General features: G+C 42.5%; 1 protein-coding gene, 1 long non-coding RNA gene and 2 other non-coding genes across 5 annotated transcripts; all 4 read left to right on the top strand.

Annotated features, from left to right (window-relative positions):
* The first annotated feature begins 27,066 nt into the window (after positions 1 to 27,066).
* TRNAE-CUC lies at positions 27,067 to 27,139 on the top strand. Its single transcript has one exon. It is a non-coding gene; the product is annotated as a tRNA-Glu (tRNA).
* A 100-nt stretch (positions 27,140 to 27,239) lies between these two features.
* On the top strand, positions 27,240 to 29,288 carry LOC122725148 (60S ribosomal protein L11-like). Of its 2 annotated transcripts, XM_043962030.1 has the most exons (5): positions 27,240 to 27,321; positions 27,424 to 27,531; positions 27,649 to 27,691; positions 27,789 to 27,984; positions 29,258 to 29,288. In XM_043962030.1, exons 1-5 carry the CDS (start codon positions 27,319 to 27,321, stop codon positions 29,271 to 29,273), a joined length of 366 nt encoding a protein of 121 aa, XP_043817965.1. In that variant the 5' UTR covers positions 27,240 to 27,318; the 3' UTR covers positions 29,274 to 29,288. The 2 variants fall into 2 exon arrangements, with proteins under 2 accessions (XP_043817965.1, XP_043817966.1); XM_043962031.1 differs by lacking the exon at positions 29,258 to 29,288 and having other exon boundaries at positions 27,789 to 27,988.
* Positions 29,289 to 29,430: 142 nt separating this feature from the next.
* LOC122725147 lies at positions 29,431 to 30,313 on the top strand. The gene is made up of 2 exons (XR_006352608.1): positions 29,431 to 29,707; positions 30,080 to 30,313. It is a non-coding gene; the product is annotated as an uncharacterized LOC122725147 (long non-coding RNA).
* Positions 30,314 to 57,606: 27,293 nt separating this feature from the next.
* Positions 57,607 to 57,714, top strand: LOC122725223. Its single transcript, XR_006352693.1, has one exon. It is a non-coding gene; the product is annotated as a small nucleolar RNA R71 (small nucleolar RNA).
* Positions 57,715 to 72,089: the final 14,375 nt, after the last annotated feature.

The raw sequence follows: 72,089 nt of genomic DNA, 5'->3' as shown, positions 1-72,089 counted from the left end.
GTACCTCACCTTGGGGTGCACCAGTTTTGTTTGTGAAAAAGCAGGATGGATCCCTTAGACTTTGTATCGACTACAGGCAGTTGAACAAAGTCACTACCAAGAACAAGTATCCGTTGCCTAGGATCGACGATCTTTTCGACCAGCTAGCAGGAGCAGGTTGTTTCTCCAAAATAGATTTGAGATCCGGGTACCATCAGCTGAGAATAAGAGAAGAAGATGTGCCGAAGACGACATTCAGGACCAGATATGGGCACTATGAGTTCCTTGTGATGCCGTTCGGGTTAACCAATGCCCCTGCAGCATTCATGGATCTCATGAACAAAGTTTACAGTCAGTATCTGGATCACTTTGTTATTGTCTTCATTGATGATATCTTAGTGTATTCCAGGAATGCAGAGGAGCATGTCCATCATCTGAGGATAGTTCTGCAGACCTTGAGGGAACATGGCTTGTATGCCAAATTCTCCAAGTGTGAGTTCTGGCTGAGGAGCATTTCATTCTTGGGGCATGTTGTGTCAGAAAATGGAATCGAAGTAGACCCCAAGAAGGTAGAAGTTGTAGCTAACTGGCCTAGACCCACTACAATGACAGAGATCAAGAGCTTCTTAGGTTTGGCAAGTTACTACAGGAGGTTCGTTCAGGACTTCTCTAAGATTGCAGCTCCTGTGACCAGATTGACTAAGAAGAATCAGAGGTTTGTCTGGACTGACCAGTGTGAAGAGAGCTTTGAAGAGCTAAAGAGGAGGTTGACTTCAGCACCGGTGTTAGCTCTGCCAGCTAGTAATGAAGACTTCACAGTGTTATGTGATGCGTCCCGTATGGGACTGGGTTGTGTGTTGATGCAGAATGAAAGGGTGATTGCTTATGCTTCTAGGCAGTTGAAGAAGCACGAGTTGAATTACCCTACACATGACCTAGAGATGGCAGCTGTAATCTTTGCACTCAAGATGTGGAGGCTTTACCTTTATAGGGTTAAATGTGAGATCTTTACAGATCATAAGAGCCTGCAGTACATCCTGAGTCAGAGAGAGCTGAATTTGAGGCAGAAAAGATGGGTAGAGTTGCTTAGTGACTATGATTGCAAGATTCAGTACCATCCGGGTAAGGCGAATGTTGTGGCAGACGCCTTAAGCCGGAAATCACTTGGCAGTCTATCCCATATCACAGCAAAGAAAAGGCCAATGGTAAGGGAGTTTCACAAGCTCATTAATGAAGGTCTACAGTTAGGGTTGTCTGGTACGGGTGCTTTGATAGCCCAGATGAGAGTGACACCTGTGTTTCTGGAGCATGTGGCTCAGAAACAGCACGAGGACCCAAAGTTAGTAAAGATTGCCAGGACTATTCAGTCAGGCAAGAACGAAGAGTACAGATTTGACAGCAAGGGGATCCTCCGCTATGGGAATAGATTGTGTGTACCAAATGACGTGTGTCTGAAGGGAGACATTATGAGGGAAGCTCATAATGCCAGATACAGTGTTCACCCTGGAGCCACCAAAATGTATCAAGATCTGAAGAGAGTTTATTGGTGGCCAGCCATGAAAAGAGAAGTGGCACAGTTCGTGTCAGCCTGCAAGGTATGTCAGAGGGTGAAGCTGGAACATCAGAAGCCGGCTGGGATGCTTAACCCACTACCGATTCCAGAGTGGAAATGGGAGAATATAGCTATGGACTTCATTCCTATTTCAATAGTGTCTGATAGAGGACCCCAGTTCTCCTCCAGGTTTTGGCAGAGTCTGCAGAACGCTATGGGTACCAGGTTGGACTTTAGCACTGCTTTCCATCCACAGACTGACGAACAGTCAGAGAGGACTATCCAGACAATAGAGGATATGCTCAGAATGTGTGTGCTAGATTTTGGCGGTTCTTGGAGGCAGCATCTACCTTTGGTGGAGTTTGCCTACAATAACAGCCATCATGCTAGCATAGGGATGGCTCCATATGAAGCTTTGTATGGAAGGAAGTGCAGGTCGCCTGTCTGTTGAGAAGAAGTTGGAGAAAGGGCCTTGGCAGGGCCTGAGTTAGTAGAGATCACCAGCAGAGTGGTGCCCATAATCAAAGAAAGGATCAAGACTGTTGTGAGCAGGCAAAAGAGTTATGCAGATATCTGCAGAAGGCAAGTAGAGTTTCAGGAGGGGGATTTAGTATTGCTCAAAGTGTCTCCTATGAAAGGGGTGATTCGGTTTGGGAAGAAAGGTAAGCTAGCTCCACGGTACATCGGACCCTTTGAGATCTTGCAAAAGATTGGGAATGTATCGTACAAGTTGGACTTACCTGCTTCAATGGAGAGAATCCATCCAGTTTTTCATGTTTCCATGTTGAGGAAGTTTGTGTCAGATCCGGGCAAGGTTCTTAGTGAGCCTGATGTGGAGATCCTAGAAGATCTCACCTATGTTGAGCAGCCAATACGGATCCTAGACACCCAGATTAGAAAGTTGAGAAACAAGGAAATCCCGATGGTGAAAGTCCTTTGGAATCACCATAACATCGAGGAGTGTACCTGGGAGACACGGGAGTCCTTGCTCCAGCAGTATCCTCATCTCTTCTAAGGTTAGTGTTATGTGATTTGTATGTATGTTCATGTTTTATGCTACGCATGCTTGTTTGGTGAACATTCGGGGACGAATGTTCTTAAGAGGGGAGATTGTAATATCCGGCTAGACTCTGGTATCGGAATTCCTACCGTCCAGTGGAATCTCAGATGTCGGAGACCTCTAGAAGGGTAAAATCATATTTTTATAAAATGTCTTCATGTATTATATGATTTTAAGTAAGAAAGAAACTGAGTTTTGAATGAAAAAGACCATGGAGGCATTTTCAGGTTCGGCCGCCGAACCTCAAGTTCGGCCACTGAATATGGGATAGTTTAGGGGGGCAAGTTAGGCTTCCGAAAGTGGCCCAGGTTCGGCCGTCGAATCTCATGTTCGGCCGCCGAACTTGCATGAGTTTTGGAGGCACTTTAGGCTTCCGAAGGTGGTCTAGCTAGCCCCTATAAAAGGCCCCATGGCCAAAAACGGGCGAGCTTTCTCCCCTATTTTTGGCCAACGGTGAGTCCATGCTCTCCCATGGTTGGTTTTGGTGATTTCCCTCAAATCTTTCAAGTTTTAATGAGTTCTAACTTGGTTTTGAAGAGTTTTGGAGCTAAGATCAAGTTTTGGAGCTTGGAGACCCAAGAAGCTAGATTTCTCCCACCTCCAAGTTTAGATCGCCTCCCCTCTCGATTTTCAAGAGGTAAGAGTAGATCCTTAGCTCATTTCATGTTTTAAATGAGTTTTATGAAAGTTTATGGGGTAGAAATGCATGTGTAAGTTAGTTGTTTGTTGTTAGTGTAAATGTTGAATTTTTGGGTAATGTATGTCGTTTGAGTTGCTTTATGTCTTTGTGTTGGGGTTTAGGATAGTTTGAGACCCCTAAATGCTTCCTTGCTTGGGTATGCATGTTGTAGAATAGCTAAATGCATGTTTGAATGGTTTGGGAGGCAAAAATGTGCATGATGAGGCTGAGTTCTGCCATTTGGAAGAACTCAGGTTCGGCAGCCGAAGGACTTTCGGCCACCGAACCTGCCAATGGAGGCAAGCTTTCAGCTGCTGAACCCTGCCCCCGAAAGTTGAACTTTCGACTCTGGAAGGGAGTTTCGGCCGCCGAAGGTGCCGCCAAACATGCATGAGTTTCGGATCTGGAAGGAACCTTCGGCCGCCGAAAGTGCTGCCGAAGGTGCATGACTTTCGGCTCTGGAGGGACTTTCGGCCGCCGAAAGTGCCCTGTTCAGCCTTTCTTTGCATGATTTTCTATGCATGTTTGTGATGTTTTAAGGGGTTTTTGGGGAGTAGTTTAGAGTCATGTTAGTATATGTTTGGTCCCTCATTTGCGTCCACCTGTGTAGGTTCAAACCCAAGGAACCGAGGCAGCAGTGAGATAGCTGCTTCAGTGTCTTGTCAGAGCTAGCCTGAGGTGAGTAGAACTAAACTAATTTATTATTTTAAAGTAACTAAACTCTTAAGCATGTCCATGCATCATGATTGCCATGTTTATAGGTTGTTGCATTAGAATTCACAAATATGATGCATTGCATAATTTGCTGTTGGTGTGGATGGATATTGGATGACCCACTAGCCCTCGATATGATATGCTATGTTATGATGTGGAAGTCCAGGTGTGGCCTGCACTACGCCCCTGGCAATATGTAAGAGAAAGACCGGGTGTGGCATGCACTACGCCCCCGGCACGAATGGAGATGTTATGATATGTATATGTAAGAGAAAGACCAGGTGTGGCCTGCACTACGCTCCTAGCACAATTGGATTATGGAGAGGGTTATTGGTGGCAAGTCCATCCGTGATATGAATTGTTTGTGTTGTGATGCATTTCATAAAAGCATGAATGTTAAATTTAATGTTTTACTATTCTGCTCACTAGGCTCTAGTAGCTCACCCCATTCCCTTAATCCCCCAGGTTTGCAGGTACGAGGCAGTCCGGGAAGTCAGCTGGAGTAGGAAGTTTTATGTATGTAATAGCTAGTAAGTGGACATGAGAAAGAATATGATGTAATGAATAGTATTGAACCGTCATGTAATGTAATGATGTTTATTGAAGTTTAGAGTTGTGCTTGACCCTAGCATGTATGGTTAATCCCTTTGCATATACATGATCTATGTAATGTGTTAATGATGTTTATGTATACCAAGCTTAATGTGTAATACCCGGCTAGACTCCGGTATCGGAATTTCTACCGTCCGATGGAATCTCGGGTGTCGGAGACCTCTAGAAGGGTAAAACCATGTTTTTATAAAATGTTTTAATGTGTTTCATGATTTTAAGTAAAAAGGAAAATGAGTTTTTGCATGAAAATAGTCTTGGAGGAAGACCCAGGTTCGGCCGCCGAACCTCAAGTTCGGCCGCCGAACATGCATGCGCTTCGGGAGTGCTTTAGGCCCCCGAAGGCATAAGTGAGGGAAGTCCAGGTTCGGCCGCCGAACATGGCATGCATGCGGAGGCACGTTCGGCTCCCGAATGTGACCTGGCCAGCCACCTATAAAGGGGTCCCTTAGCCGAAATGGGCGAGCTTTTCTCCCCATTGTCGGCCAAGGTGAGCTCTCCGCCGTCCCTCACCGATCTTGAGTTTCTTCCTTCAAATCTTTCACGATTTTCACAAGTTTTCACTTTGTTTTGAAGATTTTCAAGTATAAAGCAAGTTTTGGAGCTTTGAGGTTCAAAAAACCCAATCTCTCCCATCTCCGAGCTAGGGTCATTTTCCTCTCGATCTACAAGAGGTGAGGGCCGATCTTGAGCTCTCTATATGTTTTAAACAAGTTTTATACAAGAGTATGGAGTAGAAATGCATGCTTAGGTTGTTTTGAGTTATGGGTTTAATATGTGTTTTTGAGCAATGTGGATATGTTTGATGTGTTGTAGTTGGGGTTTAGGCTAGTTGAGACCCCTATGAACTTGTATGCTTGGTTGTGTATGATTGGGATTGTTGTAGAATAGGTTTTTGCATGTTTGAAGGGTTTGGGAGGCGTTTGTGCATGTTGGAGCTGAGTTTCTGCCATTTTGGAGAAACTCAGGTTCGGCCGCCGAAGGAACTTTCGGCCGCCGAACCCTCTTGTGGAAGCAGCCTTCGGCTGCCGAAGCCTGCCCCCGAAAGAGGACTTTCGTCTCTGGAGGGCAGTTTCGGCCGCCGAAAGTGCCGCCGAACATGCATGAGTTTTGTCTCTGTCTGGGAGTTTCAGCCGCCGAAGGTGCCGCCGAACCTGCCTGACTTTCGGCTCTGGAGGGACTTTCGGCCGCCGAACCTGCCGCCGAAAGTGCCCTGTTCAGCCTTCCTTTGTATGCTTTTCATGGATGTTTTGTGGTGTTTTAAGGGGGTTTTTGGGGGATGTTTTAGAGTCATGTTCTAGTATGTTTGGTCCCTCACTTGAGTCCACCTGTGTAGGTTCGGACCCGAGGAACCGAGGACCCCAGCAGTGAGTCAGCTGCTTCAGTCTTTGTCAGAGCTAGCTGAGGTGAGTAGAATAAACTTTTATGTTTTAAATAAATGAAAATCTTAGCATGAATCATGCATCACGGATGCCATGTGATATTTTAGGTTGTTTGCATTAGAAATCACGAATATGTTGCATTGCATAATATGTTGTTGATGTGGATGAATGTTGAATGATCCTCTAGCCGTACTACGTTATGATATGATGTGGAAAGACCAGATGTGGCCTGCACTACGCCCCTGGCACTATGTAAGAGAAAAACCGGAAGTGGCCTGCACTACGCCCCCGGCACTATTGGATATGTTATGTTATGTTATGTATAAGAGAAAGACCAGATGTGGCCTGCACTACGCCCCTGGCACTATTGGATTCAGTAGTGGGCTATTGGTGACAAGTTCATCCTTGACGTGAACTGATTGTGATATGTTGCATTTCATGAAAGCATGAAAAATAAATTGAATGTTATATTATTCTGCTCACTGGGCTCTTGTAGCTCACTCCTTTCCCCTTATCCCCCAGGTTTGCAGGTACAGGGTAGACCAGGAGATCGGCAGGAGTAAAGTCTGTTTTCATGTTATAGTTAGAAGTTGTGGACATGATAAAATTGTAATGTAATGTCTTATGTAGTCATGATATGTAATAATGATATTGAGGATTAGAGGTTGTGCTTGACCCTATGTGTATAGTATCCCTTTTAATGCATGATCACTATTATTATTGATGAGATGAGTAATCAAGCTTAATGTATCTTATTGATACCCCATTGGAGCATGTGATGAGGGCTCCAGTGTGAGGTTTATGATTATGTTAGTGTGCATGCACAGGTTAAGCTTGATTTATGAAAGAAAAAGTTTACATGTTTATGTATTTGTATGATCATGTATGGGATTACACAGGTTTACAGGTTGTATGTCAGGCTTGCTACGGGTCCCGGCGGCCTTAAGCCGATCTGGATCCTAGCGCCGGTAGCGGTCCGATTTTCGAGTCGTTACATAATGTATGATATGTTAACCCATTGGAGCATTTGATGAGGGCTCCAGTGTGGGGTTTAATGTTTATGATTATGAGTTGTGCATGCACAGGTTAAGCTTGGTGAATGAAAGAAAGAAAGTTTAAAGTTTTTATGCAAATGCTGATCATGTATGGAATTAAACAGGTATACAGGATGTATGTTAGGGTTGCTACGGGTCCCGGCGGCCTTAAGCCGATCTGGATCCTAGCGCCGGTAGCGGTCCGATTTTTGGGTCGTTACAACAGGCAGTTGAACAAAGTCACTACCAAGAATAAGTACCCGTTACCCAAGATCGACGATCTATTCGACCAGCTAGCAGGAGCAGATTGTTTCTCCAAGATAGATCTGAGATCCGGGTACCATCAGCTAAGAATAAGAGAAGAGGATGTGCCGAAGACGGCGTTCAGAACCAGATATGGGCACTATGAGTTCCTTGTGATGCCGTTCGGGTTAACTAATGCCCCTGCAGCATTCATGGACCTCATGAACAGAGTTTTCAGTCAGTATCTGGATCACTTTGTTATTATCTTCATAGATGATATCTTAGTGTATTCCAGGAATGCAGAGGAGCATGCCCATCATCTGAGGTTAATCTTGCAGACCTTGAGGGAACACGGCTTGTATGCCAAGTTCTCCACGTTTGAGTTCTGGTTGAGGAGCATTTCATTCTTGGGGCATGTTGTGTTAGAAAATGGAATTGAAGTGGACCCCAAGAAGGTAGAAGCTGTAGCTAACTGACCTAGACCCACTACAGTGACAGAGATCAAGAGTTTTTTGGGTTTGGCAGGTTACTATAGAAGGTTCGTTAAGGACTTCTCTAAGATTGCAGCTCCTATGACCAGACTGACTAAGAAGAATAAGAGGTTTGTGTGGACTGATCAGTGTGAAGAGAGTTTCGAAGAGCTGAAGGAAAGGTTGACGTCGGCACCGGTGTTAGCTCTGCCTACCAGTAATGAAGACTTCACAGTGTTTTGTGATGCGTCCCGTGTCGGACTAGGTTGTGTGTTGATGCAAAATGAAAGGGTAATTGCTTATGCTTCTAGACAGCTGAAGAAGCATGAGTTGAATTATCCTACACATGACCTAGAGATGGCAGCTGTGATCTTTGCACTCAAGATGTGGAGGCATTACCTTTATGGGGTTAAATGTGAGATCTTCACAGATCATAAAAGCCTGCAGTACATCCTGAGTCAGAGAGAGTTGAACTTGAGACAAAGAAGATGGGTAGAACTGCTTAGTGACTATGATTGCAAGATTCAGTACCATCCGGGTAAGGCGAATATTGTGGCAGACGCCTTAAGCCGGAAATCACTTGGCAGTCTATCCCATATCACAGCAGAGAGGAGACCGGTGGTGAAAGAGTTTCATAAGCTCATTAATGAAGGTTTGCAGTTGGAGTTGTCTGGTACAGGTGCTTTGATAGCCCAGATGAGAGTTACACCCGTGTTGCTAGAGTAGGTGGCTCAGAAACAGCACGAGGACCCAAAGTTAGTGAAGATTGCCAGGACTGTTCAGTCAGGCAAGAATGATGAGTTCAGATTTGACAGCAAGGGGATCCTCCGCTATGGGAACAGATTATGCGTACCAAATGACGTGGGTCTGAAAGGTGACATTATAAGGGAAGCTCATAATGTTAGATACAGTATTCACCCTGGAGCCACCAAAATGTACCAGGATCTGAAAAGAGTTTATTGGTGGCCAGCTATGAAGAGAGAAGTCGCACAGTTCGTGTCCGCCTGCGAAGTATGTCAGAGGGTGAAGCTGGAACATCAGAAGCCGGCTGGAATGCTTAACCCACTGCCGATTCCAGAGTGGAAATGGGAGAATATCGCTATGGACTTCGTGGTGGGGTTACCGGCGACGTCCAACAGATTGGACTTCATATGGGTGATTGTGGACAGACTGACCAAATCTGCTCACTTCATCCCTGTCAGGAGTAGCTATTCTGTGGACAAATTGGCGCAGGTGTTTGTTGATGAAGTGGTCAGGCTGCATGGGGCTCCTGTTTCAATAGTGTCTGATAAAGGACCCCAGTTCACCTCCAGGTTTTGGCGGAGTTTGCAGAATGCTAATGGCACCAGGTTAGATTTCAGCACTGCTTTCCATCCTCAGACGGACGGACAATCAGAGAGGACCATCCAGACGATAGAAGATATGCTCAGAATGTGTGTGCTAGATTTTGGCAGTTCTTGGAGGTAGCATCTACCTTTGGTGGAGTTTTCCTACAATAACAGCTATCATGCTAGCATAGGGATGGCTCCATATGAAGCTTTGTATGGAAGAAAGTGCAGGTCACCTGTCTGTTGGGAGGAAGTTGGAGAAAGGGCCTTAGCAGGGCCTGAGCTAGTGGAGATCACTAGCAGAGTAGTGCCCATAATCAGAGAAAGGATCAAAACTGCTGTGAGCATGCAAAAGAGCTATGCAGATGTCCGCAGGAAGCATGTGGAGTTTCAGGGGGTGATTCGGTTTGGGAAGAAGGGTAAGTTAGCTCCACGGTACATCGAACCCTTTGAAATCTTGCAAAAGGTTGGGAATGTATCGTACAAGTTGGACTTACCTGCTTCAATGGAGAGAATCCATCCGGTTTTCCATGTTTCCATGTTACGAAAGTTCGTGTTGGATCCGGGCAAAGTTCTTAGTGAGCCTGATGTGGAGATCCTTGGAGATTTCACCTATGTTGAGCAGCCAGTACGGATCCTAAACACCCAGATCAGAAAGCTAAGGAACAAGGAAATCCCGATGGTGAAAGTCCTTTGGAATCACCACAACATCGAAGAGTGTACCTGGGAGACACGGTAGTCTATGCTCCAGCAATATCCTTATCTCTTCTAAGGTGAGTGTTATGTGTTTTGTATGTATGTTTATGTTTTATGCTATGTATATTTGTTTAATGAACATTCGGGGACGAATGTTCTTAAGGGGGGGAGAATGTAATACCCAGCTAGACTCCGATATCGGAATTCTTACCGTCCGGTGGAATCTCGGATGTCGAAAACCTCTAGAAGGGTAAAAACATGTTTTTATAAAATATTTTCATGTATTTTATGGTTTTAAGTAAGAAAGAAATTGAGTTTTGAATGAAAAAGACCATAGAGGGAAATCCAGGTTCGGCCGCCGAACCTCATGTTCGGCCGCCGAACCTCATGTTCGGCCGCCGAACATGTATGAGTTTTGGAGTCACCTTCGGCTTCCGAAGGTGGCCTGGCCAGCCACCTATAAAAGGCCCCATGGCCGAAAATGGGCGAGCTTTCTCCCCTATTTTCGGTCAACGATGAGTCCATGCCCTCCCATGGTTAGTTTCAATGATTTCCTTTAAATCTTTCAAGTTTTGACAAGCTTTCATCTTGTTTTGAAGATTTTTGAGTTAAAAACGGAGTTTTGGAACTTGGAGATCCAAGGAGCTTGATTTCTCTCATCTCCAAGTTAGGGATCGCCTCCCCTCTCGGTCTTCAAGAGGTAAGCTCGGATCCTACCTTTCTTGTATATTTTGTAAAAGTTTTGAGGGGTTTTAAGAGGGTTGATGCATGTTTTAGAGTAAATGCTTAATGTTAGGGTTAATGTTGAGTTATGGGTAATGAATGTGGTATGAGTTGCTTTGTGTTGTTGTTGGGGTTTAGGATAGTTTGAGACCCCTATATGCTTGTTTGCATGTTGTAGAATAGCTAAATGCATGTTTGAAAGGTTTGGGAGGCAAAATGTGCATGAGGAGGCTGAGTTCTGCCACTTTGGAAGAACTCAGGTTCGGCAGCCGAAGGCACTTTCGGCCGCCGAACCTGCTTGTGGTGGCATGCTTTGGCTGCCGAACCCTGTCCCCAAAAATTGGACTTTCGGCTCTGGATGGGAGTTTCGACCGCCGAACCTGCCGCTGAACATGCATGACTTTTGGATCTGAAGGAGGGTTCGGCCGCCGAAGGTGCCGCCGAAAGTACATGACTTTCGGATCTGGAGGAGGGTTCGGCTGCCGAAGGTGCCCTGTTCAGCCTTCCTTTGCATGTTTTCTATGATTGTTTTAAGGTGTTTTAGGGGGTTTTTGGGGAATAGTTTAGAGTCATGTTCATGTATGTTTGGTCCCTCATTTGAGTCCACCTGTGTAGGTTCGGACCCGAGGAACCGAGGACCCTAGCAGTGAGATAGCTGCTTCAGTGTCTTTTCAGAGCTAGCCTGAGGTGAGTAGAATGGATCTTTACGTTTCAAAGCAAATAAATTTCAAGCATGTTCATGCATCACGAATGCCATGTGATATATTACGTTGTTTGCACTAGAATTCACTAATATGTTGCATTGCATAATATAATGTTGATGTGGATGGGTGTTGAATGATCCATTAGCCCTCGTATGATGACATGATATGATATGATATGGTATGGTATGTAAGACCAGTGAGGCCCATTCTACGCCCCTGGTACTATGTAAGAGAAAGACTAGTGAGGCACATTCTATACCCCTGACACATTGGAATGTTATATTATGTAAGAGAAAGACCAGTGAGGCCCATTCTACGCTCCTAGCACTATTGGAATGTGTAGAGGGCTATTGGTGACAAGTCCATCCTTGATGTGATTTGTTTGTGATGTGATGCATTTCATGAAAGCATGAATTTTAATATAATGTTTTTACTATTCTGCTCACTGGGCTCTAGTAGCTCACCCCATTCCCTTAACCCCCAGGTTTGCAGGTACGGGATAGATCAGGAAGTCAACAAGAGTAAAGGAGTCATGTTTTATGTAATAGTTAGATGTGGACATGTATTGTAAAATGTTATAATGTGATGTAATATAAAGAATTGTATTGAGGATAGAATTGTGCTTGGCCCTAGTGTATGTTAATCCCTTTTTGGTACATGATCTTTTAATGAAATTTTTTATTGATGTTTATGTAAGCCAAGCTTAATGTATGATATGTTGTCCCATTGGAGCATTTGATGAGGGCTCCAGTGTGGGGTTTTATGTTTATGAGTTTGTGCATGCACAGGTTAAGCTTGGTAAATGAAAGAGAAAGTTTAAAGTTTTTATGTATATGTTTGATCATGTATGGGATTTAACAGGTATACAGGATGTATGTTAGGCTTGCTACGGGTCCCGGCGGCATTATGCCGATCTGGATCCTAGCGCCGGTAGCGGTCCGGTTTCTGAGTCGTTGCATATTCAATTTGGGTAATTATAATGTCTTGCTAGAGACCAATTATAATTTATGAAGCTTAAAAATCCATTGCCAACATTGAATAGTCCTACAGGATTGCACACGATAAAATTTGGACAAAGGGTACTTTGGTCTTTTTCTTATCAAGCCATTAATAAGTACTTTATTTAAAACATTATCAATGGGCTCATATGAATTTCAACACACATTTCTAGACTTAATATGGCTTAAGGTCTTATATAATTAGTTAATTAAAAAGTTTAATTAATTAGTTAAAAGAGAGAGAGTGTCCTAATAGGATTATAGCTTATTTTAAGGAAGTTTATTTTAAATTAAATGCCAATATCTAATTGGATTTGAATTCAAATTTAATCAAATTTGCTCTTCGGCTTTTCTACTCATTGAGGCTGAATTTGAGTGACTATAAAGGGAAAATAAAAACCTGATCCGTGGCTCAATAGATACAGCTACATAAGTGAGAAAAAGGAGAGAAAAACTGCAACTTCTTCCACCTCCTCTTTTTGGCCGAATGTAATACCCGGCTAGACTCCGGTATCGGAATTCCTACCGTCCGGTAGAATCTCGGGTGTCGGAGACCTCTAGAAGGGTAAAACTATGTTTTTATAAAATGTTTTAATGTGTTTTATGTTTTTAATCAAGAAAGAAATGAGCTTTTGCATGAAAATAGCCTTGGAGGAAAACTCAGGTTCGGCCGCCGAACATGCATGCCTTCGGGAGCGCTATTAGGCCCCCGAAAGCATAAGTGAGGGAAGTCCAGGTTCGGCCGCCGAACCTTATGTTCGGCCGCCGAACATGGCATGCATGCGGAGGCACGTTCGGCTCCCGAATGTGGCCTGGCCAGCCACCTATAAAGGGGTCCCTTAGCCGAAAACGGGCGAGCTTTTCCCCCATTTTCGGCCAAGGTGAGCTCTCTGCCGCCCCTCACCGATCTTGAGTTTCTTTCTTCAAATCTTTTACGATTTTCACTAGTTTTCACTTTGTTTTGAAGATTTTTGAGCAAAAGAACAAGTTTTTGAGCTTGGAGACCCAAGGAGCTAAATCTCTCCCAACTCCAAGTTAGATCGCCTCTACTTTCGATCTTCAAGAGGTAAGAGTCGATCTCTAGCTTTTGATGTGTTTTAAACAAGTTTTATACAAGTTTATGGAGTAGAAATGCATGTTTAGGTTGATTTGAGTTTATGGGTTTAATGTGTGTTCATGAGCTATGTGGGTATGTTTGATGTGTTGAAGTTGGGATTTAGGCTAGTTTGAGACCCCTATGAACTTGTATGCTTCATTGTATATGATTGGGAGTGTTGTAGAATAGGTTTATGCATGTTTGAAAGGTTTGGGAGGCGTTTGTGCATGTTGGAGCTGAGTTTCTGCCACTTTGGAGAAACTCAGGTTCGGCCGCCGAAGGAACTTTCGGCCGCCGAACCCGCTTGTGGAGGCAGCCTTCGGCTGCTGAAGCCTGCCCCCGAAAGAGGACTTTCATCTCTGGGGGACAGTTTCAGCCTCCGAAAGTACCGCCGAACATGCATGAGTTTCTTCTCTGTCTGGGAGTTTCGGCCGCCGAAGGTGCCGCCGAACCTGCTTGACTTTCAGCTCTGGAGGGACTTTCGGCCGCCGAACCTGCCGCCGAAAGTGCCCTGTCCAGCCTTCCTTTGCATGTTTTTCTATGATTGTTTCATGATGTTCTAGGGGGTTTTTGGGGAGTAGTTTAGAGTTATGTTCATGTATGTTTGGTCCCTCATTTGAGTCCACCTGTGTAGGTTCGGACCCGAGGAACCGAGAACCCCAGCAGTGAGTCGGCTGCTCCAATGTCTGGTCAGAGCTATCCAGAGGTGAGTGGAATAACTCCTTATGTTTTAAAGTAAATAATGTTTTATTATTCTGCTCACTGGGCTCTAGTAGCTCACCCCTCTCCCTAATCCCCCAGGTTTGTAGGTACGTGTAACGACCCCAAAAAGGACCGTCACCGGCGCTAGGATTCAGGTCGGCTTAAGGCCGCCAGAACCCGTAGCAAGCCTGCTATACTCTGTGTACCTGTAAAACTCATACATGATCATACATTTTCTGTGAAAATAAAACTCTTTTCTGAACCAAGGCTTAACCTGTGCATGCACTATCTCTGTACTCTGTACTCATGTACTCTGTACTCTGTATCCCTGACTAGAGCTTGCTCTAGATGGGTTAACTCATACCTGTTAAGCCTGGTTTTCACATACAGGAAAACATATATACATATACAGATCATGTACAAAACATACATCACTAGGTCAAGCAACAACTATTATATCTCTTTAATATTACATGTCCACTCTAAGTTATTACAGATCTCTTTACTTTTCCTGTACTCTGCTGGACTGTCCCTGTACACTGTACACTGAACCTGCAAAACTGGGGTTAAGGGAGTGGGATGAGCTCTATAGCCCAGTGAGTAGAACAGTAAAACATCTCAGTAAAATATGATCTTATGGAATGCACCATATCACAGACAAGCCACATCAAGAGTAAACCTGTCACCACATAGTCCCAGTAACTCTGTGCCAGGGCGTAGAATCGAGCACCTGGTCTTCCTGTCATATATGTATATGTGTATATAACACCTGTGTACTTACCATTGCCAGGGCGTAGTCAAAGGCTCCTGGACTTTGCTATACCTGCCAGGGCGTAGTCAAAGGCTCCTGGACTTCACTATACCTGCCAGGGCGTAGTCAAAGGCTCCTGGACTTCCTGTCTGAGACTATTGGATCATTCAGCATTCACTCACATCACCAAATAACAATGCAATGCAACATATTCGTGAATACTAATGCAATCAACCTATGGCATAAACATGATGCATGAGATATGCTAAAAGCAGTATGTGGTTCAATTAAAAGTCATAATTTTAGTTCCACTCACCTCTGGCTCTGGACTGACTGACTCTGCAGGCTCTGAACCTCTGGAGCAGTACTCACTGCTGCTCTCTCTGGTTCCTCTGGTCTGTACCTATACAGATGGACTTCAATGAGGGACCAAACTAACGTATCAATACCTCTATTAAACTTCCTAAGAATCCCCTTAAACTCACTCAACTATCCATGCAAAGCATGCAAAAGAAAGCTGGACAGGACACTTTCGGCGGCAGGTTCGGCGGCCGAATGTCCTCTCCAGAGACGAAACTCAAGCACCTTCGGCGGCACCTTCGGCAGCCGAATCCCCCAAACAGAGCCGAACATGCAAAACACTCGGGGGCAAGCTGTGGCAGCCTAAGCCACCATGCAAGAGGTTCGGCGGCCGAATGAACCTTCGGCTGCCGAACCTGAGTTCATCCAGAACTCAGCTTCAACGGCAAACCATCTCCTTCTTCCCTTCAATCTCTCCAAACATGCCTACCTCCTCTACTCAACTCACATATACTCAAGTATATGGTCACAGGGGTCCAAAACTATCTAATAACCCCAAACAACAAAACAAACATAACACATAATCATGTATACATGCATAAATCATCAAAACTCCCATTTAAAACCTCAACATGCATCTCTCTCTCCCCAACTCCCATAAAACCTGCAGAAACATATACCATGGTCAAAAGCATCACTTACCTCCTGTAACAAGAAGATGAACACTCTGACCTAAGGAAAACGGATCACCTCTTCTCACACTCTCAAACTCTCTCAAACTCACTTTTTGCTTCAAACCCTTCAAAACGTGGTAAATGAGCAAACTCCTGCATGAGCTGCTCAAAACACTTGCAGATGAGTCATAGAAGACGTGGCTAATTCATGGCAAGAATCTGAGGCCAACATCTGTCAAAAGCCATGACTCAGCTGGCTGGCCAACTCATCGTCGGCTGCCCAATCACATGCAAGACCATGCAACGTTCGGGGACCAAACTTGAAAGCCGAACATGGAGCACTTTCGGCGGCCGAACTTATCTTCGGCGGCCGAACTTGGCTCCTCTGCCTTGGTTCATTTCAACTCAGAACTATAAAACTGTAAACCATAAAACACCTCATAACACTTAGAAAACACAACTCCTACCCTTAGATAGAATCCCAACACCCCGGATTCCATCAGACAACAGGAATTCCGGTGCCGGATTCTAGCCGGGTATTACATTCTCCCCTCCTTAAGAACATTCGTCCTCGGATGTTCCTAAAACACACAACTAACACATGAAACGGAGAAAACTAACCTCAAAACAAATATGGATACTGCTGGAGCATAGACTCCCGCGTCTCCCAGGTGCACTCTTCTAGATTATGGTGGTTCCATAGAACTTTCACCATCGGAATCTCCTTGTTCCTTAGCTGTCTGATCTGCGTGTCCAGAATCCGCACTGGCTGCTCTATATAGGTGAGATCCGTATGAATCTCCACCTCAGGTTCACTCAGAACCTGATTCGGATCTGACACAAACTGTCGTAGCATAGAAACATGAAATACCGGGTGAATCCTCTCCATAGAAGCAGGTAAATCCAGCTTATACGACACATTTTCGATCCTCTGCAACACCTCAAAGGGTCCAATGTACCGTGGAGCTAATTTACCTTTCTTCCCAAAACGAACCACTCCTTTCATTGGAGACACTTTCAGCAATACCCAATTACCCTCTTGAAACTCTAACTGCTTCCTGCGAACGTCTGCATAACTTTTCTGTCTACTCTGAGCTGTTCTGATTCTCTCTCTGATCATGGGCACCATTCTACTGGTAATGTCTACTAACTCTGGCCCTGCAAGAGCCTTCTCTCCTACCTCTTCCCAGCAAACAGGGGATCTGCATTTCCTCCCATACAAAGCTTCATAAGGAGCCATCCCAATGCTAGCATGATGACTGTTATTGTAGGCAAACTCCACCAAAGGTAGATGCTGCCTCCACGAACCGCCAAAGTCTAACACACATAGTCGAAGCATATCCTCTATGGTCTGGATGGTCCTTTCTGACTGTCCATCAGTCTGTGGGTGGAAAGCAGTACTAAAATCCAATCTCGTGCCCATCGCACTCTGCAGACTCCGCCAAAAGCGGGAGGTAAACTGAGGTCCTCTGTCTGAAACTATAGACACTGGAACTCCATGTAATCTCACTATCTCATCCAGATAGACTTGTGCCAACTTATCCACAGAATAGTTACTCCGTACTGGAAGAAAATGAGCAGATTTCGTGAGTCTGTCCACAATCACCCATATCGAGTCTATCCTGTTGGACGCTACTGGTAATCCCACTACAAAATCCATGGCTATGTTCTCCCATTTCCACTCTGGAATCGGTAATGGGTTAAGCATTCCGGCTGGTTTCTGATGCTCTAATTTCACCCTCTGACAAACCTCATAGGCTGTCACAAACTGCGCCACTTCTTTCTTCATGGCTGGCCACCAATAGACCCTTTTCAGATCCTGATACATCTTGGTGGTTCCTGGGTGAACACTATACCTCGCATTATGAGCTTCCCTCATAATGTCTTCCTTCACACTGCCCCTATCTGGTACACAAAGTCGACTCCCATAGCGAAGGATCCCTTTGCTGTCAAATCTGAACTCTCCACTATTGCCTGACTGAACAGTCCTGGCAATTTTCATCAACTCAGGGTCCTCATGCTGTTTCTGAGCTATCTGCTCCAGAAACACAGGTGTCACTCTCATCTGTGCTATCAACGCACCTGTACCAGACAACTCTAGCTGTAATCCCTCGTCAAAGAGCTTATAAAGCTCCATCACAACTGGTCTCCGCTCTGCTGCTATATGGGATAAACTGCCTAGTGACTTCCGGCTTAGGGCGTCTGCGACAACATTCGCCTTACCCGGATGATACTGGATCTTACAATCATAATCACTGAGCAATTCTACCCATCTCCGCTGCCTCAAATTCAGCTCTTTCTGACTTAAGATGTACTGTAAACTCTTGTGATCGGTGAAGATCTCGCATTTAACCCCGTAAAGGTAATGCCGCCACATCTTAAGTGCAAAGATAATTGCTGCCATCTCTAGGTCATGGGTAGGGTAATTCAACTCGTGCTTCTTCAACTGTCTAGAAGCATAAGCTATTACTCTATCACTCTGCATCAATACACAACCCAATCCCACTCGAGATGCATCACAGAACACTGTGAACTCTTCATTACCGACAGGCAGAGCTAACACTGGTGCTGTTGTCAATCTCCTCTTGAGCTCCTCAAAGCTCTCTTCACACTGGTCTGACCAGATAAACTTCTGGTTCTTCTGAGTTAATTTGGTCATAGGAGCTGCTATCTTTGAGAAGTTCTGAACGAACCTCCTGTAGTAACCTGCCAGTCCCAGAAAACTTTTAATCTCAGTCACTGTCGTGGGTCTGGGCCAGTTAGCTACAGCCTCTATCTTCTTGGGGTCTACCTCAATACCCTCTGCTGATACCACATGTCCCAAGAAGGCAATGCTCCGTAACCAAAACTCACACTTCGAGAACTTGGCATATAAACCATGCTCTCTCAGTGTCTGCAAAACGATCCTCAGATGCTGGGCATGCTCCTCTGCATCTCTGGAATACACTAAAATATCATCGATAAACACAATGACAAAGTGATCCAGAAACTCACTAAATACCCTGTTCATGAGATCCATAAATGCTGCAGGGGCGTTAGTCAACCCGAACGGCATCACTAAGAACTCATAATGCCCATATCTGGTCCGGAAAGTTGTCTTAGGCACATCTGCCTCTCTGACTCTCAACTGATGATACCCATATCTCAGATCTATTTTCGAGAAACAACCTGCTCCAGCTAGCTGGTCAAATAGATCGTCAATCCGAGGTAAGGGATACCTATTCTTGATAGTGACCTTGTTCAACTGTCTGTAGTCGATACAAAGTCTGAGGGATCCATCCTTCTTTCTGACAAAGAGCACTGGAGCACCCCAAGGTGAGGTACTAGGGCGGATGAAACCCTTATCTACCAAGTCCTGCAACTGTTCTTTCAACTCTGTTAACTCAGCTGGCGCCATCCTGTAGGGAGGAATAGAGATAGGTCTGGTACCTGGCAGTAATTCAATTTCAAACCCTATCTCCCTATCAGGTGGTAGTCCTGGTAAAATCGTCTGGGAACACATCGAGAAACTCTCGAACTACTGGTACTGTGGCTGGTTCCCTAACCTGACTATCTAGCTCTCTCACATGAGCTAGAAACCCCTGACAACCCCTCCTAAGCAAACGACGAGCCTGAAGGGCTGAAATCATACCTCTGGGTGTACCTCTCCTGTCTCCTCTGAAGACACACTCTGACCCATCCTGGTCTCTGAGACTCACTAGCTTCTCTCGACAGTCCAACGTAGCACTATATGTAGATAACCAATCCATCCCTAGAATGACATCAAAATCCGTCAAATCTAGAACCACAAGGTCAGCTGGAAGGCATCTACCCTCTATGAATACTGGACTGAAACGACAGACTGACACTGCCACTGATGGGTCACATCTAGGTCCACTGACCCAGAGAGGATACTCTAACTCAGAACTGATCAAACCCAATCGCTCTATGGCTCGCGAAGCAATAAAGGAATGAGAAGCACCGGGGTCCATCAAAGCATACACATCGGAACACCCAATGATGAGATTACCTGACACCACTGTGTTCGACGTGTTAGCCTCCTCCTGTGTCACTGTGAAAATCCGTGCTGGGGCTACCGGATTTCCACCTCGGGAACCTGCTGCTGAAGTAGAGGCTACCCCTCGCCCTCTACCTCTGCCACTAGTCTGAGGCATGACTGGAGCTGCTGGCCGTACAACTGGCTGTACCACACTGCCTGAACTCATCTGCTGGGATGGTGCAAAAGTCATCTGCGGACAATCCCGAGCAATATGCCCTTCCTGTCCACATCGAAAACAAGCTGTAGATCCCAACCGACAAACTCCTCCATGTGGTTTTCCGCATCGTCTGCAGACTGAAGCTGTGCCAGAGCTTGAGCCACTACCTATTCCCAGACCTGACTTGACTTTACTCCAGAACTTACTCTTTGTTCCTTTTGTTCTATCCCATCTTTTACTGCTTGGTGTGGGGGCTTTAGAACCCGAAGCCTGTGCCTTTGACTGTTTCTGAATATTGGCACTAGCTTCCATTTTCCTGGCTGCGTCTACTATCGTATGGAAACTCTCCTTTTCTGCTGGAAGAATCAAGGAAGCATACCTGGGATGCAGTCTCATAGTATATCTCCTTGCTTTCTTCTGATCAGTATCATAGGCTTGACCCACGTACTGAAGCAGATCCAGGAACTTATCTGTGAATTCATCAACACTCATCTCATCTGTCTGTCTCAACTGTTCAAATTCAATTACTTTCATCTCCCTCGAACTGTCAGGAAAAGCCCACCCTGCAAACTCATTGGCGAACTCTCCCCATGACATACTGTCCATTCTAGGCTCCACATAATTTTTAAACCATTCTCTGGCTTTCTTGCATTTTATTGTGAAACCTGCCATCTCAATGGCTCTCCTATCATCTGCTCCCAATTCACCAGTTATCATCCTAACTGCTCTGAGGTAATCAAATGGATCATCTCCTGTGTTGTATTTAGGAGCATCCAATTTCAAGTACTCCGTCATTTGGACTTTACCTCCAGATGAGCTAGGTTCATGTCTATCAACAACAGGGGCTACTGGTTCTGGTGGTAGTACTGGTTCATTTGGCTCTAGGTGTGCTGCACTTGGATGGGTAGGGGAAGAGGGATACATAGGATATGGTGGATAGTAAGGATAAGGCATATAAGGCATATAAGGAGGATATGGCACAAAACTCGAGTACTCCGACATACCTCCCATCGGATACTCTGGATAGCCAAAACCTGAGGTCTGAGCACCTCCCTGCGACTCTCCCATACCTTCCTCAAAACTGCCTATACCCATGCTATCATCTCTAGACTGATCAATCTCCATAGCGTCCCTCCTTTCCTCTGATCTTCCTCCCCTAACTGTTCCTCTTCTGCTCTCGTCTACAGACCTTCTAGGGTCTATTGACGTACCTTTCCTGCTAGATCTCTGAGACCTTGCCCTTGGCAATGCAGGAGGACGAGCAGCTGGTCTCTCATTCTCTGGTGGGACTCCAGTCAATCGAGCTGATCGACGAGTTCCTCGCATCTTTCCTCTGGAAACACAACATATAACATAACACTTTAGCACATAAACATCACATATCAAAACACATACAACACTCATGACATATCATAGCAGATAGGACTCAAGACCCTATCCTAGTGGACATGCTTTCCTATTGTGCTTGACCACTTCTAACCTGTCTGAGCCCAACACTGTCTCTATAGGTCCGATCATGTGAACCTAGGGCTCTGATACCAATCTGTAACGACCCCAAAAAGGACCGTCACCGGCGCTAGGATTCAGGTCGGCTTAAGGCCGCCAGAACCCGTAGCAAGCCTGCTATACTCTGTGTACCTGTAAAACTCATACATGATCATACATTTTCTGTGAAAATAAAACTCTTTTCTGAACCAAGGCTTAACCTGTGCATGCACTATCTCTGTACTCTGTACTCATGTACTCTGTACTCTGTATCCCTGACTAGAGCTTGCTCTAGATGGGTTAACTCATACCTGTTAAGCCTGGTTTTCACATACAGGAAAACATATATACATATACAGATCATGTACAAAACATACATCACTAGGTCAAGCAACAACTATTATATCTCTTTAATATTACATGTCCACTCTAAGTTATTACAGATCTCTTTACTTTTCCTGTACTCTGCTGGACTGTCCCTGTACACTGTACACTGAACCTGCAAAACTGGGGTTAAGGGAGTGGGATGAGCTCTATAGCCCAGTGAGTAGAACAGTAAAACATCTCAGTAAAATATGATCTTATGGAATGCACCATATCACAGACAAGCCACATCAAGAGTAAACCTGTCACCACATAGTCCCAGTAACTCTGTGCCAGGGCGTAGAATCGAGCACCTGGTCTTCCTGTCATATATGTATATGTGTATATAACACCTGTGTACTTACCATCGCCAGGGCGTAGTCAAAGGCTCCTGGACTTTGCTATACCTGCCAGGGCGTAGTCAAAGGCTCCTGGACTTCACTATACCTGCCAGGGCGTAGTCAAAGGCTCCTGGACTTCCTGTCTGAGACTATTGGATCATTCAGCATTCACTCACATCACCAAATAACAATGCAATGCAACATATTCGTGAATACTAATGCAATCAACCTATGGCATAAACATGATGCATGAGATATGCTAAAAGCAGTATGTGGTTCAATTAAAAGTCATAATTTTAGTTCCACTCACCTCTGGCTCTGGACTGACTGACTCTGCAGGCTCTGAACCTCTGGAGCAGTACTCACTGCTGCTCTCTCTGGTTCCTCTGGTCTGTACCTATACAGATGGACTTCAATGAGGGACCAAACTAACGTATCAATACCTCTATTAAACTTCCTAAGAATCCCCTTAAACTCACTCAACTATCCATGCAAAGCATGCAAAAGAAAGCTGGACAGGACACTTTCGGCGGCAGGTTCGGCGGCCGAATGTCCTCTCCAGAGACGAAACTCAAGCACCTTCGGCGGCACCTTCGGCGGCCGAATCCCCCAAACAGAGCCGAACATGCAAAACACTCGGGGGCAAGCTGTGGCAGCCTAAGCCACCATGCAAGAGGTTCGGCGGCCGAATGAACCTTCGGCTGCCGAACCTGAGTTCATCCAGAACTCAGCTTCAACGGCAAACCATCTCCTTCTTCCCTTCAATCTCTCCAAACATGCCTACCTCCTCTACTCAACTCACATATACTCAAGTATATGGTCACAGGGGTCCAAAACTATCTAATAACCCCAAACAACAAAACAAACATAACACATAATCATGTATACATGCATAAATCATCAAAACTCCCATTTAAAACCTCAACATGCATCTCTCTCTCCCCAACTCCCATAAAACCTGCAGAAACATATACCATGGTCAAAAGCATCACTTACCTCCTGTAACAAGAAGATGAACACTCTGACCTAAGGAAAACGGATCACCTCTTCTCACACTCTCAAACTCTCTCAAACTCACTTTTTGCTTCAAACCCTTCAAAACGTGGTAAATGAGCAAACTCCTGCATGAGCTGCTCAAAACACTTGCAGATGAGTCATAGAAGACGTGGCTAATTCATGGCAAGAATCTGAGGCCAACATCTGTCAAAAGCCATGACTCAGCTGGCTGGCCAACTCATCGTCGGCTGCCCAATCACATGCAAGACCATGCAACGTTCGGGGACCAAACTTGAAAGCCGAACATGGAGTACTTTCGGCGGCCGAACTTGGCTCCTCTGCCTTGGTTCATTTCAACTCAGAACTATAAAACTGTAAACCATAAAACACCTCATAACACTTAGAAAACACAACTCCTACCCTTAGATAGAATCCCAACACCCCGGATTCCATCAGACAACAGGAATTCCGGTGCCGGATTCTAGCCGGGTATTACAGTACGGGCTAGGCAGAGAAGTCGAGATGAATGAAGTCATGTGTATGTAATAGATAGAATGTGGACATGATAAATTGTAAAATGATATATAGTTATGTCATGTAAATGTTGATTTTGAGATTGAGGCTTAGAAGTTGTGCTTGACTAAGTTTGTATAGAAATCCCCTTTGTAAACATGATCTATGTTTTATGATGTTATGTTCCACCAAGCTTGTGTATGGTGAGATGCCCCATTGGAGCATTTGATGAGAGCTCCAGTGTGGGGTTTATGTTTATGTATATGTTTATGGGCATGCACAGGTTGAGCTTGGTAAAAGAAAAGTTCAAAATTTTATGTATGCTGTTGATCATGTATGGGATTAAACAGGTTTACAGGTGGTATGTCAGGCTTGCTACGGGTCCCGGCGGCCTTAAGCCGACCTGGATCCTTGCGCCGGTAGCGGTCCGATTTTCGGGTCGTTACACCGAACCTCTGAGAGAAAATAAGAGATTTTTCTCCTACTTGCTCTAAAGTTTTTGGTACTATACACATTAAGGATTGATAGAGATCAAATCTCCAATCCTCTACCTAAGTCGAATTTATAAAACCAAAAGGAAGAGATAAACATTCAAGGTGCTAGCACGCTTCCTTTGGCCGAGAATTTCAGTGTGTGAAGTTGTAAAGGGGAGCCGTTATTGGGAAGTCCCTTAGTCATGTTTTGCAGCTAGAGAGGAGATAAAAAAGGTGATTTTAATTCATTTTGTTTGGTCTAGTCTTGCAAACAATTTAGCAAAGGTAACTCCTGCAACTTTAATGCCATTGTTGCATGCATTGACTCTTGTTTGTTCTTATGGCTTAAAATTGTTTTGTTTTCCACTGTGCCAATATGATATTAAGCTCATAAGATTCCTAACAACTGTGGCATGAAAGAAGAAGGTGTTTCTATCTCCATGTTGAAGCCATTTGACTCTAGCCTTTTGTTCCCAAAATCGTTCTTTCCTTTCCAAATCTTGTTTCGTATTTTTTCTATGCCTCTGATTGTGGAGTTATTGTAACGACCCGGAAATTGGACCGCTACCGGCGCTAGGATCCGGATCGACTTAAGGCCGCCGGGACCCGTAGCAAGCCTGACATATAACCTGTAAACCTGTATAATCCCATACATGATCAACAACATACATAAAAATTAAAACTTTTCTTTCCATATACATCAACCAAACTCAACCTGTGCATAAACATAAACATAACTTTGATCCCTCTGTGGGATCTCATCTGTGCCCTCAATGGGTGACATACATCTGTTGAGTTGGTTTACATAAACATCATCAAAATCTCTAAGATCATGTATTAAAGGGATAGCACAATCTATCGTCAAGCACACACTAACATCCATAAACCTCATTACATAACTATACTGTACTTTCACATTACAATTTGATCATGTCCATTGCTAGCTATTACATAAGCATGACTTCTTTACTCTATCCGGACTCCCGCACTATACTGTACCTGCAAGCCTGGGGGTAAAGGGAGAGGGGTGAGCTAAAAGCCCAGTGAGCTGAACTATAAAACATATTAACACTATGCTTTAATGAAATGCATCATAACACAGACAATTCACATAAGGGTTGGGTGAACTTGTCACCAATTAGTCCAAGCTAACATAGTGCCAGGCCGTAGCATGGGGTCCTGGTCTTCCTGTCATACATACATTACTTACCATTATTCCAGGGCCTCCTCTGGGCTCCTGGTCTTCGAGTCCACAATCGTGCCAGGCCGTAGAATGGGGTCCTGGTCTTTCATTTCCGTGCCAGGCCGTAGAATGGGGTCCTGGTCTTCCTGTCATGGACTAATTGGGTCATCCAACATTCACCCACATCAACAACACATGATGCAATGCGGCATATTCGTGAAACTAATGCAATCACCCTATTGCATAATCATGATGCATGAAACATGATAAAACATTTAATTTAAAAGATTAAGTTTAGTTCCACTCACCTCTGGCTGACTCTGACAACACCGAAGCAGCTGAACTCACTGCTGGGGTCCTCGGTTCCTCGGGTCCGAACCTACACAGGTGGACTCAAATGAGGGACCAAACATACTTGAACATAACTCTAAAATACTCCCCAAAAAGCCCCTAAAACATCATGAAAACATCACATAAAAACATGCAAGAAATGGCTGAACAGGGCACTTTCGGCGGCAGGTTCGGCGGCCGAAAGTCCCTCCAGAGCCGAAAGTCAGGCAGGTTCGGCGGCACCTTCGGCGGCCGAAACTCCCAGACAGAGACGAAACTCATGCATGTTCGGCGGCACTTTCGGCGGCCGAAACTGCCCGACAGAGACGAAAGTCTCCCTTTCGGGGGCAAGCTTCGGCAGCCGAAAGGCTGCCTTCCCAGCCATGTTCGGCGGCCGAAAGTCCTTCGGCTGCCGAACCTGGTTTCTGTCAAAGGGCAGAAACTTGGCTCTCAATGCACATTTCGCCTCCAAACTTATCAAACATGCATCAAACCTATTCTACAACACAGAAACACAAGCATACATGTTCCTAGGGGTCTCAAACCATCATAAACCCCATCTACAACACATCAAGCAACTCACATTGTTCAAGAACACACATTTATACCCATAACTCAACATATATCCTAACATGCATTTCTACTCAAAGAACTCATAAAATCTTACTTAAAACACATAAGGAGCTTAAGATCGGCCCTTACCTCTTGAAGATCGAGAGGGAGACGACCTAAACTTGGAGATCCACGAAAATGAGCTCCTGAGTTCCCAAACCTCCAAAACTTGTTTCAAAAGTTCAAAACCTTCAAAAACAAGTTAAAACAAATGAAAATCTTGAAAGATTTAGTGGAAGATCATCAAAAATGGGTGAGGGACGGCGGAGACTCACCTTGGCCGAAAATGGGGAAAAAGCTCGCCCATTTTCGGCTAAGGGACCCTTTTATAGTGGCTGGCCAGACCACGTTCCACTACAAAAAAACTGTGAAATTGCGACCAAAATTAGCGACCATATTTTTTGGTCGCTATATAGCTACCAATCAACGACCATTCTGCGACTAAATGAATGAAATAATATATTTATTTAACAAAAAGCTTAGCGACCAATTTTTGGTCGTTAATTGGTCGCTATTTAGCGACCAAATATAAAATGGTCGCTAAATTTAGCGGGAATTAATGGCGCGAGTTATTTGCGACCATATTTAGCGACTAAAATAATTAGTCGCTAAATAGCGACCAATTAGCGACCAATCAGCCACCATTTTATTTTTAAAATTTTAATTTAATTTTTAATTAAATTTTATTTTATTTAAAATTTTAGTACTGTTTTAGTCCATGCACGTTTGACGAGTTGACATGGAATCTGGTGCGTTAATACTGGTTTGAACATGAAAAATTGGCTGCGGTACAAGTTAGAACCCGTGCGTCTTACTAAAAAAGTTAAAAATTTAAAACACACAATCATGAAGTTAATCTAAGTTGAGAATTATTCATTATTCCGTTGTAGTCTAGTCGGTTAGGATATTCGGCTCTCACCCGAAAGACCCGGGTTCGATTCCTGGCAACGGAAAATAATTTTTGCAACATTTTGTTTTTGCTCGCTTCTGTAAGGGTATTACTGTCATTTCAGCAATCTGAAAAACCCTAGTCCTCTCTTCCTCGCTAATTCACTTATAAAGCAAATCCCTCGGTATTTTAAGACGTTTTCACAGCCTCTCTTCTGCTCCGTGTCGAACCTCGCCTTCCACAATGGTCATCTTCCTTCTTCTTCTGCTTCTAATCTCTTGTTTAGTGTATGTAATGTATCTGTTTGTCTGTGTGTTTTACTGACTGTGTATTCGGTTGTTAAATTAGGCTTCGGAGAAGAAGCTCTCAAATCCTATGCGCGAGATAAAGGTTCAGAAGCTCGTACTCAACATCTCCGTTGGCGAAAGCGGTGATCGTCTCACCCGTGCCGCCAAGGTTTTCCTTTTATTTTCCATTTCTTACGTTTCTCTTTGCTTTTTGCCTTTTGTAACATAGAAAAATGAAATTGCTTGCCTCCTCGCTGCTGATCTAAAATTATTTATTTGGTTTTAGGTGCTTGAGCAACTTAGCGGTCAGACCCCAGTCTTCTCTAAGGGTATGCTATTAATGACTTCTTTTTCTTAATTTCCTTTACATTTTATTTTTGTAAATGTTAATTTGATTTGTATCTTGTTGATAATGACATTGAGCAGCTAGGTATACCGTTAGATCTTTTGGAATCAGGCGTAATGAAAAGATTGCTTGTTATGTGACTGTGAGAGGAGACAAGGCTATGCAGTTGCTTGAGAGCGGGCTGAAGGTGAAGGAATACGAGCTTTTAAGAAGGAACTTCAGTGACACTGGTTGTTTTGGATTTGGTATCCAGGAGCACATTGATCTTGGCATCAAGTGAGTTTTATATGGTTAATTATGTTACAAGTATCTGGGTTTGAGACGGATGTTAGTGCGGTTAATGCATTAATCACAATGTATGTAAAATGTAGCCATGTTAATTTAGCACGCTTGTTGTTTGATAAAATGCCCCAGAGAGATATAATTTCCTGGAATGCAATGATATCGGGGTATTTTGAGAATGGAGAGTGTATAGAAGGGCTAAATTTGTTTTTCCGGATGCTTGAGCTTTCAATTGATCCAGATTTGATGACCATGACTAGTGTGCTCTCTGCTTGGTTTTCATTGAAGAGCTGATTTTATGGTTGATATTTATCTCTTTAGATAAAAGCATAGGAATGATTATATGCTCAATAATTTGTAAGATGCTTTTTATGGCTGTCCTTGTTTTCTCATAATGTCAGATGATGGTGGGGACTCTTCTTAATTTTTATTAAAAAAATAAAAATCCAAATACCTAAAATGGGATTGAGATTTAATTGTGTGGTTCTAAATAGGAAGTAATCAATGCCCTAGCTAATAGGACTACGTACATTAATGCTAAATTATCAATTGGGATTCCTGCAATTGGCATGTTTTAGATAATTATAGGTGGAATTTGCAGACTCATGCCTAGATGTTATGTGATTTAGTTATGCTAATTAAAGTAGTTGGATTACCATACCAAAGTTATATGAGACAAATAATTATATTACTGAGATTTAAGTGTGAATGAGCAATATTGTAATTTATAGAGTAATGACATGTCCCATTTTCTTGATTTATAGCTCTCACATGCTGTTAGCTTCTTCTAAGTGGAAGCTGTTGTGTAATAACTTATCAATCTTCAGTTGAGGTGTTCTCTTTTTTTGTTTTCATGAATCCATCACAAAGTTAATAGCAAATTACTAGTAGTCCAGTGGCTGATTGATTGATTTTCTCATAGCGCAAGGATTATGAATTCAATTTTCTGACCCTACTGTTACTTCAAAATTAAGATTCCTGTCTAATGTATGCAAGAGATAATAGGGCAACTGAAGTTATCTGTGGAATGGAGAATTCTGAAAAAGAAGAAACACTAATAAATTCTCTCAACTGCACAACAGATTGATTTAAATGCTGTACATATTTGATCCAAACAATTTTCGATCTTCCATTGTGCAAAATTAGTGAAACATATAGTTATTAATTTCTCACGACAAGGAGGAATAATTTTCTGTGATTATGCGGATCCAGTGAATCTGAAAATTTCATGTATTTTAATTATTCACTTGGATGATGATAATTTCAGGCAATTCATTGGTTGAAATCTTATTATTGGGAGCCTCAGACAGAACAGATTCCTTTCCAAAGAGATGGAACTGCTGAAATCAGGATAGAAATCAAATCAAAACTCCGGGAATTAGCATCATGCTTGAAAGTTAGGCAAAATTCCCTACCTGGTTCTTCACTAATCAAAGGAAAACGTGAGTTTGCAACTCTTCTTTTTCTGTTTCTTTTATACTATGATGCCTTATATTGGTGTTATTCTCTAGCTTATGAAATGCACAGAGTCATTATTTGAGCCTAAAAAAATTTCATAATTGATCTATTTTATTTCTTAGTTATTAGTTATTCGATAATTCTCCAAATATAAATTCACTAATCTCTTAAATCTCATCTTGAAGGTTGCATACATTTCTTGGCAAAAGTTTGGAATTCTTTACTCCTAATATTGCATTCCTTCCTCAAGACTTGGAAGGTAATAATTTTCTCTCACTTGTTTTTATTTACTAATTGAAGTTTTCAGTATTCTCTTAGAGTTATAAAACAATATTATTATGTGATTAAAAAATTACTAATACTATTTAATCACAAATATTATTAAATTAATATAATATAATTATTTTATTGTAATATATTAATAATTAAAAAAATAATATATTAATAATTAATATAATATAATTATTTTATTTAATCACAAGTGCAGTCTGAGCTACTATTTTGCTTTAATCACACTTGACTGATTGACTGTAATTAAAATCATAATCAAAATTGTCTCAATTTACTTTAATTCCTCCTCCCATTTTTATGAATTTAATTTATATATTTTTACTACATATATCTTGTGTAGGAAAATGAATGCCAATCGACAGTGGATGTATAATATTCCTCCAGACAGCGAAGATGGGACAACAGTCTTCCTCATTGATGCCATCATCGTCTGATATTCCTCCAGTTCATAGATCCCTTGGTGATTTACATATGGATTAGCATAATGTCATTTCTCACGTACTTAAATAATATATTTTATGATATGAATTTGATATTATTTGGATCCATTATATATTTTGAGATATTTTAAGTTTCTTAGTGTTGAACTATAGTAATGTTTTGAACTTTTAGATTGCAGAATTATGAAATGAAGTTTGTGTATATATTGTGTTTGATGTTTTATGTATTGGAATGTGTGTGTAAATATTGATATTATAACAGGTTTATAAATTTATTGAAAAAATGATATGAATCAGATTTAAATGCATTTATTAGTGACTAATCGGCCATAAAAATAAATTAAATAATAAATACTTTTTTAACTACCAATTTACTTCACATAGCGATCAAATGCTCTTTCCTGAGGCGATCAAATAACAATGAAATAGCGATCAAAACAGTGACTATTTAGCGACTAAAATTTAACGACCAATTTACTTTCACATAGCGATCAAATGCTCTTCCCTGAGACGATCAAATAACAACGAAACAGCGACTATTTAGCGACCAAAATTTAGCGACCATTTAGCGACCAAACAGCGACTAATATTTTTAATACCTAATTTGCCTTGACACCAAATTAGCGACCAAAAAATGGTCGCTGATTGGTCGCTATTTTAGCGACCAATTTCCAGATTGTCGCAAAAAATTCAGCGACTGGCCAAACACCGACCATTTCATTTTGGTCGCTAAATGGTCGCTATTTCATAATAGCGACCAAATTCTGCCTTTTAGCGACCAAAATTTTGGTCGCTAAATCACTGTTTTTTTGTAGTGTTCGGGGGCCGAATGTGCCTCCGCATGCATGCCATGTTCGGCGGTCGAACATGAGGTTCGGCCGCCGAACCTGGACTTCCCTCACTCATGCTTTCGGGGGCCTAACGTGCCTCCAAAACGCATGCATGTTCGGCGGCCGAACTTGACTTTCGGCGGCCGAACCTGGGTTTTCCTCCAAGGACTTTTCATGCAAAAACTCATTTAATTTCATACTTAAAACCATTAAAAACATGAAAACATTTTACAAAAACATGATTTTACCCCTTCTAGAGGTCTCCGACATCCGAGATCCCACCGGACGGTAGGAATTCCGGTATCGGAGTCTAGCCGGGTATTACATTCTCCCCCCCTTAAGAACATTCGTCCCCGAATGTTCCTCAACCAGCACATGCATAGCAAACAACATAACATACACATGAAACACATAGAGACTAACCTTAAAAGAGATGAGGATATTGCCGGAGCATGGACTCCCGTGTCTCCCAAGTGCATTCTTCCATATTGCGGTGGTTCCACAGGACTTTCACCATCGGGATTTCCTTGTTTCTCAGCTTTCTGATCTGGGTGTCTAGGATCCGTACTGGCTGCTCAACATAGGTGAGATCCTCTTGGATCTCCACATCAGGCTCACTAAGAACCTTGCCCGGATCTGACACGAATTTTCTCAACATAGAAACATGGAAAACCGGGTGGATTCTTGCCATAGAAGCAGGTAAATCCAGCTTGTACGATACATTCCCAATCTTTTGCAAGACTTCAAAGGGTCCGATGTACCGCGGAGCCAGCTTACCTTTCTTCCCGAACCGAACCACTCCTTTCATTGGAGACACCTTAAGCAATACCAGATCCCCCTCCTGAAACTCTACTAGTCTTCTGCGGATGTCTGCATAACTCTTCTGTCTGCTTGCAGCTGTCTTGATTCTTTCTCTGATTAAGGGTACCACCCTGCTGGTGATCTCTACTAGCTCAGGCCCTGCCAAGGCCTTTCCTCCAACTTCTTCCCAGCAAACAGGTGACCTGCACTTCCTCCCATATAAAGCTTCATATGGAGCCATCCCGATGCTAGCATGATGGCTGTTATTGTAGGCAAACTCCACCAAAGGTAGATGTTGCCTCCAAGAACCGCCAAAGTCTAGCACACACATTCTTAGCATATCTTCTATGGTCTGGATGGTCCTCTCTGACTGTCCGTCTGTCTGTGGGTGGAAGGCAGTGCTGAAATCCAACCTAGTACCCATAGCATTCTGCAGACTCCGCCAAAACCTGGAGGTGAACTGGGGTCCTCTATCTGACACTATAGAAACAGGAACCCCATGCAGTCTGACTATCTCATCAATGTACACCTGCGCCAACTTGTCCACAGAATAGCAACTCCTGACAGGGATGAAGTGAGCAGATTTGGTGAGTCTGTCCACAATCACCCATATGGAGTCCAATCTGTTGGACGTCGCCGGTAACCCCACTACGAAGTCCATAGCTATATTCTCCCATTTCCACTCTGGAATAGGTAGCGGGTTAAGCATTCCAGCCGGCTTCTGATGTTCCAGCTTCACCCTCTGACATATCTCGCAAGCTGACACAAACTGTGCCACTTCTCTCTTCATAGCTGGCCACCAATAAACTTTCTTCAGATCTTGATACATCTTGGTGGCCCCGGGGTGAATGTTGTATCTTGCATTATGAGCCTCTCTCATAATGTCTCCTTTTAGCCCTATGTCATCTGGTACACACAACCGACTCCCATAGCGGAGGATCCCCCTATTGTCAAATCTGAACTCACTGTCCTTGCCTGACTGAACAGTCCTGGCAATCTTCACTAACTCTGGGTCCTCATGCTGTTTCTGAGCCACCTGCTCCAGAAACACGGGTGTCACTTTCATCTGAGCAATCAAGGCACCTGTACCAGACAACTCCAACTGTAGACCTTCCTCAATGAGCTTGTAAAACTCCTTCACCACTGGTCTCCTCTCTGCCGTGATGTGGAATAGACTGCCTAGTGACTTCCGGCTTAGAGCGTCCGCCACGACATTCGCCTTACCCGGATGATACTGAATCTTGCAATCATAGTCACTCAGCAACTCTACCCATCTCCTTTGTCTCAAATTTAAATCTCTTTGACTCAAGATGTATTGCAGGCTCTTATGATCCGTAAAGATCTCACATTTAACCCCATAGAGGTAGTGCCTCCACATCTTGAGTGCAAAGATTACTGCTGCCATCTCAAGGTCATGTGTGGGGTAATTCAACTCATGCTTCTTCAGCTGCCTAGAAGCATAAGCAATCACCCTCTCATTTTGCATAAGCACACAACCCAGTCCCACATGGGACGCATCACAAAAGACTGTAAAGTCTTCTTCACTAGATGGCAGAGCTAAAACTGGTGTTGAAGTCAACATCTTCTTAAGCTCTTCAAAACTCTCCTCGCACTGGTCGGTCCACAGAAACTTCTGATTCTTCCTGGTTAGTCTGGTCAGAGGAGCTGCAATTTTCGAGAAGTCCTGAACGAACCTCCTGTAGTAACCTGCCAAACCCAAGAAACTCCTGATCTCTGTCACTGAAGTGGGCCTAGGCCAGTTAGCCACAGTTTCTGTCTTCTTGGGGTCCACCTCAATCCCATTCTCTGACACTACATGCCCCAAGAACGAAATGCTCCTTAGCCAAAACTCACACTTGGAGAACTTGGCATACAAGCCATGTTCCCTCAAGGTCTGTAGAACCAACCTCAGATGATGGGCATGCTCCTCTGCATTCCTGGAATACACCAAGATATCATCTATGAAGACAATAACAAAGTGATCCAGGTACTGGCTAAACACTCTGTTCATGAGATCCATGAATGCTGCAGGGGCGTTAGTTAACCCGAACGGCATTACAAGGAACTCAAAATGCCCATATCTGGTCCTGAAAGCCGTCTTTGGTACATCCTCTTCCCTGATCCTCAACTGATGATACCCGGACCTCAGATCTATTTTGGAGAAACAACCCGCTCCTACTAGCTGGTCGAATAGATCGTCGATCCTTGGCAATGGGTACTTGTTCTTGGTAGTGACTTTGTTCAACTGCCTGTAGTTGATACAAAGTCTAAGGGATCCATCCTTCTTTCTCACAAACAGAACTGGAGCACCCCAGGGTGAGGTACTCGGTCGGATGAAGCCCTTGTCTACCAGCTCCTGCAACTGCTCCTTCAACTCTTTCAATTCTGCTGGCGCCATCCTGTAGGGAGGGATAGAGATCGATCGGGTTCCAGGCATCAGTTCTATCTCGAACTCTATCTCCCTAGCAGGTGGTAAACCTGGCAGCTCGTCTGGGAACACATCTAAGAACTCTCTAACCACTGGCACTGAGGCGGGCTCTCTAACCTGACTGCTAAGCTCTCTCACATGAGCCAAATACCCCTGACATCCCCTCCTGAGCAACCTACGAGCCTGAAGAGCTGATATCAGACCTCTAGGTGTACCCCTCCTGTCTCCTCTGAAGACAACCTCAGACCCATCCTGACCTCTGAACCTGACTACCTTGTCCCTGCAGTCCAAGGTAGCACCATGGGTAGATAGCCAGTCCATCCCTAGAATGACGTCAAAATCTGTCAAATCTAGAACCACTAGGTCGGCGGACAAGCATCTTCCCTCAACAAATACAGGACTACACTGGCAGACTGACTCTGCCACAGATGGATCACACTTGGGTCCACTGACCCAGAGAGGACACTCTAACCCGAAAGTCATCAGACCTAATCTCCCCACGGCTCTCGGAGCAATAAAAGAATGAGATGCGCCAGGGTCCATCAAGGCATATACATCTGAACAACCAATAATTAAGTTACCTGCCACCACGGTGTTAGATGCATCTGCCTCCTGCTGTGTCATTGTGAAGATCTGTGCCGGAGCTGATGGACCTTCACCTCTGAAACCCGCTGAAGAAGAGGCTGCCCCTCTCCCTCTGCCTCTGCCACTGGCCTGAGTCATGGCTGGAGCTGCTGGCTGCGCTACACTGCCTGAAGCTGTCTGCTGGGACTGAGCCACCGGGACTGCTCTTGGACAATCTCAAGCCATATGTCCCTCCTGACCACATCTGAAACAGGCGTTCGTCCCAAACCGACATACTCCCCTGTGTGGCTTACCACACCTCGCACAAACTACATTATCCGCACCAGAGCTTGAGCCACTCCCGAATCCCAGACTGGACTTGACTTTATTCCAGAACTTGTTCTTCTTACCCTTGGGCTTACCCCATCTCTTACTGCCTGAAGCTGCTGCACTCAGGGTAGAGGGATCTAATCTTCCCCCACCCGGAGTTTTAGAACCGGAAGACTGTGCCACTGACTGCTTAACTGTCCCTTGAACGATGGCACTGGCCTCCATTTTCCTGGCCATATCTACTATGGCATGGAAGCTCTCCCTGTCCACTGACTGGATCAAGGAGGAATACCTGGAATGGAGTTTCATAACATACCTCCTTGACCTCTTCGAATCTGTATCCAGACTCTGCCCAGAAAAAGGCAACAGCTCCAAAAATCTGTCGGTGAACTCCTCCACACCCATTTCATCCGTCTGCCTCAACTGTTCAAACTCTATCATCTTCAGCTCCCTTAAACTATCGGGAAAAGCCCATCCTGCAAACTCGTTTGCAAACTCTTCCCAAGTCATGCTGTCCACTCTCGGTTTCACATAATTCTTGAACCACTCCCGTGCCTTCTTGCACTTAAGCGTGAACCCGGCCATCTGAATGGCTAAACTGTCATCAGCCCCAATCTCATTTGTGATTACTTTAACCCTTTCAAGATACACAAATGGGTCATCCCCTTTTTCATACTGAGGGGCACCCAATTTCATGTAGTCGGTCATCTTAACCTTGCTCCCACTAGCTGAGCTAGGTCTAGGTGGCTGAACAACTGGGGCTGCTGGTTCTGTAGGTGGTGGAGGTGGTGCAACATTTTCTGAGGTAGGGTTTGCTGGATTTGGATAATAGGGTGGAGGTGGATACATTGGGTACTGAGAGTATGGTGGGTAGTATGGTGGGTATGGCATCTGTGTGGGATAAGGGGTGAAACTAGGGTAATCCGATGTACCTCCCATCGAATACCCGGGATGTTGTGAGAAATGTGGGTAGTGAGGTGGCTGTACAAATCCCGAGGCCTGAGTGCCTCCTTGGGACTCTCCCATACCTTCCTCTGACATGCTAACTCCCAGACTGCCATCCCTCCTCTGCTCTACATCCATCTCATCCCCCATGCTCTCAGACATTCCTCCCTGAACTGTTCCTCTGACTGATCTGCTTCTACCCAGATCCAAAGACCTTCTAGGGTCTCTTGCTGCTCTTTCTCGGTTAGACCTACTAGACATTGCCCTAGGCAATGCTGGAGGACGGGCGCTCATGCCCTCATCCTCAGGCGGTACTCCAGTCAATCTTGCTGATCGACGAGTTCCTCTCATCCTGTTTTCTGAAAAACAGTACACAACACATAAACATTAGCATCATATGGTTCATGTGGGCACACATGAACCCGCATCACATACATCACATATCATAGTATATCATTTATGCACATGTATATTATCATGGCATTTCACATCATTATGCAAGACAGGACTCCACATCCTATCCTAGTGGACATGATCTTTTCCTATTGTGCTTGACCTTCTATAACATCTATGAGCCCGACACTCTAGGTCCGACCATATGAACCTAGGGCTCTGATACCATTCTGTAACGACCCGGAAATCGGACCGCTACCGGCGCTAGGATCCGGATCGACTTAAGGCCGCCGGGACCCGTAGCAAGCCTGACATATAACCTGTAAACCTGTATAATCCCATACATGATCAACAACATACATAAAAATTAAAACTTTTCTTTCCATATACATCAACCAAACTCAACCTGTGCATAAACATAAACATAACTTTGATCCCTCTGTGGGATCTCATCTGTGCCCTCAATGGGTGACATACATCTGTTGAGTTGGTTTACATAAACATCATCAAAATCTCTAAGATCATGTATTAAAGGGATAGCACAATCTATCGTCAAGCACACACTAACATCCATAAACCTCATTACATAACTATACTGTACTTTCACATTACAATTTGATCATGTCCATTGCTAGCTATTACATAAGCATGACTTCTTTACTCTATCCGGACTCCCGCACTATACTGTACCTACAAGCCTGGGGGTAAAGGGAGAGGGGTGAGCTAAAAGCCCAGTGAGCTGAACTATAAAACATATTAACACTATGCTTTAATGAAATGCATCATAACACAGACAATTCACATAAGGGTTGGGTGAACTTGTCACCAATTAGTCCAAGCTAACATAGTGCCAGGCCGTAGCATGGGGTCCTGGTCTTCCTGTCATACATACATTACTTACCATTATTCCAGGGCCTCCTCTGGGCTCCTGGTCTTCGAGTCCACAATCGTGCCAGGCCGTAGAATGGGGTCCTGGTCTTCCTGTCATGGACTAATTGGGTCATCCAACATTCACCCACATCAACAACACATGATGCAATGCGGCATATTCGTGAAACTAATGCAATCACCCTATTGCATAATCATGATGCATGAAACATGATAAAACATTTAATTTAAAAGATTAAGTTTAGTTCCACTCACCTCTGGCTGACTCTGACAACACCGAAGCAGCTGAACTCACTGCTGGGGTCCTCGGTTCCTCGGGTCCGAACCTACACAGGTGGACTCAAATGAGGGACCAAACATACTTGAACATAACTCTAAAATACTCCCCAAAAATCCCCTAAAACATCATGAAAACATCACATAAAAACATGCAAGAAATGGCTGAACAGGGCACTTTCGGCGGCAGGTTCGGCGGCCGAAAGTCCCTCCAGAGCCGAAAGTCAGGCAGGTTCGGCGGCACCTTCGGCGGCCGAAACTCCCAGATAGAGACGAAACTCATGCATGTTCGGCGGCACTTTCGGCGGCCGAAACTGCCCGACAGAGACGAAAGTCTCCCTTTCGGGGGCAAGCTTCGGCAGCCGAAAGGCTGCCTTCCCAGCCATGTTCGGCGGCCGAAATTCCTTCGACTGCCGAACCTGGTTTCTGCCAAAGGGCAGAAACTTGGCTCCCAATGCACATTTCACCTCCAAACTTATCAAACATGCATCAAACCTATTCTACAACACAGAAACACAAGCATACATGTTCCTAGGGGTCTCAAACCATCATAAACCCCATCTACAACACATCAAGCAACTCACATTGTTCAAGAACACACATTTATACCCATAACTCAACATATATCCTAACATGCATTTCTACTCAAAGAACTCATAAAATCTTACTTAAAACACATAAGGAGCTTAAGATCGGCCCTTACCTCTTGAAGATCGAGAGGGAGACGACCTAAACTTGGAGATCCACGAAAATGAGCTCCTGAGTTCCCAAACCTCCAAAACTTGTTTCAAAAGTTCAAAACCTTCAAAAACAAGTTAAAACAAATGAAAATCTTGAAAGATTTAGTGGAAGATCATCAAAAATGGGTGAGGGACGGCGGAGACTCACCTTGGCCGAAAATGGGGAAAAAGCTCGTCCATTTTCGGCTAAGGGACCCTTTTATAGTGGCTGGCCAGACCACGTTCGGGGGCCGAATGTGCCTCCGCATGCATGCCATGTTCGGCGGCCGAACATGAGGTTCGGCGGCCGAACCTGGACTTCCCTCACTCATGCTTTCGGGGGCCTAACGTGCCTCCAAAACGCATGCATGTTCGGCGGCCGAACTTGACTTTCGGCGGCCGAACCTGGGTTTTCCTCCAAGGACTTTTCATGCAAAAACTCATTTAATTTCATACTTAAAACCATTAAAAACATGAAAACATTTTACAAAAACATGATTTTACCCCTTCTAGAGGTCTCCGACATCCGAGATCCCACCGGACGGTAGGAATTCCGGTATCGGAGTATAGCCGGGTATTACAGTTATCCCAGCATTGTGCATTCTTGGCTAACTCTAGTTGCCATTGAAGATAAGTAATTCGACTTTTAGTTTTTTGATCCAAAGATTTCTTCCAATCAAAAAGCTTCCATCTGCATTTCTTGATTTTAGCCCATACCCGATACAGATTGGTTCCATAGACTAGAGCATTCCAAGTATTTGAAATGATATTCTTTGTATCTGGTCTGTTAAGCCATCTCGTATCAAAGCAAAATAAGAGTTTCAATTTTTTGTTTGACCATGTAGAATCCAGTAAAATGGGTCTATTATCCGAGCCTTCATCTTGGAGATGTTGCACCATGGAATTTGGATAATGAGCCAACCAAGTTGATGAGAAAAAAGCCTGATCAATCCTTTCTCCAATATTCTTAGAACCATCCCTCCTATTATTCTATGTGAAAAAAGGGGCCATTGTAACCCAAGTCCAACATCCCATTCTATTAGAGAAGTCCCTGAATGATTGAATTTTGGCTACATAATGAGTATCACCTCCTTTTTTTTCATTTGGGTGGAGGAAGGAATTGAAGTCCCTTATCATGATAAACTCTCTAAGCATATTCTATTTCAGGTTGAGCAGAAAATCATATTGAGCGTGTCTTGCATTATCATCAAAATGAAGGTGCACTACTATAATATCCCAAACCTAATTGAATTGCAGAATAGTTATTCAAGCATGAACATAAAAGGAAGAGGAGGACATAATATTAATATCAAAAGACTATTTCCAAGCCATACAAATACCCCCAGCCAGGCCTCTAGGGTCCATAAAAGAGAAATTACAAAAATCACATTTCTAAACAAGTTTCCTAACAACTGGTGCTTGGTTTTTTGTTTACAAAATGCAAACCACATCAGGGGAATGAAATTTAGAAATTCCTTTTAAATTGTGAATTGTTAGGGAGTTTCCTACACCCTGACAACTCTGTAACGACCCAGAAACCGGACCACTACCGGCGCTAGGATCCAGATCGACTTAAGGTCGTCGGGACCCGTAGCAAGCCTACTATACATCCTGTACATCTGATAAAATCCCATACATGATCATACATCTTCATAAAAACTTTAAACTTTCACATATACTAAACTTGACCTGTGCATGCACTATACTGTAAACGTAAAACCCCATACTAGAGCCCTCATCAAATGCTCTAGTGGGTCAACAAATCATACATCAAGCTTGGTTCATCATTTCTTATCATTAAAACATTTCATAAAGATCATGTACAATAGGGATTAACCATAAATATTAGGGCCAAGCACAATACTAATCCTCATTACATTACTTTACATTTCATTACGTTACATTTCATGTCCACTATAACTCTATTACATAGCATAGCCATAACTCTGCTGGCTTTCCCATAGCTACCTGTACTCCTGCAAACCTGGGGGTTAGGGGAGAGAGGTGAGCTACAACAGCCCAGTGAGCAGAACTATAAAAATATTTAAATAAACATATGCCATTATGGAATGCATCACATCACAAGTAAATCACATCACGGATAGACTGACCCAAAAATCCCTCTACTCTGTGCCCGGTCCTCGGTGGAGCTCCTCAGGACTTCTGTTACATACATAAGCTCTGTGCCCGGCCCTCAATGGGGCTCCTCAGGACTTCTGTTACATAGCATGAAATCTAGAGGGCTAATGGGTCATCCTGTTATCCATCCACATCCACAATGAATAATGCAATGCGGCATATTCGTGGATTTTAATGCAAACAACCTATTACATATCATGATGCATGAACATGCTTAAAACATTTGCTTTCTGAAAATAAAGGATTAGTTTAGTTTCACTCACCTCTGGCTGACTCTGGACTAACTCTGAAGCAACTATCTCACTGCTGATCACCTCGGTTCCTCAAGTCCGATCCTACACAGGTGGACTCAAATGAGGGACCAAACATACTCTAACATAACTCTAAACATCTCCCCAAAAACCCCCCTAAAACATCATAAAACAGGCCTTGAAAACATGCAAAGGAAGGCTGGGTATGACACTTTCGATGACAGGTTCGGCAGCCAAAAGTCCCTCCAGAGCCGAAAGTCAGGCACTTTCGAGGGCAGGGTTCGGCGGCCGAAAGTCCTTCCAGAGTCGAAAGTCACCCACTTTCAAGGGCAGGTTCGGCGGCCGAAACTCCCTCCAGAGCCGAAAGTCCAAACTTTTGGGGGCGAGTTTAGGCGGCCTAAAGCTGCCTCTAGGCAAGTTCGGCGGCCGAACCTGGGCTCTCCTAAAGGGCAAAACCCGATTCTGCCTTGCATTCCCAGCCATCCACAACACTCTAACATGCATCCAACTATACTAAAACATGCATAAACACATTTTCAAGTATTTAGGGGCTTAAAACTAGTCTAAACCCCAACAAACATCATCATTAAGCATGCATTTGACATTTAACTATCATAAACCCTAACATTTTTCATTTACTCTATACATGCATCAAACACCCATACAACCCCTTAAAACTTAAAACATCATAAAAGACGTGGATCTACGCTTACCTCTTGAAGATCGAGAGGAGATGTGATCTAAGTTCGGAGATATGATCTAAGTTCGGAGATATGGAGGAACGAGCTCCGGGGGTCTCCATGCTTCAAAACTTGATCTTGATCTCAAAAATCTTCAAAAATAAGTAAAAACTCTTTAAAACTTGAAAGATTTGAAGGAAAACACAAAATCGACTAAAGGAAGGCGAAATCTCACCTATGTCCGAAAATAGAGAGAGAAAACTCGCCCGTTTTCGGACAAGGGGCCCTTTATAGGTGGCTGGCCAGACCACCTTCGGGGGCCAAAGGTGCCTCCGCAAGAGGCCAATGTTCGGCGGCCGAACATGAGGTTCGGCGGCCGAACCTGGCATTTTCCCCCTTGGTCTTTTCTTTCAAAACTCAATTTCTTTCTTATTAAAACCATAAAAACATATAAAAAAACATTTTAGAAAACCTTTATTTTACCCTTCTAGAAGGCTCCGACATCCGAGAAATTTCGGATTCCAACGGAGATTCCGCCGGAAGGTAGGAATTCCGATGCCGGGGTCTAGCCGGGTATTACATTCTTCCCTCCTTAAGAACATTCGTTCCCGAATGTTCAACAAACATGCATAGCAACAAGGAAGCACACATAAAACATAAAATACTAACCTTAGAAGAGATAGGGGTATTACTGGAGCATAGACTCCCGTGTCTCCCAGGTACATTCTTCTATATTATGGTGATTCTAAAGGACTTTCACCATCGGGATTTCTTTGTTCCTCAACTTTCTGATCTGCGCGTCTAGGATCCGCACTGGCTGCTCTACATAGGTGAGATCTCCTAGGATCTCCACATCAGGCTCATTAAGAACCTTGCCCGAATCTGACACGAACTTCCGTAACATGGAAACATGGAAAACCGAATGGATTCTCTCCATTGAAGTAGGTAGGTCTAGCTTGTACGATACATTCCCAACCTTTTGCAGGATTTCAAAGGGTCCGATGTACCATGGAGCCAGCTTACCTTTCTTCCCAAAGCGAATCACCCCTTTCATAGGAGACACCTTGAGCAACACCATATCTCCCTCCTGAAACTCTACATGCTTCTTGCAGACATCTGCATAACTCTTTTGCCTGCTCACAGCAGTCTTGATCCTTTCTATGATGATAGGCACTACTCTGCTGGTGATCTCTACTAGCTCAGGCCCTGCCAAGGCCCTTTCTCCAACTTCTTCCCAGCAGACAGGTGACCTGCACTTCGTTCCATACAAAGCTTCATATGGAGCCATCCCTATGCTAGCATGATAGCTGTTATTGTAGGCAAACTCCACCAAAGGTAGATGTTGCCTCCAAGAACCGCCAAAATCTAGCACACACATTCTGAGCATATTTTCTATTGTCTGGATGGTCCTCTCTGACTATCTGTCAGTCTGTAGATGGAAAGCCGTGCTAAAATCCAGCCTGGTACCCATAGCATTCTGCAAACTCCGCCAAAACCTGGAGGTAAACTGGGGTCTCCTATCTGACACAATTGAAACGGGAGCCCCATGCAACCTCACAACCTCTTCCACATACACCTGTGCCAATTTGTCCACAGAATAGACACTCCTGACAGGGATGAAGTGAGCAGATTTGGTCAGTCTGTCCACAACCACCCATATGGAGTCTAATCTGTTGGACGTTGCCGGTAACCCCACCACAAAATCCATAGCTATATTCTCCCATTTCCACTCTGGAATCGGTAGTGGGTTAAGCATTCCAACCGGCTTCTGATGTTCCAACTTCACCCTCTGACATACTTCGCAGGCGGACACGAACTGTGCCACTTCTCTCTTCATAGCTGGCCACCAATAAACTTTCTTCAGATCCTGATACATCTTGGTGGCTCCAGGGTGAACGCTGTATCTGGCATTATGAGCTTCCCTCATAATGTCTCCCTTCAGACTCACGTCATCTGGTATACATAACCTATTCCCATAGTGGAGGATCCCTTTGTTGTCAAATCTGAACTCTTCATTTTTGCCTGCCTGGACAGCTCTGGCTATCTTTACCAACTCTGGGTCCTCATGCTGTTTCTGAGCTACCTGCTCCAGAAACACGGGTGTCACTCTCATCTGAGCGATCAAAGCACCTGTACCAGACAACTCCAACTGTAACCCTTCATCAATGAGCTTATAGAATTCCCTCACCACCGGTCTCCTCTTTGCTGTAATATGGGATAGACTGCTAAGTGACTTCCGGCTTAGGGCATCTGCCACAACATTTGCCTTACCCGGATGGTACTGAATTTTACAATCATAGTCACTAAGCAGTTCTACCCATCTTCTCTGCCTCAGGTTCAACTCTCTTTGACTCAAGATGTATTGCAAGCTCTTATGATCTGTGAAGATCTCACATTTCACCCCATAAAGGTAATGCCTCCACATCTTGAGTGCAAAGATCACAGCTGCCATCTCTAGGTCATGTGTAGGATAATTCAACTCATGCTTCTTCAGCTGCCTAGAAGCATAAGCAATTACCCTCTCATTCTGCATCAATACACAACCTAGTCCCACACGGGACACATCACAAAACACTGTGAAATCTTCAATACTGGTAGGCAGAGCTAACACCGGTGTTGACATTAACCTTTTCTTCAACTCTTCAAAGCTTTCCTTGCACTGATCAGACCACACAAACCTCTGGCTCTTCTTGGTCAATCTGGTCATAGGAGCGGTAATTTTAGAGAAGTCCTGAACGAACCTCCTGTAGTAACCTGCCAAACCCAGAAAACTCTTAATCTCTGTAACTGTAGTGGGTCTAGGCCAGTTAGCTACAGCTTCTACCTTTTTGGGGTCCACTTCAATTCCTTTCTCTGACACAACATGCCCCAAGAATGAGATGCTCCTCAACCAGAATTCACACTTGGAGAACTTAGCATACAAGCCATGCTCCCTCAGGGTCTGCAGAACTATCCTCAGATGATGGGCATGCTCCTCTGCGTCTCTGGAATACACTAAGATATCATCAATGAAGACAATAACAAAGTGATCTAGATACTGGCTAAAAACTCTGTTCATGAGGTCCATGAATGCTGCAGGGGCATTGGTTAGCCCAAACGGCATTACTAGGAACTCATAATGCCCATATTTGGTCTTGAACGCCGTCTTCGGCACATCGTCCTCTCTGATTCTCAGCTAGTGATACCCGGATCTCAGATCTATTTTTGAGAAACAACCTGCTCTTGCTAGCTGGTCGAATAGATCGTCGATCCTAGGTAACGGATACTTATTCTTGGTAGTGACTTTGTTCAACTGCCTGTAGTCGATACAAAGTCTTAGGGATCCATCCTTCTTCTTTACAAACAACACTGGAGCACCCCAAGGTGAGGTACTCGGTCGGATGAAACCTTTGTCTACCAACTCTTGCAACTGATCCTTTAGCTCCTTCAACTCTGCTGGTGCCATCCTGTAGGGAGGGATAGAGATTGGTCTGGTTCCAGACATCACTTCTATCTCGAACTCTATCTCCCTAGCAGGTGGTAGTCCTGGAAGCTCATCTGGGAAGACATCTAGAAACTCTCTGACCACGGGCACTGAGGCGGGCTCCTTAACCTGACTATCAAGCTCTCTCACATGAGCTAGAAACCCCTGACAACCTCTCCTGAGCAACCTACGAGCCTGTAGGGCTGATATCAAACCTCTAGGTGTACCCCTCCTGTCTCCTCTGAAGACAACCTCTGACCCATCCTGATCTCTGAACCTGACTACCTTGTCTCTGCAGTCCAAGGTAGCACCATGAGCAGATAGCCAATCCATCTCTAGAATGACATCAAAATCTGTCAAGTCTAGAACCACAAGGTCGGCTGAAAGGCATCTATCCTCAACAAACACTGGACTGAACCGGCAGACTGACTCTGCCACATATGGATCACACTTGGGTCCACTGACCCAAAGGGGACACTTTAACCCAGAGACTATCAAACCCATTCTATCTACGACTCTCGGAGCAACAAAAAAATGAGATGCACCAGGGTCCATTAAAGCATACACATCAGAACAACCAATGATGAGATTACCTGACACCACAGTGTTGGATGTGTTCGCCTCCTGCTGTGTCATAGTGAAGATCCGAGCTGGAGCTGATGGACCTTCACCCCGGGAACCTGCTGAAGAAGAGGCTGCCCCTCTCCCTCTCCCTCTGCCTCTGCCACTGCCCTGTGTCATGGCTAGAGCTACTGGTTGAGCCACACTACCAGAAGCTGTCTGCTGGGATGGTGTCATAAAGGCTACTCTAGGACACTCCCGAGCTATGGGTCCCTCCTGACCACATCTGTAACATGCTGATGTCCCAAACCGACAGGCTCCCTTGTGCAGCTTACCACACCTCAAGCATTCTGAACCATCTGATCCTGAGCTCGAGCCACCACCTAAACCCAGACCGGACTTCAACTGGTTCCAGAACTTATTCTTCTTCGGCTTTTTAGAGCCTCTGACCCACTTTTTGCTACCCGAAGCTGCTGCACTCAAAGAAGAGAGGTCAAACTTCTCTGAACCTGGGGTCTTGGAACCCGAAGATTGTGCCACCTGCTGTTTCACTGTCCCCTATATAATGGCACTAGCCTCCTCTTTCGTGCTGCATCCACTATGGTGTGGAAGTCCTCTCTCTCTGCTACTAGAATTAAGGAGGAATACCTGGGGTGGAGCCTCATGGTATACCTCCTAGCTTTCTTTTGATATGTATCATATGCCTGGCCCACATACTGCAGCAACTCCAGAAACTTGTCGGTGTACTCATCTACACTCATCTCTTCTGTTTGCCTTAGCTGTTCAAACTCCACAACTTTCAGCTCTTTGGAACTATCAGGAAAAGCCCATCCTATAAACTCATTTGCAAACTGCTCCCAGGATAAGCTCTCCAACCTCGGGTCCACATAATTCTTAAACCATTCTCTTGCTTTCTTGCACTTCAAAGTGAACCCCGTCATCTGAATGGCTCTACTATCATTTGCCCCCAACTCATCTGTAATCATCTTTACTGTTTTGAGATACTTAAACGGATCATCACCTATCTTGTACTTGGGAGCATCCAGCTTCAGGTAATCTGTCATCTTTACCTTGCTCCCCACAGATGAGCTAGGTCTAGGCGTTTGGATATCAGGGACTATAGGTGCTACTGGTGGAGGAGGAGGTGCAGCATTCCCTGGGTTAGGGTTTGCTGGACTTGGATAGAAGGGTGAGGGTGGATACATAGGGTACTGGGGATAAGGTGGGTAAAAGGGAGGATAGGGCATGAAGGTAGGATATGGATTATAACCGGAGTAATCCGATGTACCCCCCATCGGATACCCTGGGCCCTGTGGAAAGGGTTGGTGTTGTGGTGGGTAAGCATACCCCGAGGCCTGAGTGCCTCCTTGAGATTCTTCCATACCATACTCATGCCCAAACTACCGTCTCTTCTCTGTTCATCCTCCTCTACCTCCCTCACATCAGCCGACATTCTACCCGAATCTGTCCTCCTCCTGTTCACATCAAAAGACCTTCTAAGGCCTCTTGATGTCCCTTCCCTGCTAGATCTAATAGACATTGCACTCGGTAATGCAGGGGGACGGGCATCCATGCCCTCATTCTCTGGTGGGACTCCAGTCAATCGTGCAGATCGACGAGTGCCTCGCATTCTGTTCTCTGAAACAATATATACACATAACATTAGCATCACATGGTTCATGTGGAAACACATGAACCCGCATCACATACATCACATAACATTAATGCACATGCATATAATCATGGCATTTCACATCATCATCAAGATAGGACTCTACATCCTATCCTAGTGGACATGATTTTTCCTATTGTGCTTGCCCTTCTATGACATCTATGAGCCCGACACTCTAGGTCCGACCATATGAACCTAGGGCTCTAAAACCACTCTGTAACGTCCCGAAAATCGGACCGCTACCGGCATTAGGATTCAGATCGACTTAAGGTGGCCGGGACCCGTAGCAAGCCTACTATACATCCTGTACATCTGATAAAATCCCATACATGATCATACATTTTCAAAAAAACTTTAAACTTTCACATATACCAAGCTTGACCTATGCATGCACTATACTGTAAACGTAAAACCCCATACTAGAGCCCTCATCAAATGCTCTAGTGGGTCAACATATCATACATCAAGCTTGGTTCATCATTTCTTATCATTAAAACATTTCATAAAGATCATGTACAACATGGATTAACCATAAACATTAGGGCCAAGCACAATACTAATCCTCATTACATTACTTTACATTTCATTACGTTACATTTCATGTCCATTATAACTCTTTTACATAGCATAGCCATAACTCTGCTGGCTTTCCCATAGCTACCTGTACTCCTGCAAACCTGGGGGTTAGGGGAGAGGGGTGAGCTACAACAGCCTAGTGAGCAGAACTATAAAAATATTTAAATAAACATATGCCATTATGGAATGCGTCACATCACAAGTAAATCACATCACGGATGGACTGACCCAAAAATCCCTCTACTCTGTGCCCGGCCCTCGGTGGAGCTCCTCAGGACTTCTGTTACATACATAAGCTCTGTGCTCGGCCCTCGGTGGGGCTCCTCAGGACTTCTGTTACATAGCATGAAATCTAGAGGGCTAATGGGTTGTCCTGTTGTCCATCCACACCCACAATGAATAATGCAATGCGACATATTCGTGGATTCTAATGCAAACAACCTGTTACATATCATGATGCATGAACATGCTTAAAACATTTGTTTTCTGAAAATAAAGGATTAGTTTAGTTCCACTCACCTCTAGCTGACTCTGGACTAACTCTGAAGCAACTATCTCACTGCTGATCACCTCGGTTCCTCAAGTCCGATCCTACGCAGGTGGACTCAAATGAGGGACCAAACATACTCTAACATAACTCTAAACATCTCCTCAAAAACCCCCCTAAAACATCATAAAACATGCCTTGAAAACATGCAAAGGAAGGCTGGGCAGGGCACTTTCGGCTGCAGATTAGGCGGCTGAAAGTCCCTCCATAGCCGAAAGTCAAGCACTTTCGGGGGCAGGGTTCGGCGACCGAAAGTCCTTCCAGAGTTGAAAGTCACCTACTTTCGGGGGCAGGTTCGGCGGCCAAAACTCCCTCCAGAACCGAAAGTCCAAACTTTCGGGGGCGAGTTTAGGCGGCCTAAAGCTGCCTCTAGGCAGGTTTGGCAGCCGAACCTGGGCTCTCCCAAAGGGCAGAACCCGATTCTGCCTTGCATTCCCAGCCATCCACAACACTCCAACATGCATCCAACTATACTAAAACATGCATAAACATATTTTCAAGCATTTAGGGGCTTAAAACTAGCCTAAACCCCAACAAACATCATCATTAAGCATGCATTTGACATTTAACTATCATAAACCCTAACATTTTTCATTTACTCTATACATGCATCAAACACCCATACAACCCCTTAAAACTTACTTAAAACATCATAAAACAAGTGGATCTACGCTTACCTCTTGAAGATCGAGAGGAGATGTGATCCAAGCTCGGAGATATGGAGGAACGAGCTCCGAGGGTCTCCAAGCTTCAAAACTTGATCTTGATCTCAAAAATCTTCAAAAACAAGTAAAAACTCATTAAAACTTTAAAGATTTGAAGGAAACACAAAATCGACCAAAGGAAGGCGAAATCTCACCTATGTCCGAAAATAGAGAGAGAAAACTCGCCCGTTTTCGGACAAGGGGCCCTTTATAGGTGGCTGGCCAGACCACCTTCGGGGGCCAAAGGTGCCTCCGCAAGAGGCCAATGTTCGGCGGCCGAACATGAGGTTCGGCGGCCGAACCTGGCATTTTTCCCCTTGGTCTTTTCTTTCAAAACTCAATTTCTTTCTTATTAAAACCATAAAAACATATAAAAAACATTTTAGAAAACCTTTATTTTACCCTTCTAGAAGGCTCTGACATCCAAGGAATTTCGAATTCCAATGGAGATTCAGCCAGAAGGTAGAAATTCCGATGCCAGGGTCTAGCCGGGTATTACAATTCCAAGCCAAGATCTTCATTTATTGAGGTGGGACTAGTTGGGGCTGGTTTCCTCTACCCGTTCAGTTTTTGGAACAAGAGTGCAACATCTCTTGTTGTTGCTTTCATCCTTTTCAATAACTTTTTCTCTTTTCATTCGATTCTAACTGTATTTCTCCCTCTTTCAATTGTTCAATAATCACTTACGTACTCTGTTTATTCTTTGTTCTGGCTAATCTTTTCCATTTGTGCTTAGTAGGAATCTCCTGAGTAACTTCAAGTGCCACTGCAGTAGTTTGTTGAGTATGACTCTACATTATATTTTGCTTCAAAGTATTTGGATGGAATAATTCTATTGCAAAAGGATAAGATTATTTAAAGACATAATTTGCTGAGGCTCATAATCTTTAGCTAGTATATCCAAAGGGGGTGCATTAGTTAACAAGGCTTAAATTCCTTGCAGCCTAAGAATTTTTGAGTTTTTTTTTAGATCAGAAGAGTGGGTTCATTTTTTTTTTGGGGGGTGTTTGGGCTTTGGGTTAAAGGATTACTGGGCTTTGGTTTAAAGCAAACTGTTTGGTTGAAGAGGATTCAGCTTGTTTGGTTGAGAAGGGTTGAGAAACTGGGCCCCTATCTACACTGCCCAAAAGAGGTGTATCAAGATGGTGGGGTCTATCTTTGTCTTCACCTATGATATGAGGTTCATTAATGTTCACTGAGTGAGAGTACGAGGCATCTAGCAGAGGGGGGCAGATTTGTAAAAGGTGCTCAGAATTAATATCTTCTCTCCCAATAGAGCTCATATAGTCACCAAAAAAAGGCTGGGTATTTGGGCTCGAGGTACTAGGTCTGAGACTTTAAGGATGGTTCTTTTCGAGGTAGGCTCTCCGCTCAAGGTTGCACAGAAAAGGAAAGGTTGGGTGTTCGATGGGTTATACAATGATGCTTTGAGAAGGATAGATGATTGCCCGATTTCAAGTATGTGTGATGAAAAATTGTGTGGTTTTTTGGTATTTGGAGATTCTATTCAACATCGGTGAGGGAAGGGAAACTAGATTTTGAGGTTGTGGAAAAGGAAAAGGTAGGGTTTTGCTTGGATTGTGAGGTGTCTGAGTTTTGATTGAAGGGAAGAAGGTTTGCTGGACTGATTTGCTTTTGGGCATCCAAAGGTTGGAAAAGTAAGGTTGGAGGTAAAGCTGGTTTGAAGAGCAAGTTGGGATTCGGAAAATGAACTTATGTGTTAGAGTTGTGAGCAATAGATTCGGGTAAGGGTTGCAGGTTTTCCATACCTGTTTTAGTTGGAAAGATAGATGAATGTTTGATTAAGGCAGGTGCTTTTGTCTAGGGCCCAAAACGAGATTTGCTAGTTCCACCTTCTTGCAGGACTGACTCCACCAGCTTATTGCAAGCCTTGTTGACTGTGCGGTTATCGAAGCCGGTCAAAAATAACCTTTTTGGTTATCAATAATTTTACAACTGTAGATAGTGGCAAAAGGATCGAATCCACAGGAAATTGATACTTACCTATTTTCCTTATCAAGACCAAGTAAATAAACTGAAAGTAAATAAACTGAAAGCAAAATAAAAAGGGCAGTTTTGAGATTGATTCAATGAAACTAATACTGAAAGCAATAAAGTAAAGCGAATAATTAAAGTAAAGGAATTCAAATATGAGAAAAGCTCTAGTTGAAGAATTGGATCCACTTCAATTGTTCGGATTGATCATTGATACTTAGGTTCTTTTGTTTGATTCAATAAATTAGTTATGGAGATGAAAGACGCTTCTCACCACCATATCCCTCCTTAAGCATAAATTGATTAGGGAACGTCCTCTAACTAATCACTAATCAACAAATTGCCAAGGAACGTCCTTGGGCCTTTGGCATCTAACAACTGTCAATTGCATTAAGAAATAGAGAGACCTAATTCTAGCTACCCAAACGCATGGTGATATTGCTAGATCATGCAATTTCCTTAGTTTTTACACCAAGAGTTACTTGTGTTTGAATAATTCAAGCAATTATGGACTTAAAACTATCCAAACTAACAAATTATTACATTGCAATCAAGAATCAATTGGCAGGAATTGATCTAAATCACAAAATAACAATGGAATTAAGCATGAAATTGCATAAATATTGAAAAACAAAAGATAAACAATGTATGTTCAGATCTCCCAATCCATAAAACAACCAAAGTTTCACCTAATCTTCAACTAGAAACAAGAGTTTCAGCCACTCATGGCTGAAACAAAACCAAAAAAATAAAAAGAAAGGGAGAAGGAGATAATGGCCGACGGCCTTAGAAGGAGAAGAGACTTGTGTGGCCGATTCTTGGAAGAAGGGAAGAGTGGTTCGGCTCCTTTGTGGGGTATTTATAGGCTGAAAGAGTTGCCCCAGGTTTCCTTGTGAGGTGAAACCTTCTTTTCAATTTCAAATTTTGAATGTCCTCTTTTGAATTTTGAATTTTGAATGCTTGAAAGGTAAATGCATCTTCTTGAGATTTGGCTTCTTGAACAAGCTAAATTTTGAATTTTGAATGTGCATCTCCTTGAGATTTGGCTTCCTTAACAAGGAAGAGGCTTCTTGAAGATTTGAAATTTGAATTTCAAATTGCTCTGCTGAATGTACTTTTCTTATTTATCACTTTCCTTATTTATCTCCTCTTCAACTACAACTTGGCTTGTGCAAGCCTGCTTGTTCTCCTTTATCCTATTTTAGGCAGTTTTAAGAGCATTTTTACCAAATTACCTCTTTACACCATTTTCTGCAAAATAAGATCAAAACCACAAAATTAGGTAGAAAAAGTGTAAATTAACATTAATAACATCATAATAAAATGGTCTAAATTTGGACTGATCAAATATCCCCACACCTAACCTTTTACTTGTCCTCAAGTAAATAAATTTAGTCAAACAAGCTCTCTTTGCTACTTGATCCTTTATTTCCACTTAAGCTCTTAACCTAGACCCCTACTTTGAAGCATTGCAGTGAAGAGTGTATGCACCAAGGGTACTCTCCTTCTCCCTTTACCTACCATGGCTAGTATTTATTTTCCTCTTTATTTCCGCTTAAGCTCTTACCCTAGACCCCTACTTTGAAGCATTGCAGTGAAGAGTGTATGCACCAAGGTTACTCTCCTTCTCCCTTTACCTACCATGGCTAGTATTTATTTTCCTCAAGAGAGAGATTATACATGCACATATTCTTATTCAGTTAAGACTTTTCTTAGCTTTCGGAGTGACTTGCCCTTAACTTGAAGTACTTTATTCAGCTTTTTGCACTTAATCTTGCTTGAAAAAGTCACCAACCTTTTGACGTGAAGGTACATATTTGTGATACCCATCCCTAGTTACTCAATTGGTTACTTGTCCAAGTGGCTACTAGCTCTGTTCATAGTCTTTGACCATTGAAACAGTTTTTAATTTGTGCTCTTGAAGTCTTTGCCTTCGCTGAATTTCTTTTTCTCAATGAATTGGGCAAATCAATACCAATTGCTAAAATAAGCCATATTTCATTATTCACACATCTTTCAATTTATTATTCTCTCTAATGAGTAATGTCATATATTTTTCACCATGGCAAGCTCAAAGATTCAATTCAAAAGGAAATTCCCAACAATGAATACAACTCACTGCAATTGATTCAACTTAGGTTTAAAGAGTCATCACATCAATGGGTCATGGAAAGAAAGCTCATTCAACATAGTCTATGTGTTTGAGTAAAGCAAATCAAAACAGAAAAAGAAAAAAACTGTGGCTACATGTGTGTGCAATAAAGCAAAAATAACAAAGATGAAAAATGTGTGCAAACTAAAAATTAAAGCTAAAATAAAAGTTCAGAGATATGCACCCCCACACCTAATTCATGCATTGTCCTCAATGTATTGGAAATATTAAAGTTCAAAGGAAACTGAGTACTCCCCTGGTGTGGTTTGTGTGGTGCGATCCATTAAGCAAGCTGAGGAGGAGGATGCAGTGGAACTCCTTCCACTACTTGCACTGTGAACCCTTCATAGTATGGTTTCATATATGGTTCATCCCAAACATCGTGTCTTGCACTCTTCTTTATTTTGTTTGCATACCATGGTTCATCAGTTTGGGTATGAAAGATATGTTCATAGAAGCCATTCTCACTTTCTACACATTCTGGAAGTTGACGTATGGGGAGTGTAACGACCCGAAATCGGACCGCTACCAGCGCTAGGATCTAGATCAACTTAAGATCGCCGGGACCCGTAGCAAGCCTAACATACAACCTGTCATACCTGATAAATCCCATACATGATCATACATTTACATAAAAACTTAAACTTTCCATCTACCAAGCTTGACCTGTGCATGCACTGAAACTGAATACATAAAACCCCCACACTAAAGCCCTCATCAAATGCTCTAGTTGGGTCAACATTTCATACATCAAGCTTGGTTTACATCACATTAATAAAACATTACATAAAGATCATGTATCAAAAGGGATTAACCATAAACTCTAGGGTCAAGCACAATACTAATCATCAATACAATTCTTATACAATATCTTACATTACATTATCTTTCATGTCCACCACTAACTATTACATACACTATTCCTTTACTCTTGCTGACCTCCTGGTCTATCCTGAACCTGCAAGCCTGGGGGTTAAGGGAAGGAGTGAGCTACTAGAGCCCAGTGAGCATAATAGTAAAACAGTATATTAAAACATATGCTTTCATGAAATGCATCACATCACAAACAATTCACATCAAGGATGGACTTGTCACCAATAGCCCTCTATACATTCCAATGGTGCTAGGGGCGTAGAATGGGCCTCACTGGACTTCCGTACCATATTATCGTCATCATATCATATCAAGGACTAATGGGTCATCCAACATCCATCCACATCAATATCATAGTATGCAATGCAACATATTCGTGAATTCTAATGCAAACAACCTAGTATATATCATGGCATTCGTGATGCATGAACATACTCAAAATTTATTTGCTTTGAAATATAAAAATCCATTCTACTCACCTCAGGCTGACTCTGAACAGACTCTGATGCAACTATCTCACTGCTGGGGTCCTCGGTTCCTCGGGTCCGAACCTACATAGGTGGACTCAAATGAGGGACCTAACATACATCAACATGACTCTAAACATCTCCCCAAAAATCCCCTAAAATATCATAGAAAACGTGCAAAGGAAGGCTGGACAGGACACTTTTGGCAGCAGGTTCGGCGGTCGAAAGTCCGTCCAGAGCCGAAACTCAGCCACTTTCGACGGCAGGTTCGGCGGTCGAAAGTGGTTCCAGAGCTGAAACTCGCCAACCTTCGAGGACAGGTTCGGCGGCCGAAACCCCTCTCCAGAGCCGAAAGTTCAAACTTTCGGGGGTAGGGTTCGGCAGCCAAAACTGCCTCCCCAGGCAGGTTCGGCGGCCGAACATGGCTTCGACTGCCGAACCTAAGTTCTTCCAGAATGGTAGAACTCAAGCCTCTCACACATTTTGCCTCCCAAACCCTCCAAACTTAAACCAAACCAAGCAAAAACATGCATAAACACATTCTCAAGCATTTAGGGGCTTAAAACTAACCTATACCCCAACAACATTCACATAGCAACACATTTAACATGCATTTCATACTTAAACTCACATAAACCCTAACATTTTACAACTAACCTAATCATGCATCTTTACCCCATAACCCTTCATAACACTTGCTTGAAACATCAAAAACGGTGAGGATCGACGCTTACCTCTTGAAGGTCAAGAGAAGGTGTGACCCAACTTGGAGATTTGGGGAAAACGGGTTCCGAAAGTCTCCAAACTTCACAACTTCGATTCTGAGCTTAAAAACTTCAAAACAACATGAAAACTTTTTAAAAGCTTGAAAGATTTGAAGGAGAACATCAAAACTAACCATGGAAGGGTTTGGACTCACCTCTGCCCGAAAATGGGAAAATGGAGAAGGAAACTCGCCCATTTTCGGACATGGGGCCTTTTATAGGTGGCTGGCCAGACCACCTTCGGGGGCCAAAGGTGCTCCCTAAACTTCACCATGTTCGGCAGCCGAACATGAGGTTCGGCGGCCGAACCTGGCTTTCCTTTCTTGGTGCTTTTCTTTCAAAAACTCAATTTCTTTCTTACTTAAAACCTTAAAACATATGAAAACATTTTATAAAAACATATTTTACCCCTTCTTGAGGATTCTGGCATCTGAGATTCCACCAGAAAATAGGAATTCCGATGCCGGGATCTAGCCGGGTATTACAGGGAGCTTCTGTTTGGGCAGACAAGTATCTGTCTGCGTTGGATTTTTGGTTGAACTGGATTCCGCTTGTTCCTTTTGCACATTGCTTGTCTACGAACTAAGCTGAAGAGGTGCGTTCGGTCCCTTGTCTTCCTGCATTTGGTCACAGTTCACCTGCTAAATGCAGCAAACTATTGCTTTCAGTTTTGGCTCTTTTGGCTTCCTTCATCTTTTTGGCTAGCCTCCCTCCAAAGATCATTGTTTAGCATATCATCTTGATTCATATCAAAAACTTCTTGGCTCAAACAATCAATGATATCTAAACCATAAACAGGGGACATGTCATGGACATATTTCATAGCATCATAAATATTAAATTTTATTACTTCCCCTTCAAATTCCATGGTCAATGTGCCATCGTGCACATCTATCTTACTTCTGGCTGTGCTCAAGAAAGGTCGTCCAAGTAGGATGTCTGAAGTAGTGTTGCTATTGTCTTCCTTCCTATTAATCACATAGAAATCTGCTGGAAAGACAAGTCGATCTAGTTGTACTAGAACATCTTCTAGAACTCCTTTTGGATATACTATAGATCTGTCAGCCAATTGAATTACCACTCTAATATCTTTCAGTGCATCTGCATTCAAAGAATTATAAATAGAAAGATGCATAACATTAATTGATGCACCTAAGTCACACATGGCCTTTTTGATGCCCACATTGCCAATTTTACAAGAAATAGCAAACATCCCTTTATCTTTGCATTTGGCTAGGAGTTCTCTCTTTATGATAGCTGTCACAACTTCTCCTACACTTACCTTTTCTTTCTGAGCAAGCTTTCTTCGATTAGTGCATAGTTCTTTCAGGAATTTTGCATACCTGGGAATTTGTTTCACAGTATCAAGCAACGGTATGTTGATCTCCACTTTCCTAAAGGTTTCAAGGATCTCTTTTTCTTCTTTTTCTTTTTGTGATTTTTCAAACCTTTTTGGAAAGGGAGGTGGAATCTTGAAACTTAATTGCTGATTTGTATTCTGCTGGTGTACTGGTACTGTTGGCTCAGTCTGTTTAGACAGACAATTTTCTGGCTGTTTTTCTTCAACGGCTTGTCTTTGCACTTGTGAACTTCCATCATCAGCCTTGACATCTTGAAGCTCTTTCTCATTTCCTAACATGATAGCACTTATATTTTGTCTAGGATTAGTCTCGGTTTGGGAAGGTAACTTACCTTGGGATTCAAGCTTGCTAACTGAGGTGGCTATTTGATCCATCTGCTGTTGGAGGCTTTGCACAGAATTTGCCAATGTCTTCATCATCTCCTCAAGGTGCATATTGGAGTTTGGAGGTGCTGAATTTCTTTGATAGTTCCGGTAGTTGTTAGCCCTAGCATAGCTGAAGTTCGGATGGTCCCTCCAACCTGGATTGTAGGTGTTAGAGTAGGGATCATGTCTAGGCTGCCCATTGAACCCTCCAATTGTATTTACTTGTTGGTCATCCTCTTGAAGTGTAGGACATTGATCAGTTGGGTGTCCTACATATGCACATATCCCACATGGTCTAATTTGTTGAAGTTTTTGAGCTTGTTGAGCTTGACCTATAACTAGACTTCTCACAGTAGAGGTCAGTTCAGAAATTTGAGCAGTGAGAACAGATGTACTTACCTCATTGACTCCTCTTTGTAGTTGCTTTTCATCTCCATATTGTCTAGATGCTGTTGCAAGTGTTGAAATCAACTCTCTGATTGCTTGGGGTGTTCTGTCTTCAATTGAACCTCCACATGCTACATCAATGAATTTCCTTTCATGTTGAGGACAGCTTGTGCACAATCTCTTAAATCTCCATAAAAGAATTCTATGAGTGATTTATCTGAAATGTTATGTTGAGGACAGCTTGTGCACAATCTCTTAAATCTCCATAAAAGAATTCTATGAGTGATTTATCTGAAATGTCATGTTGAGGACAGCTTGTGCACAATCTCTTAAATCTTTCCCAATAATCATACAAATCTTCAGTATCTTTTTGCTTAATACCACTAATCTCTCTTCTTATGCCTATGGCTTTAGAAGTTGAAAAATATTTATTCAGAAAAGCTCCATACCATCCTAAGAAGTGATTGATCCAGGTGGTAAGTAAAACAACCAATCTTTGGCATAATCATCAAGTGAGAATAGGAATGCTCTTAGTTTAACATGCTCTTCAGTTATACCTTGCGGCCTCATGGATGAACATACAACATAAAATTCTTTCAAGTGCTTATGTGGATTTTCATTCTCTAAGCCTCTAAATTTAGGTAGTAGATGTATCAAACCTGTTTTGAGCTCAAAAGGGACTGTCAATGGCGGATAGGTGATGCAGAGAGGTGTTTGATCACCTATAGGGGCTGCCAACTCTCTCAGTGTTCTTTCTCTTAGTATTGGTGCCCTCATGGCTGGATTTTCTCTTATTAATTCATCATGGACAGCAGGTTGTCTATTGATTTCAGCCATCTTTATGGCTGTTTGGTCAAGTTCAAAAGGTTTTGAATCAGTCTCTGCGATTGCTGGTTCCATGGGGGCAGATTCGGTGGTGACTTGCTTCCCAAGTCGCCTGATTATACGCTCAATTTCTGGATCGTAAGACAGAGTATCCTTGCATCCAATCCTGGTCATGAAAGAAAAATAAATTAGTTAAATCAACTCCCCAGCAACGGAGCCAAATTTTGACTGTGCGATTGTCGAAACCAGTAAAAAATAACCTTTTTGGTTATCAACAATTTTACAACTGTAGATAGTGGTAAAAGGATCGAATCCACAGGGAATTGATACTTATCTATTTTCCTTATCAAGACCAAGTAAATAAACTGAAAGTAAATAAACTGAAAGCAAAATAAAAAGGGGGGGTTTTGAGATTGATTCAATTAAACTAATACTAAAAGCAATAAAGTAAAGCAAGTAATTAAAGTAAAGGAATTCAAATATGAGGAAAGCTCTAGTTGAAGAATTGGATCCACTTCAGTTGTTGGGATTGATCATTGATACTTAGGTTATTTTGTTTGATTCAATAAATTAGTTATGGAGATGGAAGACACTTCTCACCACCATATCCCTCCTTAAGCATAAATTAATTAGGGAACATCCTCTAACTAATCACTAATCAACAAGTTGCCAAGGAACGTCCTTAGGCCTTTGGCATCTAACAACTGTCAATTGCATTAAGAAATAGAGAGACCTAATTCTAGCTACCCAAATGCATGGTGATATTGCTATATCATGCAATTTTTTTAGTTTTTACACCAAGAGTTACTTGTATTTGAATAATTCAAGCAATTATGGACTTAAAACTATCCAAACTAACAAATTATTACCTTGCAATCAAGAATCAATTGGCCCTATTGATCTAAATCACAAAGCAACAATGAAATTAAGCATGAAATTGCAGAAATATTGAAAAACAAAAGATAAACAATGTACGTTCAGATCTCCCAATCCATAAAATAACCAAAGTTTCACCTAATCTTCAACTAGAAAAAAGAGTTTTAGCCACGCATGGCTGAAACAAAACCAAAAAAATTAAAGAAAGGGATAAGGAGAGAATGGCCGGCGACCTTGGAAGGAGAAGAGACTTGTGTGGCCGATTCTTGGAAGAAGGGAAGAGTGGTTTGACTCCTTTGTGGGGTATTTATAGGCTGAAAGTGTTGCCCTAAGTTTCCTTGTGAGGTGGAGCCTTCTTTTGAATTTCAAATTCTGAATGTCCCCTTTTGAATTTTGAATTTTGAATGTTTAAGAGACAAATGCATCTTCTTGAGATTTGGCTTCTTGAACAAGCTGAATTTTGAATTTTGAATTTTGAATGTGCATCTGCTTGAGATTTGGCTTCCTCAATAAGGAAGAGGCTTCTTGAAGATTTGAAATTTGAATTTCAAATCGCTCTGCTGAATGTACTTTCCTTATTTATCACTTTCCTTATTTATCTACTCTTCAGCTGCAACTTGGCTTGTGCAAGCATACTTATTCTCCTTTATCCTATTTTAGGCAGCTTTAAGAGCATTTTCACCAAATTACCTCTTTACACTATTTTATGCAAAATAAGATCAAAACCACAAAATTAGGCAGAAAAAGTGTAAATTAACGTTAATAACATCATGATAAAATGGTCTAAATTTGGACTGATCACTTGTTCATATGTCCCATTATTCCACATCGGTAGCAAATGTCTAGCATTCTCTCATACTTGATTCTAATCTATGAAATATTGCTATCTAATTTTTTTACTGTGGAATCCTAGAATTAAAGGCTTTTTCACATTAACTTGAGTGCACAAGTGAAAATAAGATAGGTATCCAACGACTTCTTCCTGTGCAAAATCCACTTGTATAAATTGTTTAATTAGATTGCTGATGGCTTTTGCTGTAACGCCCCGGAAATCCGGACCGCTACCGGCGCTAGGATTCAGGTCGGCTTAAGGCCGCCGGAACCCGTAGCAAGCCTACATACATCCTGTTTACCTGTTTAATCCCATACATGATCAACAAACATACATAGGAATTAAAAACTTTTCTTTTTCTTCATACACCAAACTCAACCTGTGCATGCACTGTATTCATCATATACATAAACATTAATCCCTCTGTGGGATCTCATCAAAGCCTCAAGGGCTATACATCATATGGTGAGTTGGTTTACATCAATATCAAAACACAAGATCATGTACATACCAAGGGATTAACATATACTATGGTCAAGCACAACTCTATCCTCAATAACATAGTTACATAAACATAACTGTTCAAACTTTACATTACATTCTTATCATTGTCATGTCCACATACTCTAGCTATTACATACATATGACTTTTCTCTTCTTTTCTTCTCTATCAATCCCGTACCTGCAAACCTGGGGGTTAGGGGAGAGGGGTGAGCTAAAAGCCCAGTGAGCAGAAACTAAAAACATTATATTAAAGTTCATGCTTTCATGAAATGCATCATATCACAGACAATTCACATCAAGGGTGAACCTGTCACCAATTAGTCCCAACATAGTCTCGTGCCAGGCCGTAGCATGGGGTCCTGGTCTTCCTGTCATAACACATATTAAGTCTCGTGCCAGGCCGTAGCATGGGGTCCTGGTCTTCCTGTCATATCATATATAAAGCCTCGTGCCAGGCCGTAGCATGGGGTCCTGGTCTTCCTGTCATAACATACATAAAGTCTCGTGCCAGGCCGTAGCATGGGGTCCTGGTCTTCCTGTCATATCATACATAAAGTCTCGTGCCAGGCCGTAGCATGGGGTCCTGGTCTTCCTGTCATATCATACATAAAGTCTCGTGGACTAATTGGATCATACAGCATTCACCCACAACCACAAAGGAAAATGCAATGCAACATATTCGTGAACTAATGCAATCAGCCTATTACATATCATCATGATGCGTGAAGCATGCTCAAAACATTCAGTTATTTGATTTAAAATATTAAGCTTGTTTCCACTCACCTCTGGTTAGCTCTGACCAGACACTGAAGCAGCTCACTCACTGCTGGGGTCCTCGGTTCCTCGGGTCCGAACCTACACAGGTGGACTCCAATGAGGGACCAAACATATATAAACATAACTCTAATATATCCCCCAAAAACCCTCTAAAACATCATGAAAACATCACAGAAAATATGCATGAAATGGCTGAACAGGGCACCTTCGGCGGCACCTTCGGCGGCCGAAAGTCCTGGACAGAGACGAAACTCAGCTAGGTTCGGCGGCACCTTCGGCGGCCGAAAGTGCCAGACAGAGACGAAAGTCTCTTTTCGGGGGCACCTTCGGCAGCCGAAAGCTGCCTTCACAAGAGGGGTTCGGCGGCCGAAACTCCCTTCGGCTGCCGAACCTGGTTTCTGCCAAACGGCAGAAACTTGGTTCAAGTGAACCTCCTGCCTCCCAAAACCATAGATCATGCATATTTCTCAACTAAAACACACATACAGGTTCCTAGGGGTCTCAAACATGTATATACCCCATCTACAACACTTCAATCACACAAAATCAAGCTACATTGCTCAAAACATCCTCAAAACCCATAAACTCAACATATGTCCTAACATGCATTTCTACCCATAGATCTTACTTAAAACTTGTTTAAAACATAAAAAGGGTTCAAGATCGACCCTTACCTCTTGAAGAAACGAGAGGAAAGCGATCCTAGCTTGGAGATGGAGAGATTAAGCTCTTTGAACCTCCAAGCACTCAAAACTTGCTCAAAACTCACAAATCTTCAAAACAAAGTTATAAACTTGTTAAAACCATGAAAGATCTAGAGGAAACTCGCAAGATCGAGGGAGGAACGGTGGAGACTCACCTGGGCCGACAATGGGAGAGAAAAAGCTCGCCCGTGCGGACCAAGGGGACCCTTTTATAGTGGCTGGCCAGGCCACGTTCGGGGGCCGAATGTGCCTCCGCATCCATGCAATGTTCGGCGGCCGAACATGAGGTTCGGCGGCCGAACCTGCACTTCCCTCACTTAGACTTTCGGGGGCCTAACGTGCCTCCCAAAGTCCATGCATGTTCGGCGGCCGAAAGTGAGTTTCGGCGGCCGAACCTGGGTTTTCCTCAAAAGATTTTTCATGCAAAAACTCAATTAATTCCATACTTAAAAACATTAAAAACATGAAAACATTTTATAAAAACATGCTTTCACCCCTTCTAGAGATTTCCGACAACCGAATTCCACCGGACGGTAGGAATTCCGATACCGGAGTCTAGCCGGGTATTACATTTGCATTAATGGAATTCATTTGATTTGGGGCTAATCTGTGCACCTGGATCCAAAAGGGCGAGAGAGTAAACTACAAATCCTTCAAAGCTAAGTCTGGTGGCTATTCTCTAATGCACAAGTGTTGATTTTGAATTGTCCAAGGCCTATTCTGCCGCACAAAATGCACATCTACTTTATGCTCAAAAGTAAATTGAAAAATACAACCTAAAACCTTCTTTTAATCAGCTATAACTTTCTCAGAGTAACTTTAATTGTGTTTGTTGAAAAAATTTTAGTTGAGATGACTTTTCCCACTAAAATAAGTTTGTGAGTGGTTAAGTGGATTGTATCATCAAATACTAGTTGGAGTGTTGGCTCTAAACATTGCATTTTTTGGCGTTATTAATATGATCGGTAATAGTTAAACCAAGATATTTATGGTTGTTGGAAAAAATAAAGGTTGTGGGATAGAAAGAGATGAAAAAGAGAGATCGGAAAAGAGGATGCTAATTGATAGGAGAAGGAGAGTGAAGAAGAGTAAAGAATGTTATACAGCTGGATATAAAATCTAGAGAGAACACAAAGGAATCCAGTTTGAGCATAATCTTTTCAAAGAGACAAGAGAGGCGCTTTGAGACAATAAGTACAACTTGCTCAACTTAATATAAAATAATTCATTATATATTGAAAAGTATATCTATTAAGTGTTTTTTTTAATATTTTCACTAATGAATTTGAAAAATATGGCTATTGATCACGAAATAAAAATCAAAGAATATAATAAACAAAAATATATATCATTGAGACATATTATGTTGAAATAAAAGATTTATGGTTGTAATAAAGTATTTGATATTTTCATTATGCAATTTTTTACCGATAGGATGAATTAATATCTAAAGTTTTAAGTTTTTAAAAATTTATAAATTCATATCTATTTCAAAATCACTTAATTATATTTTATAAAATTTAATTATTTAGTTTTTTTTATTAAAAAATATTAGGTCTCAATTATTTATATTATTTAATTTATGTAATTTAATTATATATATTGTTTAATTTTTATAATTTTAAATATTTATAATATATAGTCTCTATTAATAAAATTTAAATAATTTGACTAACCTACGAGCCTGAAGAGTTGATATCAGACCTCTAGGTGTACCCCTCCTGTCTCCTCTGAAGACAACCTCAGACCCATCCTGACCTCTGAACCTGACTACCTTGTCCCTGCAGTCCAAGGTAGCACCATGGGTAGATAACCAGTCCATCCCTAGAATGACGTCAAAATCTGTCAAATCTAGAACCACTAGGTCAGCGGACAAGCATCTTCCCTCAACAAACACAGGACTACACTGGCAGACTGACTCTGCCACTGATGGATCACACTTGGGCCCACTGACCCAGAGAGGACACTCTAACCCAGAAGTCATCAGACCTAACCTCCCCACGGCTCTCGGAGCAATAAAAGAATGAGATGCACCAGGGTCCATCAAGGCATACACATCTGAACAACCAATGATTAAGTTACCTGCCACTACGGTGTTAGATGCATCTGCCTCCTGCTGTGTCATTGTGAAGATCCGTGCTGGAGCTGATGGACCTTCACCTCTGAAACCCGCTGAAGAAGAGGCTGCCCCTCTCCTTCTGCCTCTGCCACTGGCCTGAGTCATGGCTGGAGCTGCTGGCTGCGCTACACTGCCTGAGGGAGATAGAGTTCGAGATAGAACTAATGCCTGGAACCCGACTGATCTCTATCCCTCCCTACAGGATGGCGCCAGCAGAATTGAAAGAGTTGAAGGAGCAGTTGCAGGAGCTGGTAGACAAGGGCTTCATCCGACCGAGTACCTCACCCTGGGGTGCTCCAGTTTTGTTCGTGAGAAAGAAGGATGGATCCCTTAGACTTTGTATCGACTACAGGCAGTTGAACAAAGTCACTACCAAGAACAAGTACCCTTTGCAAAGGATCGACGATCTATTCGACCAGCTAGCAAGAGCGGGCTGTTTCTCCAAAATAGATCTGAGATCTGGGTACCACCAGCTGAGGATCAGAGATGAGGATGTGCCAAAGACGGCTTTCAGGACCAGATATGGGCATTTTGAGTTCCTTGTAATGCCGTTCGGGCTAACCAACGCCCCTGCAGCATTCATGGATCTCATGAATAGAGTGTTTAGCCAGTACCTGGATCACTTCGTTATTGTCTTCATAGATGATATCCTAGTGTATTCCAGGAATGCAGAGGAGCATGCCCATCATCTGAGGTTGGTTCTACAGACCTTGAGGGAACATGGCTTGTATGCCAAGTTCTCTAAGTGTGAGTTCTGGCTGAGGAGCATTTCGTTCTTGGGGCATGTAGTGTCAGATAATGGGATAGAGGTGGACCACAAGAAGACAGAAACTGTGGCTAACTGGCCCAGACCCACTTCAATGACGGAGATCAGGAGTTTCTTGGGTTTGGCAGGTTACTACAGGAGGTTCGTTCAGGACTTCTCGAAAATAGCAGCTCCTCTGACCAGACTAACCAGGAAGAATCAGAAATTTCTGTGGACCGACCAGTGCAAAGAGAGTTTTGAAGAGCTTAAGAAGAGGTTGACTTCAGCGCCAGTTTTAGCTCTGCCATCTAGTGATGAGGACTTTACAGTCTTTTGTGATGCGTCCCGTGTGGGACTGGGTTGTGTACTGATGCAAAATGAGAGGGTGATTGCTTATGCTTCGAGGCAGCTAAAGAAGCATGAGTTGAATTACCCCACACATGACCTTGAGATGGCAGCAGTAATCTTTGCACTCAAGATGTGGAGACACTACCTCTATGGGGTAAAATGTGAGATCTTTACAGATCATAAGAGCCTGCAGTACATCCTGAGTCAAAGAGATTTGAACTTGAGACAGAGGAGATGGGTGGAGCTACTGAGTGACTATGATTGCAAGATTCAGTATCATCCGGGTAAGGCGAATGTCGTGGCAGACGCCTTAAGCCGGAAGTCACTAGGCAGTCTATCCCACATCACGGCAGAGAGGAGACCAGTGGTGAAGGAGTTTTACAAGCTCATTGATGAAGGTCTACAGTTGGAGTTGTCTGGTACAGGTGCCTTGGTTGCTCAGATGAAAGTGACACTCGTGTTTCTGGAGCAGGTGGCTCAGAAACAGCATGAGGACCCAGAGTTAGTGAAGATTGCCAGGACTATTCAGTCAGGCAAGGACAGTGAGTTCAGATTCGACAATAAGGGGATCCTCCGCTATGGGAGTCGTTTGTGTGTACCAGATGACATAGGGCTAAAAGGAGACATTATGAGAGAGGCTCATAATGCAAGATAAAGCATTCACCCCGGGGCCACCAAGATGTATCAGGATCTGAAAAAGGTTTATTGGTGGCCAGCTATAAAGAGAGAAGTGGCACAGTTTGTGTCAGCCTGCGAAGTGTGTCAGAGGGTGAAGCTGGAACATCAGAAGCCGGCTGGAATGCTTAACCCGCTACCTATTCCAGAGTGGAAATGGGAGAATATAGCTATGGACTTTGTAGTGGGGTTACCGGCGACGTCCAACAGATTGGACTCCATATGGGTGATTGTGGACAGACTCACCAAATCTGCTCACTTCATCCCTGTCAGGAGTGGCTATTCTGTGGACAGACTGCATGGGGTTCCTGTTTCTATAGTGTCAGATAGAGGACCCCAGTTCACCTCCAGGTTTTGGCAGAGTCTGCAGGATGTCATGGGTACCAGGTTGGATTTTAGCACTGCCTTCCATCCACAGATAGACGGACAGTCAGAGAGGACCATCCAGACCATAGAAGATATGCTAAGAATGTGTGTGCTGGACTTTGGCGGTTCTTGGAGGCAGCATCTACCTTTGGTGGAGTTTGCCTACAATAACAGCCATCATGCTAGCATCGGGATGGCTCCATATGAAGCTTTATATGGGAGGAAGTGCAGGTCACCTGTTTGCTGGGAGGAAGTTGGAGAAAAGGCCTTGGCAGGGCCTGAGCTAGTAGAGATCACCAGCAGGGTGGTACCCTTAATTAGAGAAAGAATCAAGACTGCTGCAAGTAGACAGAAGAGTTATGCAGACATCCGCAGAAGGCAAGTAGAGTTCCAGGAGGGGGATCTGGTATTGCTCAAGGTGTCTCCAATGAAAGGAGTGGTTCGGTTCGGAAAGAAGGGTAAGCTGGCTCCGCGGTACATCGGATCCTTTGAAGTCCTGCAAAGGATTGGGAATGTATCGTACAAGCTGGATTTACCTGCTTCAATGGAGAGAATCCATCCGGTTTTCCATGTTTCTATGTTGAGAAAGTTCGTGTCAGATCTGGGCAAGGTTCTTAGTGAGTCTGATGTGGAGATCCAAGAGGATCTCACCTATGTTGAGCAGCCGGTACGGATTCTGGACACTCAAATCAGGAAGTTGAGAAACAAGGAAATCCCGATGGTGAAAGTCCTTTGGAACCACCACAATATGGGAGAAAGCACCTGGGAGATACGGGAGTCCATGCTCCAGCAGTACCCGTATCTTTTCTAAGGTTGGTTTCTTATATGTTTCATGTGTTTTATGTTGTATGCCTTGCATGTGCTAGTTGAGGAACATTCAGGGACGAATGTTCTTAAGGGGGGGAGAATGTAATACCCGGCTAGACTCCGGTATCGGAATTCCTACCGTCCGGTGGAATCTCGAATGTCGGAAGCCTCTAGTAGGGTAAAACCATATTTTTATGAAATGTTTTAATGTGTTTTATGTTTTAAGCATGAAAGAAAATGAGTTTTTGCATGAAAATAGCATTGGAGAAAAACTCAGGTTCGGCCGCCGAACCTCAAGTTCGGCCGCCGAACATGCATGCGTTGCGGGTGTGCTTTAGGCCCCCGAGAGCATAAGTGAGGGAAGTCCAGGTTCGGCCGCCGAACCCCAAGTTCGGCCGTCGAACATGGCATGCATGTGGAGGCACATTCGGCCCCCGAACGTGGTCTGGCCAGCCACTATAAAAGGGTCCCTTAGCCGAAAACGGGCGAGCTTTTTCCCCATTTTCGGCCAAGGTGAGCTCTTCGCCGTCCCTCACCCATCTTTGATGTTTTTCCTCTAAATCTTTCAAGATTTTCATTTGTTTTAACTTTGTTTTGAAGATTAAAGCTTTTGAGCAAAGTTTTGGAGCTTGAAGGTTCAAGAACCCAATCTCTCCCAACTTCGAGTTTAGGTCGTCTCCCTCTCGATCTTCAAGAGGTAAGAGCCGATCTTAAGCTCATTGCATGTTTTAAGTAAGTTTTAAGTAGATCTATGGGTTAGAATGCATGTTTAGGTTATGGTTATGTTTATGGGTATAAATGTGTGTTCTTGAACAATGTGGATGTTTGATGTGTTGTAGATGGGGTTTATGTTGGTTTGAGGCCCCTAGGAACATGTATGTTTGTGTTTGTGTGTTGTAGAATAGGTTTGATGCATTTTTGATAAGTTTGGAGGCGAAATGTGCAAAGGGAGCCAAGTTTCTGCCCTTTGGCAGAAACCAGGTTCGGCAGCCGAAGGATTTTCGGCCGCCGAACATGGCTGGGGAGGCAGCCTTTCGGCTGCCGAAGCTTGCCCCCGAAAGGGAGACTTTCGTCTCTGTCTGGCAGTTTCGGCCGCCGAAAGTGCCGCCGAACATGCATGAGTTTTGTCTCTGTCTGGGAGTTTTGGCCGCCGAAGGTGCCGCCGAACCTGCCTGACTTTCGGCTCTGGAAGGACTTTCGGCCGCCGAACCTGCCGCCGAAAGTGCCCTGTCCAGGCCTCCTTTGCATGATTTTGTATGGTTGTTTCATGATGTTTTAGGGGGTTTTTGGGGAGTAGTTTATAGTTATGTTCAAGTGTTTGGTCCCTCATTTGAGTCCACCTGTGTAGGTTCGGACCCGAGGAACCGAGGACCCCAGCAGTGAGTTCAGCTGCTTCGGTGTTGTCAGAGTCAGCCAGAGGTGAGTGGAACTAAACTTAATCTTTTAAATTAAATGTTTTATCATGTTTCATGCATCATGATTATGCAATAGGATGATTGCATTAGTTTCACGAATATGCCGCATTGCATCGATTGTTGTTGATGTGGGTGAATGTTGGATGACCCAATTAGTCCATGACAGGAAGACCAGGACCCCATTCTACGGCCTGGCACAGAGTAAGGAAAGACCAGGACCCCATTCTACGGCCTGGCACGGTAATGGGACTCGAAGACCAGGAGCCCAGAGGAGGCCCTGGGATAATAGTAAGTAATGTATGTATGACAGGAAGACCAGGACCCCATGCTACGGCCTGGCACAGAGTTAGCTTGGACTAATTGGTGATAAGTTCACCCAACCCTTATGTGAATTGTCTGTGTTATGATGCATCTCATTGGAGCATAGTGTTATTATGTTTTATAGTTCAACTCACTAGGCTTTTAGCTCACCCCTCTCCCTTTTACCCCCAGGCTTGCAGGTACAGGATAGAAGAGGAGGTCGGTTAGAGTAAAGCTTGTTGTGTAATAGATAGAATGTGGACATGACAAATCGTAGTACGATGTAATGTAAAAGTACAGTATAGTTATGTAATGATGTTTATGGATGTTAGAGGTGTGCTTGACCATAGATGGTTGTTATTCCTTTTATTACATGATCGTAGAGATTTTATGATGTTTATGTAAACCAACTCAACATATGTTATGTCACCCATTTGGGGGCACTGATGAGATCCCACAGAGGGATCAATGTTTATGATTTATGTTATATACAGTGCATGCACAGGTTGAGTATGGTTGATGTATATGGAAAGAAAAGTTTTAATTTTTATGTATGTTGTTGATCATGTATGGGATTATACAGGTTTACAGGTTAGATGTCAGGCTTGCTACGGGTCCCGGCGGCCTTAAGCCGATCTGGATCCTAGTGCCGGTAGCGGTCCGATTTTCGGGTCGTTACAGTGGTGAGAAGCGTTTTCCACCCTCATGTTGATTTATTGAGTCGAATAAAAGAATATAAGTGTCAATTATCAATCCGAACAACTGAAGTGAATCCAATTCTTCAACTAGACTTTTATCATTATTGAATTCTCTGTACTTTATTATTTGATTTACGTTATAGCTTTTAATTCTAGTCAAAGTTCAACAATCTCAAAACCATCATTTTATTTTATTTTCAGTTTATTTACTTGGTCTTTCATAAGAAAAATAGATGAGTATCAATTCCCCATGAATTCGATCCTTTTACCACTATCTACAGTTGTAAAATTGTAGATAACAAAAAAAGTTATTTTTGACCGGTTTCGACAACCGCTCAGTCAAATATTTATAGCAATAATAATTTTTATACAATTTAAAATATAGTAAATATTAATATTTTATAATAAATAAATACATTATTAATTAAATGACATATTTATTAATTACGAGTATTAAATATTTAAATTATTGACAATGAGTAACAATGTTGACATTATTTACTATCAATTTGATTTTAATCACAATTATTATCGAATGTAACAAAAAAATATATAATTATTTTTATATCTATAAAATTTAAAATTTTTATTTAAAATAATTATTTTTTAAAACAATTATTTTATTTTGCAGTTTGAAATTTGTAAATGAATTTTATAATTTTTTATTAAAATTAATAATATTAGTCATTCCCTATGTTTAATATTTATTTGGAATTATAATATTATATCCTTTTAATATCCAATATAAAATTTTACATATTGTCCTTAATATATTATTTATGTTTGATTTCTAATTATATTATATTTTAGTAAATATACTAATCAAAATAAACAACTATTCTTTTTCCAAAAATTAAAGATTTATGTAAAAATAATAAAATTAAAGATATTTTATGTCAATTAAATTAATGTATTTTTATATTATATTTTTATTTTCCTTATATCTATGAAAAGTGATAATATATTATACCTAAGTGAAACTGTGAAAAAATGATTTTTTTCAATTGATTTAACTATTTTTTTATATGTTTAAATTATTTTATATTTTTAGAGTGTAAAATTTTTATGGAAGGAATATATGCTTTTGAGGCTTTTTAGTAAATGAGAACAAATATGAATTACATAATACTAAAAACTGAGAATAAATTATAAATTGTTATTTTTATATAAAAAATTTATTTTTTAATACTATCTAAAGGATAGAACAAAAGATAAATTATTAATAAAAATACTGCAAAAATATCTCACTATAATATTTGTTGTCTAAGTGGAAGCTCCATCAAGCGAATTTCTACAAATTAAAAGTGAAACGGATAATAAAAAAAATATTAAGCATATAATAACCTCATTAAAAAGTTATATATATATATATATCATAAAATATTTACCTTCCATCTCATTGTATATAAGATATCTTTCCCTGCCATAATAGATTTTCATCATCAGTTTCAAGTTCAGATTCCTCTTTCTCAATATCATTTACAGAAAATAACATCAATACAAAAAGTATTTATGCTATTTCTCTCCCATTCTATTAAATCATCACCTATTTCATTATTATAAGGTAATTCATTATATATTTCTGCAGTATTTTGTTGAAAAGTTTCTTTATTTTATAGCAAATTGATCTCTATTTTATGTCGGGTCAGATGATAACTCATAAAAATTTATAGGATGCATTTCAAGGCAACATGACAATTTGCATTGTAGCTATCATTAACATAAAGGGCTTGTTCGGTTTGTGATGCAAGCACAAATGGCTCATTAGTTGTTAACTTACGAGAAGTATTCACACTAATAAAATCAAGTTTTATCTACTTTGATTCCTCTTCCATTTCTATTAACATTCCACCAATCACATTTAAACATAATAATTTGTTTTCCCTCCAAATATTAAAATTCTATTATTTCATTAATAACCCCATAAAAATCAATCTTTTTAGAGTCTACAACTCCTTTTACTAGAACACCATTATTTTGTCTCACTTGTTTCCCTTCAAATTGCTTAGCATGAAATCTAAAACCATTTATAATATATCCTGTGAAGCTGAAGATAATAATTTATTATTTTCATTCCCTTCTCCATACAATTGCACAATCCATTAGAAAAGAAATATATAAATTATATTAAAGCTAAAAGTAATTTATTAATATTATAACAATAATAAAAAATTATAAGTAAATACTTACTCAATGATAAAACCAATCATGAAATTTCATACCAAGCATGGATTGCTCATATTCATTAAAAGGAAAAATAATGAAATAATAATAAGATACCAATAAGATGTAAATAAATAAAAGTTAGATAAAAATTAAAAAGTTGGAATAATAAAATTGACATACTATAAAAATGATTAGACTTCTTTGCAGTTCTTTAAAATATAAAGATGAGCTTGTTTTCATTCATCTTCTTTGAGAGATCTAGATTTATCCTTTGTCCCTTTTGTGAGAATATAAGTAGCCTCTCCGATGAATCGGGATGATCACCTTCAAAATTTCTTTCAAGTTAATTATGTTTGGTCTTAATATATACCATGTAAATACCTTGAACCAAATATAAAACTTTCTTCAATGATATACTCTTCTGCAATTTGAATCTGCAGGACGACTTTTATTACGAACATAACGCTTTCATTTTTGAAGAAATCTATAAATGCAAATTCAATTCATGTACGATCAATGATAACTATTATTCAAATAATTATAAAAATAAATTCTAATTAATTTATAATTCTTAGAATATTACCTTTCAATCGGATACATCCATCGATATTGCACTTGTCTA

This window comes from Manihot esculenta, chromosome 11, assembly GCF_001659605.2.
Source record: "Manihot esculenta cultivar AM560-2 chromosome 11, M.esculenta_v8, whole genome shotgun sequence".
In the NCBI taxonomy this organism is placed as follows: Eukaryota; Viridiplantae; Streptophyta; class Magnoliopsida; order Malpighiales; family Euphorbiaceae; genus Manihot; species Manihot esculenta.
The sequence above is the reverse complement of the archived record's forward strand: the minus strand, read 5'-3'. Positions and strand labels throughout refer to the sequence as shown.

Excerpts from the sequence above, each read along its gene's own strand:
- LOC122725148 (XM_043962030.1), top strand. Across the intron at positions 27,532-27,648 it reads GTCTCACCCGTGCCGCCAAG|GTGCTTGAGCAACTTAGCGG; the intron begins GTTTTCCTTTTA and ends ATTTGGTTTTAG. Across the intron at positions 27,692-27,788 it reads GACCCCAGTCTTCTCTAAGG|CTAGGTATACCGTTAGATCT; the intron begins GTATGCTATTAA and ends GACATTGAGCAG.